At 37.3% G+C, this 61,136-nt stretch overlaps 3 protein-coding genes and 1 long non-coding RNA gene across 4 annotated transcripts in view; 1 reads left to right on the top strand and 3 right to left on the bottom strand.

The window, feature by feature from the left end:
• Nucleotides 1–10,723: 10,723 nt before the first annotated feature.
• On the top strand, nt 10,724–37,448 carry LOC140164915 (galactokinase-like). Its single transcript, XM_072188313.1, has 8 exons — nt 10,724–10,870; nt 14,635–14,654; nt 27,983–28,172; nt 30,126–30,384; nt 31,723–31,904; nt 32,901–33,051; nt 34,674–34,836; nt 37,003–37,448. The coding sequence occupies exons 1-8, from the start codon at nt 10,726–10,728 to the stop codon at nt 37,072–37,074; spliced, it is 1,182 nt and encodes a 393-aa protein (XP_072044414.1). The 5' UTR covers nt 10,724–10,725; the 3' UTR covers nt 37,075–37,448.
• On the bottom strand, nt 21,305–24,831 carry LOC140164027 (uncharacterized). Its single transcript, XR_011860468.1, has 3 exons — nt 24,520–24,831; nt 22,410–22,535; nt 21,305–21,829 (listed from the first exon to the last, which is right to left on the bottom strand). It is a non-coding gene; the product is annotated as an uncharacterized lncRNA (long non-coding RNA).
• An 11,835-nt stretch (nt 37,449–49,283) lies between the features above and the next one.
• LOC140163730 (E3 ubiquitin-protein ligase RNF213-like) lies at nt 49,284–53,631 on the bottom strand. The gene is made up of 4 exons (XM_072187045.1): nt 53,572–53,631; nt 52,359–52,439; nt 51,016–51,194; nt 49,284–50,286 (listed from the first exon to the last, which is right to left on the bottom strand). The coding sequence occupies exons 1-4, from the start codon at nt 53,629–53,631 to the stop codon at nt 50,103–50,105; spliced, it is 504 nt and encodes a 167-aa protein (XP_072043146.1). The 3' UTR covers nt 49,284–50,102.
• Nucleotides 53,593–61,136, bottom strand: part of LOC140163729 (E3 ubiquitin-protein ligase rnf213-alpha-like) — a 175,020-nt gene continuing 167,476 nt past the window's right edge. The window contains exons 79-86 of the mRNA XM_072187044.1: nt 61,129–61,136; nt 60,322–60,434; nt 59,433–59,711; nt 58,602–58,743; nt 56,809–56,877; nt 55,967–56,147; nt 54,815–55,094; nt 53,593–53,759 (exon numbers count right to left, since the gene is read on the bottom strand). The exon at nt 61,129–61,136 is cut by the window's right edge and continues 167 nt beyond it. Of these exons, the coding sequence (XP_072043145.1) occupies nt 53,655–53,759; nt 54,815–55,094; nt 55,967–56,147; nt 56,809–56,877; nt 58,602–58,743; nt 59,433–59,711; nt 60,322–60,434; nt 61,129–61,136 (1,177 nt within the window). The 3' untranslated portion in view covers nt 53,593–53,654. The remainder of the gene's footprint in view (nt 53,760–54,814; nt 55,095–55,966; nt 56,148–56,808; nt 56,878–58,601; nt 58,744–59,432; nt 59,712–60,321; nt 60,435–61,128) is intronic.

The following is a 61,136-nucleotide window of genomic DNA, read 5'->3' as shown; positions in this document are numbered from 1 at the left end:
TTTAATTTAAATTTAATTTCTTTTTATTTACCTTGTTCCCCTGTTCCCCGTTTCCATGCCTCATGAAGATTTTTTTAAATTTAAGTATTTTTCCATTGTTTCCGATGGTTGTCTTTCAATTTCTTTTATTTTTATTGTTTAGTTCCCTTGTTCCTCATGTTGTCAGCCAATATCTTCTTGCTGGTTTAGTGAATCACATATTTCTTTTTATTTACCTTGTTCCCCTGTTCCCTTGTTTCCATGCCTCATGAAAAAAAATTTAAATAAATTTTATTTTAATTTTATTTCTTTTTATTTACCTTGTTCCCGTGTTGCCCTGTTTCCATGCCTCATGAAGATCTTTTTTAATTAATTTTATTTCTTTTTATTTACCTTGTTCCCCTGTTTCCATGCCTCATGAAGATTTTTTTAAATTTATTTTAAGTATTTTTCCACTTGTTTCCGATGGTTGTCTTTCAATTTCTTTTATTTGTATTGTTTAGTTCCCTTGTTCCTCATGTTGTCAGGTAATTTCTTCTTGCTGGTTTAGTGAATCACATATTTCTTTTTTATTTACCTTGTTCCCCTGTTCCCCTGTTTCCATGCCTCATAAAAAAAATTTAATTAATTTAATTTTTATTTTTATTTATTTTTATTACCTTGTTCCCCTGTTTCCATGCCCAGTGAAGATTTTTTTTTTAATTATTTTTTATTATTTGTTTGTTTTGATTTTACTGTTTCCGATTGTTGTCTTTTAATTTCTTTTATATTTTTATTATTTTAGTTCCTTTGTTCCTCATGTTGCCAACCGAGTCCTTCATGCTGGTTTAGTAAATCTCGCATTTCTTTCATTTGGCTCAGTTTGTTTCCCTGTGTTTCAGGGCTGGTTTAGTGAAATTAGCATGGTGTGTGTTTTCAATTTTCCCTTTAATTTGCCTAAATTTTTTTATCCATTTGACAGATCGTTTCATTTTTTTAAATCTTTTGTTTTCCATTTTCAAACTGACGCTTTCCTATTGGGTCTCATATTTTGTTCCTCGTTTCTGTGGAACACAAAAAACATGCCATATTACCAACCTCAAATCATGCACTGTCTATCCAAATGGGATGTATGCGCTACGTTTGCAACCGGGTGCTTGCAGGGTTTGGAATTTGCAGTAATATAGGCCTACTCAAGTCTGACAAGCATGTGTGTGCATGGGCATTAACTATTTATAAAGGCCTTTAAGGTGGGCCGGAGGGGAGCGCAACCTAGCTGTGTTCAGGGGGGCGGTCCCAGCCCCCAATGGAAAGGAAAGAGGAGAGGAGAGAAGAGAAAGGGAGAAAAAGAGAAGAGAAAAGGGAGATAATTATCGTATTCCCTCAAGATAATTATCTCATTCCCTTTCATAATTATCTCATTCCCTCCAGATAATGATCATGTTCCCTCGATCAAGATATATTGTTCCCTTTAAATAATTACATCTCGAGGGAAGAAGGTATTTTCATACGTCACTTCCGGGGAGAAAAAGAGAAGAGAAAAGGTTAAATTGCACGTAATTGAGTAGGCCCATGCCTAAAAAAAATTGAACTGTCGGGTCAATTGTAATATAATATATAGGCCTGTGATCATTTTTGGCATTGCTTGAAGGCAGGTCTGTCCACAAGCCAGCACTACTTTCATGCTCTGTTGCTATTTTGTATACTACCCCATGCAGAGAGGTTGCGTTAGCGTGCTTTTAATGCCTCGCGCGTCACGCTCGGCTGCTCGTGCTCGCTAAGTCTGTGAGGGCCACAAGCCTGCATATGAAAATTACTGCAAGCCCGCTGATACACATGCAGGGCCAATCCGTCACATTCTGTCACCAAAGTCAGTGGCTATACGAAAATGACACACCTTTTTTTGCAAGCGAGCAGCATGAATGCAGCGGGACAATGCGCACACACATCGCACATGTGCATATGAAGTGTGCGCATAAAAACATGCATGTGCATGCATGCGCGGCGCACGTTCGCGGTAATTGTGTAGCAGTCTCGCCTGTCGCATTACATGGAACAATCAGCCCTCATTATCGGGTGTACTGCACATTTATATAGCATGCAGCGCTGCACGCGTGCAGGAAGTTGCATGCATGCGTCCACAAGCTGCATTAAGTTTGAGTGCAGAGAAGATAAGTGTGCAATGCGTGCGCTGCATGCTTCAAGTTTGGGTGCAGAGAATATTAGGTATGCAAATGCGTGCGCTGCACACTTTAAAGTGTGTGCAGAGAATAATGTGCAAGTTGCGTGCAGCGCACAGTTTATTATGTGTGCAATTGATACTTGCATGCATATTCTGCACGCACACGTCGCACATGGCTAGTTTGCAGACAGGAACACGCTCTTGCTCACTTCTGCACACTTTTGCACACTTATTTAAGCATGCAGCACACTTCGGCACACACCTTTTTTTGCCTGCATTTCCATAAGGGTTATGCCGGTCGGTGGCACAAGAGGGGTCTAAGGTTTGAATCCCGGGGGTACCAAATGAATTCTTTGCTCAACTTCTCTCTTGTTCGTTCTTCTTTAAATTCCAATAGCAAAAAGCAGTGTTAGGGTTATTTTAATATTGTAATATTTCTATAACATAATTTTTTTTTTCAATTTTTTACCACATGTTAATAGCATTGGATGAAAATTACATACATTTATTAATTGTCACTGTATATAATAATGTATGTATTTTACTGTCTACTGTAGATATCAATGTATGAAACTTGCTGTTGTTAGAAATGCAACTTGCTGTTGTTAGAAATGAATAATGTATACAAAGCAAATTGCTGTCTGCACTCTGCAGTATTAGGCCATCATAATTTAATAGTTTGCCTTAAAGCCCTTCCCAAGTTAAAAACCTAAATTATTACAAGGAATGCTGTTTTTTGGTGTGTTTTTTACTTTAATTTTTTGTTATCTGTGGGACGAGCTTTTTGACAAGAATAGACCACCTTTTCATCTCTCGAGGTTTCACTGTGGTCAAGATGAAGAATTTTATTGAGATTTACGATTTAGGCTATTTTGACGTCTGTGAGGACGTGAGATTGTGTGCTGGATTTGTAAAATAAATAAAACTGCTGAAATCCCGGTATAACTCGCAAAAGGTGGGCAATTTTACAAAGCGGTCGGGAGCTTTGAGACGAACTATTAATTTAAGATGGCCTTGAATGCAAAATTGCTATCTCCTATAGACTTGCTGTCTACTGTAGATAGCAAGGCATACAATTTGCTATCTACTGAAGATAGCAAGGCATATGACTGCGGAGCAAGCAATCACAACTTTTCTCCATTCACTATAGTTCATGGCTAATGTAGAGATAGTGTCTGTTGTACTTTGTAGCATATTGTCATTTGTCAGTGTCCCCAACAACTTTTGTATGTAAGACAAATGTGGTTGTGTGTACATTACAGGGCTTATATACTGAGGATATCAATGCATGTATCTAGCTGGTAGTGGGATCACCAGGATGTGGTGGGGTCAGTGTTGTAGCGAAGGGGGCAGGGGGCATGCGCCTTGGTCACCACATTAGGGTGGGGTGGGAAAATGATGATGGTTAAAAAAATATATAGAGTTCGACAATATGAAAAAATAAAATAGCCATTATTGCAGTCTATCAATTGGGGTTTACTGTGCACGTGGTGCTGGCATTGTCTTATGGCCGTGTGTCCTGAACTCGCCACCCTTAGCGTTACATGACAAATATTATGAATTTTTACACCAACCGGGTTTCTAATTAGATTATCTCGACAATCATCAACCCTAAACTAGCAAAAGTATACATTTTTGGAAAGCTGAAGGCATAAGCAATTCAAATATATACATTTCAACTCATTATACTGGGTGACCTGCAAGTTATACAGGGTGGAATTAAAAAGATTTTGATAAAAAATGGGTCACTCAATGCATTGCTTATTACCAACTTACAGTAATAAACTGGAAGTAAGCAATATTCGTTTGGTTAGAGGATATATGGAGAGCCAACTGACTTTGATAGAAACCAAAATCACGGCTGTTTGGTAATCTAGGAATGTAGGGTGGCCTAAAGTATGTTAGATTTTTTTACAATTCAACATATTTTGAACCTAAACATTTCACCCTAACCCATACAGAAAAAATATGTCCATTCCTCGTCAAATTTCCCTTCAGAAAATCTATACTTTGACTATGATAGGATAAGTAATTAAAATTTTACAGTAACTTTTAGATTTTGAAGACATCTGCATTACTTACTACAGTGTTTAATATGACAACGGGTAGTTTTGTATGGAAAAGTTTGTATTTTCTAGAATAAACCAATCATAAATTATTAAAAACAATTAGTAGAATTGTTAAGCTGTAAGGCCATGAGTGTTTTAGATGCTAAATAGAGTCCAAATCCAATTTACAGCCTTCATTTACAGAAGCAGATTACGCACTAAAAATACCAATCCCATAGAGTTTGTGTGTACCACGTCCCCCACCACCACATCCCCCACCACCACCACCCTGCCCATTCTGAATTCTATGAAGCACATCAGTGTCAGTATTAAAAAGGTTCAAGTATTTCTTTTTACAGGGTTGAAAGTGCATTTTATTTAGCAATAAAATGAGACCACAAGCATGACAATACCTTCTTGCTTGACAGAGATATCATCATTTGTTTTGAGTCGACTTTGGCAAAATGTAACGTCGCCACCTTTTTTGGTGGCGAGCTCAAGACACACGACCTTACATAGGTGGGATGGTAGGTTAGGGTGTTGTGTGGTGAGGTGGGTATCATGGTAGTGGGTGATGTAGGGTGGTGAGTGGTAGGGTAGTGGGGAGGACAGTGGAGTAGGTTGTGTTGGGGGAGGGTGTGGTAGGGTGCATGGGTGGCAGGGTAGGCTGGGTAAGGGTGGTGGTGTGGTAGAGAAATTGGTGGGAAAAGGTGGTGGGGTGGTGGAGTAGTGGTTTCAGGGTGTCATGGAGTGGTGGGGGAAGGGGATAGGTTGTCATGTGGTAGAGTAGGGTGGTGGGGTTGGGGATAGGGTGTAGTGGGGTAGGGCGGTGGGATAGTGGGGTCAGGGGGTGATAGGGTGGTGGGGTAAGGGTGTGGTAGGGTAGAGTGTGGTTCAGTAAGGTGGTGGTGGTATGGGGAAAAGGTGCTGGGGTGGTAGGGTAGTGGATAGGGTGGTGGGGGTAAGGTGGGGTAGGGGATAAGTTGTGGGTAGTGGGGTCATGGCGAGGTGGAATAGTGGGTAGTGTAGGGTGATGGGTGGTAAAGTAGTGGGGAGAGGGTGGTGGCCGGTATGGTGTGTGGGATAAGGGTAGTTGTTGGGGTAGATGAGTCGGGGTCGGTGTGGGGTAGGGTGGTATTTCAGCCTCTGAGGCTCTTATTTCCCTTAACAAAAATTGCTAATTTTCAGCCAGTGACTGTAGACCATTGAGTTTATGCTAATGCAGTTACGTAATGAAGTATCTTAATACTAATTACGGCATGTCCGTCCCTCTGTCCGCGCGCTATCGCGTGCGTGCGGTTCACTAACACGTGCTCGCGGTGCTCATTGTGAGCGGCCGCGCCGTGCGCTATCGCGTAGATCGCAGAGTACCAACGGGCGCGGTGCGAGCATCAGAAAGCATTACCAGTGTGCTAATCGTGCAGGTGCATCTGATCGGATCAATAGGCCTATTTTCAACACACACATGCAGATCGAGGCTTATTACTTAGAACATGACTATTTACGGGGTATTTTTTTGGGGGGGCTCATATGTGGTAGCAGGACAGGGCTTGGAAGAGGCGAGAGACGTATATCATAGTTAGCTTAAAAGGTCAGGGCAGGTAGGCCTATGGGTAACGGGTGTTGCTTAATTAGAGAAAGTCCTATCACGAGAACCACCCAACCCGAGAACCGCGAAATCTAGTGTGATATAATTTTAACATGTGTTATTTGAAAGACAAAGGTACAGTGTTAATGTGATCATAGAGAAATGCCATAAAAATAATTCATAACCTCCGCGTATTACGTCATATTTGCGTCCCAATCAAATTGGTCGTCAGATGATTTACGCACACCGCCGTGTACCGGCGCGGAGGTTATTGATATCCATCAATGACCTCCGCGTATGCTTACGCGGTACAATGACTTTCGCGTAGTGCGCATCTGTTGCGCCGGAACTCTATACGCGCACGCAACTACCATATTTGCACATGGCGTGATTGCGCAGTGTTGTAATTGGTAAGTCCGTTTTAGCCTGTACGACTTTTTGAAGGGCGAAGTATAAGTTTTGATAAAAATTGTTTATTTCAACAAATTTCGGAGAATAAAATCTTGAGATTTGGTTGAGTGATGAGTTAAAAATAATTTGGAACGGAGGAATATCCTCGGTTCCAAAGGCAAAATGTTTAGATTTTTCACAATGCCCTCCAAATAACTAATGCGCAGTTATTAACCTATAATTCATAACCTCATTAATAAACGCGTTGCGTGCGATCCAATTACATTTAGTTATTTGTGAAAACGCTGAACGCAAATCGAGGTCATTAATATCTCACAATTGACCGCAAAATGCGTAATTGTTCCAATGTCGCACACAATTGACCTCCGCATGTGCCGTATTGTGCATCCAACAAACTGCGCGCGCGCTGGCTGCCGTATTTAGATTGCGCGTTACCATATTTGCACAGATTCTGATACACACTTTTGTTATTGGTCGTCTTGTTTTAGCCTGATCGATTTTGGGAAAGGGAAGATGTAAATTTTTTTAATTTTTACAATTAACCTTTTGAGGAAAATTTTGTATTATTTGGTAAAGATAAAAGATCAATGTGACGGTTATGAATGAGGTTAATAACTTTGCATCGGTAATATGTCGGGCATACTGTATATATTCCTCGGTTCCAAAGGCAAAATGTTTAGATTTTTCACAATGCCCTCCAAATAACGATGCACAGTTATTAACCTCTAATCCATATATGGGGTCACTAGTCAACTTTCATTACTTATTGACCGCCCCTCATATAGTTTTATCAATGTTATGATGCCAAAATGTTCAAAAAATGGGTCCAATATTATAGCTTTTTAATGTTACAATGCCAAAATGTTCCAAGTCTCACTGAATTGATCCCTTGTTGGGCCCTTGGCACCCAATTACCCCATTTGGTTTCAAATTTCTCACCAAAACCAAATGGTGTCTACATCAGTACATCAGTGGCGTTCCTTGACCGCTCCTACCCCGGGGGCTGGAGAAAAGGTGCAATTTTGCCCCCCCCCCCAGATTTTTTTATAGGTGGTTTGAAAAAGTGAAGAGCCATAAAAAGGATAATAAGCGCTAGCAAACTAATTAAAGCCATAATGTGTGATTTGCTCCACAGCAATGCCCTAATGTTCTTTTAAATTTCTACTTTTTGCACCATTGTAACTAATGGCCAGTGTACATAAATGCCCTGTGAAAGACTAAGCCTGGCTGAAGTGCTTTAATTACAGTAAAATTTAACATTTATAATAAACCTGATTTTATTCTGAGCTCACCGATCGAGTGCTGAATAAATATGTCGCCTGCGTGTGTATATGGTCATTTTCACAGTAAAGGGTGTAACTTTTGATTTTAGGGTCAAAATTTCAAACCACTTAAATATGTTTCTGTTTACTGAAATCATGCACAGAAGCAACTTAAATTCCAGTAAAATAATGTTTCAAGGCTTAAACCTTTTGATTTCTGATAAAAAATTTGACATTTCCATAACATTTTGGTTAAAATCTAAGAAAAAATGTATAAGCTCAGAAAATTATGACATGAAAGCTGGAATACATGTGAAATCCCATTCCAAAGTAAGTCAACAGATATAAGTTAAATTTTATACCATGTTTTGCTATGTTTGTAATTGCAGTTTTGAAATTTTTAACATCATGAAGGGTCATTTGCAATGGAAATTTCCCAACCTTAAACATATTTTTTAAGTTTTAATTGGGTTCCTAAAATAATTTGAATGTCTAACTTCATGTACAAATACTACTTGATGAAAGGAACCTCCCAGCCAAGTTTCACAGAAATTGGAGTTATTTTTCAGAATTGGCAATTCAAGCGATTTATGTTTCGGAGGCTTCAGGTGATCATAAAAGTAAAATATTTGGCTAACTACTACAAGTTGACATGAAAAAATAGGTAAAAAATATCACAATTACCAATTTTCATACTTTGCTTCTAAGTATTGAATTTCAGTTGTGACAAAAATTAAATTATCACAGCAAGTCATTTTTTTTTGTTTCGGAGGCTTCATGTTAACAATGGTTAAACATTGCAGAAGTAGTTTTTTTGAAAACAACACTGTTGGGATCATATAAGCTGTTATTTTCTTGTGTGTATTGAATCAATGATTCTATGCGGCAGATATTGTAGATTTATCACATGGTAATTTTTTCACCCATTTGTTAAGTATGGTGTTAACTTGCATGTGAAGCCTCCGAAGCGGGCTTTCTTGGATATCAGTATATTTTTCAAACATTAACCATAATATCAATTTTTTTTTTAATTTATGACATTCTGCACATATCATGTAACAATTACAATGCAGATATCAATATGGATATTGTATTTGTATTGGGTCCCATTTTCAAACGATGATATATATCTTCACGATTTAAAAACAAGTGACTTGAGGATCTACTTTGCTACATTTTGATAAATAGATTGGATGAGCTCTTTTATTTATATTTGCCCAAGCTTGCTGAACAGTTTGTTTCGGAGGCTTCAAAAAGTTAACGGAAAATCGGCTCTTTGAAGTCAAGATTTTATAAAAATTTTAAAAGCTTGCAAATCGACTAATTTTTGTTACCCATTTCAAGTTAAGATATCAACTGTTATGAATCACGAAGAAGTGAAGAAATAACCAAGAATTATGAACCAAAGCTATACCCACAAAGTTTGTTAACAATTGTTAACGGAAAATGAAGCCTCCGAAACGACAAATATCAAAGTCCGGTTCTAAAAAATACAGGGCTGTTCACAATTAAATCTAATGTGGCAGTGTTTACTGAACATATGACCATACTTTCAGGATAAGAAAAATTATCCATGAACTAACTGAAGAAAACACAGGGTTTTACAAAAATGTTACTGTTTTTTATAGTTTTTCAAAATGGCAATATTAGGTACATTTAAGCCTGCAAAAACTGAACGCAGTAACTCCCGAAAATGATTATGCTTATACCCAAGGTAGCTGCTAACTAGATGACTTATGTGGCCAAAAATCATGGAATTTTGTGGCTTTATTAGACCGTGAAAATGACCATATTGAATCATTGAATAAACTGTATGCATATCGCTATTCAGAATTTGTAGTACGTCTTGTTTGTACATCCCATCAGCTGTGTGTAGCTCCGCCAATAATCATGATAAATAATATGATTGGCGAGATTATTATAATACACGTATTGTAGTTGCTGTACGTCGACTTGACGCATAAACTGATATCGCTAGTCGCCTTATACGCCTTGTTTGTACATTTAAATAGGAATCTATTTTTGTGCAAATCACACATTATTGCTTTAAAGAACGTTTTTCAAACATTTTTGAGAATTGTCCGCCCTTTTTCCTTCAATAACTGATTTTTATTTTAAATAACTGTCTTTGTCGTCCCTTCTTCTTCTGCCACTCCTTCCTTTTTGCCACCTTGCTTTTACCTCCACGGGCTGGCGCCCCCAAAGCCCACCCCAAATATGTGCATGTATATGTACACATTATCACTTCCTTCATGTATGCTGGGTGCTTAGTGGTAGGGCCTACTACAGGGACCCTGAGGGTGTATCAAAATGATTGGTACCCATCAGTTTCCAGTTATTCTGGGCAAGACCACCACAACTTTTGGTGTTGTGGCGTATATGCCGTTCCAATCTGGGATGGCATTTGGTGGTTTGTGCACATTTTATTATTGTTGTTAAATTTTGATGCTTTGTACTTGATGTCTTACCATTTTTCTGTATTTTTGTATAATGTTGCAAAGCTAAATAAAAACTAAACTAAACTAAACTAAACAAAATGCAACCCGGGAATGCAACATAGGAGCTACCTTACTTATAGATCTATTAATGTTATGAAAGGGCATAAAACTATCCAAGGCATTTCAAGAGGCTCAACTGTTGCATATTAAAGAAGCAGGTTTGTCAACAAACAACAAAAAACGATGTGTAGGCCTACCAAACATTTTGATACAGCCTGTAGTACTGATAGTAGGCCTACATAATTGCCATCATTATGAATTTTTCTTTATGTATAAATTTATGTACTTTGCTACAGCACTGAAGGCAACCATGGGCAATTCCCTCGGTTACTGAATTCAATCAAATATAAACATCCCCTTTTGATTGAAAATAAATCAAGGCACAGTCAGTGTGGATAGATCTACCGGTCATGCCGGTATTCAGTGAGTAACTCAGAACTGTCTTGATTAAGCTTACCGCAGCTCTCAGGCTGTGGTGTTACCCATGAAATAAACATAGAAAAGTGCACTAACCTTTCCTCAATCTTTATAAAATTGAAAAAACAAATATAAATCTTGCTATTTTGTTTTTAAAATGATACACAAAATGCTATGCGGCTGCCTAGTCTGCCGTACACCATGGCATCGGTGACAAAGTACACGGTCTATTTTGTAAACAAAGTTAAAGACCCCGCGAAACTCTGTGTTGACCATATTTGGATATGACGTCATTTGTTCTTGGTGCTGCCACTTCCGGGTTTAATTCTTTAACGCAGGAAGAACATGCCTTTTGCATAGTATGGACGTGGCGGTTGTAGAAAGTGTTGAACAGCTTGTAAATCGTGGGAAAACTGTTTTTGAAGAAACATTTGCTTACAAACCTAACGTTGCAGCATGTGGGCCCGGGAGGGTGAATTTGATTGGTGAACACACCGACTATAATGCTGACCTGCACGAACAGCTGATGGCGACCAACTGTGCTGATCCCAAGCTCTTTCACCGGCTGGTCAACAAACAAAGAAAAAGTAGTGAAATTAACACACCATCACTAAGATACCAAGGTGTTCTGCACGAAGGTCCAGACGAAGTGTGTGCAGGTTTTGCCTCCTATTTCAATGACCTAGCTAAACCCAAAGTGGCTACCTCATTTGACGATGAGCATCGGAAGAAGGTAGAGGCAGATGTGGCAATACTACTACACTCTCCCAAACCAATCCTGGATGAGACACCAACTGTCATCACTATGAAAGAAACCCACTCTGCTCTCTCAGCTCTCAAGAAAGGAAAGGCACCCGACGTAGACGACATCTCAGGTGAACATCTGATCTACGCGAAGGACGCCGTGCTACCTTATGTCACCAAGCTGTTCAACAACATTATCCAGCAACAACATGTCCCTTGTGCATTTCTCACAGGATGTATTAAGCCAATTTGGAAGAAGAAAGGCTCCAAAGACGACCCCAGTAAGTACAGAGGTATTACCATAACATCTACCCTGGGTAAAGTCTTTGAAGATATCATCACCAAAAGAATTGAGACCTTCTTCGAGCATCAGCAATCGAGACTGCAGTTTGGGTTTACAGCATCTGTATCCATTTTGTCAGCATCTCTGATTATCAACGAAGCTGTGCAAAGGAACCTGCCCAGGACTCCAACCATCATGACACTTCTTGATGCAGAAAAGGCATTCGATGTGGTATGGCAAGATGGGCTACTCAGGAAGATGGCACTCCTAGGAATCCCCAAAGATATATGGACTGTTATGCATCAATGGAGCAAGAACAACACTGCTACCGTGGGATGGGAAGGCAGAACTTCTGAGGGTTTCCCTATCAGGCAAGGTGTGAGGCAAGGGGGCAAAGGGTCACCCCTAGCGTACAAGATCTTTATCAATGACCTGCTACTCTCCCTGGAAAGGTCAGCTGCCAGCCTGAGAGTCGGCTCCACTCCAGCATCATGCCCTACAGTTGCGGATGATGTGGTTCTATTAAGCAAAGACGAAGAAGGCACACAACAACTACTGGATATTGTGGAAGAGTACACACACCACAACAGATACGCCATCAACACCAGCAAGAGTGCTCTGCTCTATTACCACCGGAAGAGCGCCAGTGATCAGATCCAACAACTAATTTCGAAGACGCACCCCTGCAGGTGATGGAGGATGCAGTCCATCTCGGCATCATCCATGGCACCACTTCTGGCCTGAATAAGACACGTGTGGAGACCAACATCAATTCAGCTCGGAAGTGTCTATACAGCCTTCTCAGCACCAACTTGCATGGAAATGGTGGTCTGAATCCAACAGTGGGAGCTCGTATTTACAACCTATATGTCGTACCTAGGTTAACATATGGAACCGAACTCTGGCTGAAGGAAAAACTACACACAAGAAGTCTTGAGAATTTCCACCATCATGCGGTCAAGATGCTGCAAGGTCTTCCTGACAGGACCTCCAACGTAGGAGCTCTGATACTGCTTGGATGTCTGCCGATATGCTACAGAATACATAAGATCAAATTAGCCTTGTTGTGGAATGCAGTCAAGGATGCAGAATCGTATACCCACGCTATCATCACCAGGCAGCACGCTCTGGGGAGAACCAACTCTTGGGTCTGTGAAATGGCAGCCTTACTTGAGTTATATCATCTGCCTACCCTTGGTCAACTTCTTCTAAGCACCCCAACTAAGATCCAATGGAAGGAGACTGTGAAAGAAGCTGTCCTCGAAATCTGGAAGCTGAGAAGCTATGCAGAAATGGGAAGCAAAACATCACTGAAGTACCTGCCCCAGAGAAAGTAACTCCGGTGAACCTCATCCGGTATGGCAGTCTTCCCTCGAATACGAAGCTGGTCACGCTGAGCCAAAACGCTGCCAAACTGCTTACTGGCACATACACGCTGCAAGGTAACCTGGCCCAATTCAACCAAAATGCAGTTGACCCTACGTGCAAAGTGTGTAATAAGAAGCCTGAAGATCGAGCCCACTTCTTAGCATCGTGCAGAGTCTCCGATGATCTACGTAATAACCTCCTGGCAAGCATGACAGAGATCACAAAGGACACTGTACTGGAAGAGGAGATCGCGACTGCATGGAAGTCTGAGAGCACCCGGGCTATGCTCATGTTAAACCCACAACAAGCACCCTTCATCACATCTACTGCAATCTCCAAGGAAGACTGGAATACCATTGAGAGGAGGGTGTCAACAACATGCCACCTTATGCACATCAGGCGGTGGAACGCCCTACTGGCCCTCATGCCCGATAGGGATAAATATAAAGCTTCCACCACCGTATTCAAGTGTTAGCACAAGCCAGGTGAGCTTGTGCTTTTTTAGATTTTTTAACTGTACTTTATTATATTGTTATCCAGCGTTCTTCAAGCCAGCATAACATGATGCCACACAGGCAGATTCGACATAAAGGTAACTCTGTGTATGTATTAAGGCATCATACTAGCTCCTTGAACTGATTGACACTGCCGGAGTACTAGCTTAGTAAGGCAGGTGCCATGTATGGAGCTAGGGTACGTATGTATATAATGTTTGGAAATGATACTTTGCTGGATGAACACTGCTGTTACCCTATTTTTTATGTGAGTTTACTGCCGCATCACAGTTTCTTCTGTTTATATTATTTTGATTGCATGACCTTTTGAGTATTTACTGTGCCTGCACGCTTAATGACAGTCACTGGAGCAGCTAATAAGACAGGTGCCATATATGGAAATATGGTTTGGTATGTGTGGAAATAATGTTTGAAATGACACATTGATGAATGAACACTGCTGCATACTGATTTTATGTGAATTTGCTGCCACCTCACAGTTTTTCTTCTGTTTATATTAACTAATTGCATGACATTTTGATTGTTTGATGCCTGCACGCTAATGACATTTGCTGGCCCATGTAATAAGACATGTGCCATATATGGAACTATGGTATGGTATGTATGGAAATAATGTTTGGAAATAACACTATGCTGAACGAACACTGCCGCTGCACTGATTATGTGAATTTACTGGCACATCACAGTTTTCTTACGTTAATATTATTTTGAATGCATGACATTTGCTGCCTGCACGCTTAATACTGACATTCGCTTACTGCATGAATGTGATCCCTGCATGCTTTAATGACATTTGTTTTAAGAATTGTATTTGGAGATATGTTGCCCAGGATAATTATACCTAATTCCAGTGCTATACTTGTGACACTGCCTGCCCACCTGCTGATGGCCTGACTGTAGACTCATGCCTGATGACTCTACGAGTGCTGTAGCCAGCACGCTCCTGACATTTGTTCTGATAATGCATGATTATGATGCCTGTACACTACATGACAGTTAAACCTGCTTCGTCTGCTCCTCTCAACCTAACTCATCTTATAAATGTATGTCTGATTGATTACAGATGCCAACCTGCCTGAGATACCTGCCTGTGTAGTGGGGTTCGCTCTTCAACTACGTCCAGGAACCGCGAAAGAGATCCTCCGCCTGAACTTTTTGCTGCCAGTATACCTGACCCTCGTACTAACTTTTGTGTGTGTGTGTGTGCAAACTAGTGATAACTGTGATATAAGTATTCGGCAAGTGAACTATTTTAGTGACTATTTTGTGATTGTGAATAAGTGTACCTGTTGAACATAAATCTACTCTTCGGAGGTGCTCCTACTGAAAGGAGGAATATCCAACAACAACAACAACAATGACGGGTTCGTCTTTCCAATGGTGAGGCCCTAAAATTTTAATTTAGTAAGCTTAAAATTAAATATTTATTTATAAACTTGAAGTTACTAACTGATTTAACATTGTTTTAATAGGCCTGTTCATAAAATTGAAAAGAGAATAATTTAACTTAAAAAATGAGGGGTCAGTCATGTCTGTAGTGCAAGTTGCAACAACTCAACTGGCAGTGGCAATGTTATGAGCAAAAGTATGTCGCTGATTGTTCCAACACTACAGGGCTGTCAACTCCCACGCATTGGCCGTGAGTCTCACGCATTGGGTCACTTTCTCACAGTCTCACGCCAAGGTAGTATAAACTCACGCCTAGGTAGTAAATCTCACGTAAAAAGCTGGGAAATGAGTAAAATCTCACGCATCGTCATGAATAATTTGTTGCTTCTACCCCCGCTTTTCACATTCTCGAGCACCGTGGCTCAAATAATCATGGTACAAAATGAACATTGGAGTCCGCAAATCCGGGTACGCCTCTGTCTCACGCCAAGCAATTCCAAAAAGTTGACAGCCCTGGTTCCAATAATTAATATTTTTGCATGTTTCCTTTTACAAATTAAGCGTACGTACTACAACTACATCGTTACATACTCAACTGGACACTGGTTGGTAACTCACTGTCCAGCGCCTATTATTTTACCCAAGGTACTGTGCCGGATGTCATGTTTGATGCCGTGGCCGTGCGCATGCATACGCATTGGTTCAAGCTTAAAAGCTTCCAAAATAAATTATAATTGTACTGGTACTTTGTTTTGCTGGTTTTCTCCTGACTGTCTTCCTTGAACCAGAGGTCGCTGGAGTAAATGATGTTGTTTGAATGATTATATAACATGATATGGCACATGTGAAAAAAGTATTAAACAAAGATTATCATGACATAAGTTGATTAATGACTTACCGTAATAACTTACAATGTCAATGTAATTCTCTCGGTCGGGTTGTTCCATATTGCACTTACTAATTTCTCATGTCCCACAAAGGGGACACATTCACAAAATCCCTACAGGCAGTGTTTGAAATACCACATGCATACATAGATGCTTGACTCTGTGCATGTAGAATTTTGCCTGTGCATGTAAAATATTGTGAAAATCAGCCAATTTTTAGGAAAAAATCAGAGTTGTGCATGATTGTAAGTTTTATTTTGTATTTCGACCCCTGCCTACAGGGCCTTTCAGTTCCAGCCAATTTTCTCCACATAGAAAGTACCAATTTGCCTTTTCTTTTAGATAATCGTTAGTGCCAATCCGGCTTGAAATGTGGGCAAGGCATTAGCCATCTGGAGGAGTGTCTTTAGGGTGTCCAAAATGGTCACAAATACCTTACATGTACATGTATTCTACAAAATCAGAAAAATTTGGGTGTCTAAATTGAAAACAGGGCGTACAAATGATTCCTGGACACCCCTCTGGGTAATGCCTTGAATGTGGGAGGGGGGGGGCCATCCGGCCAAAATTGTGGCTGAAAAGAACAAAAAATGGGTAATTTTGCTGAAAGGTGTGGGGAGGGGGACGTGTCCCCTGTCTCCCCGCCGATTGACGCCCATGTTTGTAATTACAGAGTTTATTCCCCTGATGAGAAATCAAACTTTTGATTTTTTCACCAAGAGGTACATACTTGTATTTATTTTTATGGCATGTTTTTTATAATATCCCCCATTCAGCCATTGCAACGGTAATTAGTGCCCCCTTTGTGTCAGAGGGTGCAAGATGGAACGGTCGAATCCCGGCAAAAACAACTAATGTGATGAAGTGATCCATTGCAATTCGCAAGTGGCATCATGCCGACCAACCAAATGTCAAAATAAGTCTTTAATTGTAGCCTTTATTTTGCATGAGAAGTCTGTTCATATCCTATTATGAGACCCGGGTAAAGCAATGGAAGTTTGGAAGTAAACACAGCTGATCCCCACGATATGCACGCATCAAAAAATAAGCAACCTTTGCTCTAAAAATCAACAGAATATTTTTAAATATCAATTAGCATTGCAAGAAAGTGCAACAGAGGTCTGCTGAAAATCCTACCGGGTTCTAATGCAAAACTGCTGTTTTGCAGTTGAAAATATTTTTAAAAATAAGAGGCAGACACTGCCAGACCAGGCTCCTGACCAGCTAATCATGTGACGTGTCTTATGTACCGGTACCCGTATTCGGTTTTTGTGACAGGGTTCAGTTTTTGCCGGCAAAGTGGCAAAAACCTGGCAAAAACTGTTTTTGCCCGGTTTAAACCGGAAAACTGGCAAAAACTCACACATAGTCACTCAAATATTAAAAAGTGACACAGAAAGCTCATAAACAGTAACACACATCTTTCAACGAATCATTCAACATATTTTTTTTTTTTTTTAGTCCTTAAAATGAAAAAGTTTTGAATTTGATACATGCCACATTTCGATTAAATGCACTTGAGCAATGAAAACGCATGCCTTTAATTTCTTAATATATTGCTTATAATTACAAAATCTGGCCTTGTTACACTCGGGAACTTATTTTTGTAACTTAATAATTTGTTTTGAGATGAAAAAATTGAACTATAAATCACTTTTTTAGTTTTTGCCATTTTTGCCGGCAAAAACTGGCAAAAACTGTTTTTGCCAAGTGGTTAAAACCACGGTTAAAACCGCAGTTTTTCCACCTGCGGCAAAAACCTGCGAACCCTGTTTTGTGACAGGTGGGGGATTTGCATTGTGATTGGCCAAATGTCATCATGTTACAATGAAATGTAGTCTACACCAGATATTTGTACAAACATTTGAAAACATTTTATTGATTAAAAAAATAGTAATTTATAGAAAACTTTTTATTACATTTCTGTATATTACAACTACTGATAACTTTCAGGTACCGGTACTCGACAGGACAATCAGTATGTTACAGTAAGTATTGGAAAAACTGTTTGTTGTGGGCATTATTGGTGGAGCAGACACATGGATACATTGTTTTGATCAAACCATACTTGAGGTTAACTGTCTCTGTGTTCATCCGACATCAGGCCTTGGGATCCTTTTGTAGTAAAATAACATATGTTTTAATGTTTTTATCAAAGGTTGCTGGTGTTATCCGTATGTGTACATTCATACCTCAGGGAGATCCTTGTTTGGGTTTTTTTTTAAATAAATAAATAAAATGACACATACGTTGTTTTTTTATCATACCATCATACTGTCTCTGTGATCACCAGGCCTTGGAGTACATGTATATGAAGAGCTTTGTTGCAAAACCCCTTACATCCACTTGAGCGATTTTGAGAAAACATCAAAAAATCATCAAAAAAAGTACTGATATATATATATATGGGTTTGCAACAAAAGCAGTTCTTGGCGGGATGCTTGGGTAGAATGAGCATCCCACTCATATCAGTGATTTATTTTGATGATTTATTGATGTGTTCTCAAAATTTCTCAAGTAGCTGTAAGGGGTTTTGCAACAAAGCTCATACACAGCAGGATTCAATTGAAAAGTTCATGTAGATATTGGTCCCACAGTTCATCTGTTGATGGAAAATAATAATACTTTAGGCAGGTCTTTTCAGTTTTGACCATTGAATGTCATTCTCTGTGTCACATTTCAGTGTAAGAATTTCAAAGTTTTATTTCTATCATAGATGAGGATATCATTTGTATGTATCTCATACACCTGTAGTAGTGTTGTCTGGCTCTGCACCAGTGTCCGAAATAAGGAAAATATGGAGGTTGTCCCGAGGACAGCTAAAGAATGAATTCTGCTTGTCCTCAAAACATTTTGGTAACTTGTCCCCAAAATCTAGTGGCTGTCCAGAGGATAAGTACATAGCTCAATATGGTTGTCCCCAGTGATTTTTGGACAAGAGGATTAGTGCTTATTTCAACACTGCTCTGCACTGCAAGTTTTGCCAGTGTTCAATGAACTAAATTCATCGTTGGGTAGGAAAAACCTCCTAGATGTGTCAATGGACCCCTGAGCGTGTTTAAAGCAAAACTACCCATGTAACATGTTGGCAGTTTTGTTTTAAACATGTTCAGGGGCCAAAAGCACATAGGCGGTTTTTCCTGCCCAACGACGTACATGTAATATGCAAGAACACATACATGTACAATGCATCAACGGTGAAAATAAGCAGGCTACAGGCCTTCTTTTAGGCCCTGGGTTACATACCCATTGAGATTAAAAATCACAACACCATGCTACACTTTTGTCCAGAACCATAGCCCATAAAACCATATAATGTTTTAAGATACCAGAATTGGGAAATGGTGAATCAAAATGTAATGGGGTTTCTCTGCAATGTGAGGTCAGAATTTGATAAATCTATATTGTTGTTAAAAGTCATGAAAGTAGACTATTGAACTGTTCTGTTGGATTAGACCAAATTGGCTTAAATTCTGACTGTTAAAACAATAAAAGTGAGTCCTGTTTAATTAACAGAATAAAGTGAGTCCTGGTCCCGACTTAATTCAGCTTAATCAGGACTTCCTTTTTTCAAGACTGAGTCCTGGTAGGGAACATCTTATTTTCACCCTTAAATGTCATATACATAAAATGTCACATGCACAGCACCGGTGTGGTACATTCCTACATTGTTCTCTACTCCAGGAAAAATGATGATCATCTTTAAGGGATCTGGAATGAGCGCTTTTGAGCGTTTCGACAGTATTTTTGTGGGACATGAGAGCACATCAGACATATCGAATTATGCGTTCTGAATACGCATTTAATGTCTTTCTGATATCAAATATTTTTCATTTTTGAAATTCACAATATAATACAAATTTTATGACAAATTATTAAAATTTGATATTTTTCACATTTTTGATATATAACAGTCCTCAAAGTAAATTTTATAAATCTAATGACATATTCTTATACAAATACCTAATTTTTTTTGGTGTTTTCGGCAAAAAAATCCATATCTTCAACACGAAAGGTCAAAATTTTCAATTTCATCCCACCTACATACACTTTAAGTATAAATCATCAGATTTATAAAGTTTACTTCGAGTACTATATCAAAAATATCAATTTTTAATCATTTGCCATAAAATGTGTATTCAGTGTTGGAATTAAGCATTTTTTTATGCGTAGCAAAATTTGCTTTCATTACTTTTCTCTTGGTACATTCACATTGAGTGTGTAAGTCTTAAATACATAAAAATGCTACTTAACTCCAAAATTGTGTAGCAAATTGATAAAATTGTGTAGCATTTCGCTACGCTATACCAGCTATTTCCAACGCTGGACTGTATTACATTGCGAATTTCAAAAAAATCAAAATTATTTGATATCAGAAGGACATTCTTCGTATTCAGAATGCAATTCAATATGTCTGATGTGCTCTAATGTCCCACAATAAATACTGTCCAAACGTTCATACCCCACCCCTTAAGCATACATGTATTTAGCTAGATCTTTTAGTTCATGGTAATTATAACCTACCGCTACCTGCCCCTGTGCAAAAGTGCAAATAAAATAAAATTTATGTCATTTAGTTTGGAAAAGTCAGTGATTTATTTGTATGAATTTTGACCAACTTCACCAAAAATATTTGAAATTTGGGTGAAAATCAGGCTCTTTTATGATTTTTAAAGTTGGTCAAAATTTATAAAAACAAAACAAAATAAAAACGGTTCCACTAAATGGGAGCTTATGAATTTATTTATTGTATAGGGTCAGATTTTTATTTCCCCACCTTTTCTTTGTCAACAAATTAACTCAACATTTTCCACAAATTTATTGAATTTATTGATTATTTTGAGCTTCAGCATTTTCTTATAACTTGGAACTTGAGACAAACTTTAAAAATCCAAGAAAATTTACAAAAATATACATGTACCGGTTTGTGCTTAGTGTATACTTAGTGTGCAATTACAAAGCAAGATTAGAAACATGATTTCATCACATCAAAAACCATATCACATTCAGGGGTAGCGCTAGAACTAAACACTCCAGTGTCCGCAGGGACCCCCGAACTTGCAGAAAAATAAAAGGTAGGGGGTCCGGAGTAGAATTTGGTGAGGCCGAGTTGCACAAATGCAGCATAAATAGTATGTCTGCAATAGCGCTAGATTAAAAAACTGGGGGGGGGTCTGCAGGGACCCCTGAACTTGCAGAAAATTTAAAAACAGGGGGTCCGAACTCTATTTTGGTGGGTCTGGGACCCTAAAAAGCAACTTAGCGCTACCCCTGATCACATTCCAGCGCTACTTGTTTTAGCATCTTACAAAAGACTATTTTGAATCTATGAAAATAGCCCCTGTGACAAATATTTGGGCAATTCCAAGCATCATTCCGCAACGCGATGTTTGCATATGCGTTTGGAAAAGTTTCTTCCACCTTAATCTTTCACTTACCCAAAATAGATAGCATTATACTATTCACCTTCCTAATTCGCTGCTGCATTAAAAAGAAATCATGTGCAAAAGTCGCGTTGCGGAATGATGTTGCTTGGAATTGCCCATTTACAATGCCAAAAAGTACACACAGGAGCTATTTTTGAAATATTTGGGAAAATTTCTCTTTGGCCCTTTAATTTTGAGCCCTACTATATTCTCTTTAATAGAATATTATATTTATCAAAAGCTTTCACTATGTTTTTGACAGGTCCATATATAGCCAGCAGTTCAGGAGAGGGTGGTGACCCCCCCCCCCTCCCCATTTAAAAAAAAAAAAAACATGTTCCCAAGAAGATCCAAATTAGAAAAAAAAACATCTAGGACCAAATGTTCATGTTGAAGTTAAACTGTTCAAAATAGCCATGGAAGTCAATTTTTACATGATTTATGTAAGCAGCATTTTGGGGGAAAAAATCAAAATTTTGGAAATCGGCATCTTCCACAAAAATAAATCCTGGCTATAGTATACTGGCCTGGTTTTTTTTATAAATGGTTTAAATTTAGTCACCCATGTATTTGTGTACACTATGTCCTACAAGTACTAGTGCCCACTCCCAGAATGTTAATTCGGGAGAATATGCTGCGTCAGTAAAAATGTACTTTGACATTCCATGAAACATGCCATTGTCATTGTATTTCCACTATTTACAAGACATCTACACACAGCAATTCCAGATTGTAGGAAAATTCAATTTTGCCTTGAACGTAATATCAGTTGTGGTTTATGGTGATGGTGAAGGTTCTTCCGGTGGTTCTTCCAGATCTAGGCCTTTGTTTTCCTTGTAACTGCCTTGAACTCCTTTGATAAGAAAGATAAAAGATATATAATAACTTGTTAGTAAACATTTAATGTAGCATTATCTTCATTCGCTGAAATTTAAAAGTTGACATTAAAAGTGTATTTGATCAGAAATGACCTTTCAATGTACATTTGTGTCTAGTCTATTCATGTAGTACAAATACAGAGTATTCATTTAAATCCTGATCACATAGATCACTATATGAATTTATGCATTCGACATGCATAATTTACCAGCAAACAAAAATGTTTTTTTAAAAACGTTTTAACCGGTTCCATTTTGAGTGTTGGTTTTGGTAAAAATGTTTTAATAACAATATTAAATGTTGGGTTTGATAAAGGTCATGAAAACATTTTAAAACCTTTGGGCGGCGCTCAATGGACAAATTCATAACAGCTCCCCATTTCACCCCTGAGTAGAGAGAAGCAAGTAAGGTAAAGCGACTTGCCCAAGTGCATAACATGATGGCACAGCCAGGGCTCAAACTCGCAATCGGTGCTCGCAATCCACCAATTGTAAGGCAGAGTCCGTAACACTGCGCCACCACCCATGCAGGATCAGACCTGCTATATTTCTTACCTGATGGTAACTCGGATGATTTGCTTTTCTGCATAGTTCCTGTTACCAAATAGAGAATACATCCACCCAGTGTCACAACCATCACAATAACACCAATCGTTACTGGTAACCACACAGATACATCCCCTGTAACATGATCAAGCAAAATTATTTGTTTTCGCTGAAATCAGTTTTTTGTGATAACCATCAGAAGTGGTTGAATTCTTATGACTTCATTTATTTCACAACATGAAAATAATCTCAGGAACTATAATTAATTAACTAATGGGCTAATTGCACTACCCCATTTTGCTCCCACCCCACCAAAAAAAATTAAAGATAAACCTAATTGCTTGTCAAACAAAATTTGACTGGTGCCACAATAGATTAAAGAAGACCCATGTGTATACCTAGACTTCTCGCAATCGGGGTGGGGGTGGGGGGGTTGAAGCTACGAGTGAGCAAGTGGAGCGTCACAGGCATGACATAAAGCCACAAGGCGGCGAGTATATATAACCACTTTGGTTTCTGTGAGTGTGTGGTAAATAGGTACAAGGTCTGTAGCACACCCTAAGGTAAACCATGATACATCATACATTTACCATACATTTTTTGGATTCGATGTGGATCGACACCACTTCACTACCTAGGTACGAACCCACATTGTGTAATGTGAACACGCCCTTAGTATATAACACGTACCCAGTAATCAGTATAGAGAAAATCACAGGGATCCCCCCCCCATCATGGGAATATAGTATAGACATATACTCACTGGCATGATGTTTTATAATTGTGAAACTGCACTGAACTGGAAAAATGTAACCAACAGTTCAAGCAACTGTCAAGCTTGTTACTCAAAATCAATTTAAATTTTCAGCATCTACTCTGGCTGATTGGGCTATTCTAGTTGAAATCTATACACCCCCTAATGGAAGGCATTACCTTTATCTTCCAAACAGGGAGTGTGAATTTCAAATGGGGTTACTTGAATGGGGGGGGGGGGTCCCCATGCCCCTATTTTGAATAAACAAGTCAGTGATACAATGTATTTGATGACCCCCTGAAATTCCCTTTGCCTCCCAAACACCCACCCTCCCCCGAACCAACTTCTGGTGCCAATTGGTGTATGTCACTAATTGAAGATTGTTTGTAAGTTGAGGGAGAATTGAGGTTTCTTAATTAAAAAGAACTTGGGATACATTCAACACAGGTTTGCTCATTTAAAATAATATGTATAGGCCCCTATAAGTCAAAAATTAAGGTGCACTTCGGTGGGGGGGGGTCTTCAAACAATTTTGTACGGGGATGTGCAACACAGACTTTTGGATGCTGACTTTCTCTACTTTTTGGTGTTTCACAAAAAGCACCCAAATTTGTCCTAATTGGATCTTCTAGAATGCATATAAGGTTTCAGTGCTCCATATCTCTGGCAAACTGCATAGGGCACTTTTTCAATGCATAACAGATTTGTTAAAAAAGTTACGGGAAATACTGCTCAGACTTGGTAGAACTCTCTTTTTTTTGTTAGCTTTGCCCTTTGGTTTGCCAGACATGTAATAGTACATGTATGTTATTTTTCACTTTTATTGTACCAAACATGGTGGAATAAAGAAGCTTGAATAAGCTTTCATGGGGTCACCTTTCTGCTCAGTACATAATGGTACTTTTCATGAAAGGAAAACATTGTGATTTGCCAATTGGATTAATGAAAACACCTTGAAGCAAATTTAAAGGGGTAAGGCCACTTGGTTTTTGCGCATTCTCGATACAATTTCATTCAATTAATTAATTTTGGGAACAGCCATAGTGATTAGTGGTCACTTACCCTAACCAAAATCCTAATTTGATCCCTAATCCTGACCCTATTACTATCTTAATCCTAAATCCTAATCCTAACCTTAAGATTAAAATCTTCCATAATCCTAATCTAAACCATAATCCTGACCCTATACTTATCTTAATCCTAACCCTAAAACCTAATCCTAACCTTAAGATTAAAATCTGTTGTGTTGGCAGTTCGATTGTTTTAAAAGTCTCTCTTGTCTTTTGTGTTAAAAAGCATATCACAGTAAGCTTGAATTTGCAAAGAAGCATTTTGCCATTTAATAAACATACTAAATTTACTTACCCATTCTATGTGTAGATACGTCATACACCCAGAGAAAGTTTGCAGACAATTCACACCAAAACGGTTTTCGATAGCGATGACAAATATCGCCTTAAAATCCAACACAAACCAAAACAGATCAGCGATGACTGGTGGTCCTTCTGGTACCATAAATTACAGATGCAAACATGTATCTGTGATACTAGCTTGAAGTAGACACCTGACACTTTTCTTTTAATTAAAAAATACACAGAGAGGTAGTGACTTTCAGTAGTCCTGACAGGTTATGCGCATTTCTCCTGAAATCAACTTCAGGCAGCAAACCCATGCAACCAGCAAGATTACGCATTATGTCCGATTGGATGGTTCCAAATGTTAAGTTGCTCCTATCTTTATGGCAAAATAGTGAAATTGGGTCCCCTGTAGGTTGGATTAGCTTTAGGTAGGATCGTGCCTGGGCAGAGGTCAAGTTTTCTCTCGTATTCAATTTGAAAAACCTCATCCATTCTTACCCCAAATCAAGTATTTGGTGTTTACTTATCATTCATATTATTACTATTTACATTTGAAGCAAAACTTGTGCAGAAAATTGGGCTATTCGATTTTAAAATCCACACCACCCTGTGGAAGATTTTGGAAATATCTCAGGGAACATGAATTTCAAATGGAATGACCACATTAGGGAGTTCCGTTTGAATTTCATACACCCACTGAGAGGATTCAACCTGAATCTTCCACTGAGGGAGGGTGAGTTACAAATGGAGTTGCTAATGTGTTAATTCCATTTAAAATTCATACTCCCCCTGTGGAAGATTTTAGTTGAAGATATTTCCAAAATCTTCCACGGGAGAGTATGGATTTTAGATGGAATAGCCTATTTTGTGTTTACTTTTAATATCATTCATATTAGTACTATTTACATTTGAAGCAAAACTGGTGCAGACGAGAATTGCAGCAAACTAAGATATTGCTGTTCCTGTCACGATATATAAACATATGTCATTATGGACCACAATGACCTCATCCCAATGGCATAGTACAATAACCTCAATTAAACAATCATAGTGCTAAATTTGACCTCAAGTTGCAGAGTATGAGTTTTTGTACCCACATTTTCAAAGGTTCAAATGCATGTAGAAATATATTTGGGTTAATGAACTGTGCCCTGATTAGATGAGCATGTTGTGGATGCTAGTGAGTACAAGCCAGAACTATTGTATGTTAGAAATTTGTAAGAAAGGCATGCTTATTTCTTACATACATTTTTGTTGTTTGGACTTGGAGTAGTATGCATTATTAGAGGATTAACTTTTTTTGAGGAAATTTCAAGAATTAGCAGGTCAGTTTTTCATTTTCCCCTTATAGGTAAAAGCTGGTAAAGCTGAGTGAGTGGTTGGTTTTATCAAGATTTTTTTCTTTTCCAAATCTCATTGCAACTGGAAAATTATTATATATTGGGACATTTTTTGAGGTTATTTTATTTTCACAAATAGTTTTTGTAGTAATGTTAAAGGACTCAAAATTAACTTTTTTGTTGCAAACCAATGTACATGTAGCATGGTTGTAAAAATAAGGTTTTATGGAAAAATATATTTCCGCTAAATATTTATCGCAGAATTTAATCAGGCAAAAATATTCTTGACCCACAGGGTTCACTTTTATGTACCTTATAGCTTTTTGAAGCCACTTGATGAATAAAAATTATATAGCCAACCACACTACTGCAAAGAACGGCAAAATTCACAAAAATTAATACCGCTAAAAAAATCATGTTACGCATATTAGGTGCCAATTAAGTGACTCAATTAAACAGTTCACTCAAAATTAAATAGTTTGGTGATGTTTTGACATATTAACACAGGGAAATGAGGTTGCTAGGTAGGTGATAATTGTAATTTTGATTGAAGAGAGAGGAGTGCACCACAAGATTGCAAATTGTCAATTTAGTATGATTCTTTTTTAGTTGAACTTTGATACCTACTCCCAGGTACCTATTGTTTAGATAATTAGTGAAGTGTGCAGTTAACAAAATGAGATTTTTTAACACAGGTTTGATGTGCAAAATTGTAGGGGGGTAATTAAAGCCAAAGTTTCAGTAACTTTAGGTAACCTTTTTCCTTGCTGAAAATGTTAAAAGATCTACTGTTGATAATTACTTGAGCATTGATTTGAAAACTTGTTTCAATGGTAAAGTAAGTCACTGGTCCATTGTCAAGTTCATAAAGTTTTTAATTGCAAAGTACAAAATCATGAATAGGATTGAAGTGTCTGTCATTATTGGTTTAAAGGTCTAGGTCTAACATATTGCATTGTGTTCCTGTGTCTACATTTCATATATCAACAGGTAGAGTCAACATGGCACATATGTGACCCAATTGAGCAAAATGAGGACAATGTTTGTGAGAAGTTAAATTTTCAGATTTTCAATTGCAAACAAAAAGTTTCAATTTTTTTAATTAAAACATTTTTAGAGTTGTAAATTTTCATGACCATATTTGGAATCAGCATGAGAAATGCATACGTAGGAGACCATCTTTGGACCATAATATACATAAGGACCAGTGATTACACTGACAAAATTTCATCAATATAGCTCTCTTTCTTCTGGGTGATGTCAAAAACTTTTGGATACCCCCTCGTATGTTTGAAATCGCAAACTCTCTAGTGTGTCTAAAGGAAGGTACAATAGTTGAAAACGTAATGGGTATTTGAATTTTGAACAATAAAGAACATAAGGATTTGAGCATTTTGGTAATCAGCTCATAACTAAAAAACAGCTTCAGCAACATTGTCCATATTTAAATTTTGCATGATCGGGTCACATATGTGACGTGATCAAGGGGAATGAGTCACATGTCGACCCTGGTCAAAAATGAGTTTTACATTTGTTTCTAAAGAGGACATTTAGAGCTTTCAAAAACTGAAAACCTCATGTTGATATGACTTTTCTTTGTGAAGTTACGTCCCTTGATCAATCGCTGAAAACAATATAAAACAAAAGAATTTTAACACTTTCTTTGCCAATATCTCAAAATCAATATTAGCGACATCCGACTCATTTCCCTTGATCGTGTCACATATGTGTAAACAGTGTTTTTCTTGGTCATATTCACTCTTGAATACAGTAGAATTTATGTCTGGAGTGGTGCTTCAAACTTTGGCAGGAAAACATTGTATTTTCATACTATGTGACATAATCAATGTTGTGAACAATATCACTTACTGGTTGAATTTCTGTGGTTACAACTTGCAACAGAAAATTGAACTGGCATATATACATCAGTATGTCTTGGTTAAGTGATTGATTGATTGATTGATTGATTGATTGATTATTCAGTGAAATGAACAAATGGTTGATAGACAGACTCCAAATGACTGACTGGTTAGTTATCTTGTTAGCCATATGACTAATTAATTGATTCATGGTACCTATTTCCAAAAATATTTCATGATATTCTTTTTTTTTTCCTTCAAAATTTTGCAGTCATTGCCTCAAGTCACAGTCCTTGTTGGCAGCAAAACAGATAGCGGTATCTGCCGTGTAGTCACAACGGCAAAGAATGCTGACGAACCTAAGAAAGTTGAATTTTCCGTACCAACATCAGAAAAACCTCTTACACCTGGTGAGCCAGCCTGGGCTAATTATGTCAAAGGAGTGGTGCAGCACTTCAAAGGTTAGTCAAACGATGGTGGCCGACATTAAAATATTTAATGCGGCAACAGCCAATATCATAAGCAAAACAGACAATATGACGGCAACACTGCCTGGACGTTGGACGCAATTATTTTCCCCGAGTCGAGGTGTGTTTTTAACTGTATTGGCTCCGTTACAGAAAAAAAGTGCACAAAATATACTTCCCAGTGCAATGTATACATTTTAGCATGAAAATAAATAATTCTGGATTCAAATTGGATGTGAAGAAAAATTGACTTCGCTGGGGTTCAAACGCGGACCGCCTGGGTGGCAGGCTAATCTGCTGACCACTATACCACATGTCCATTGGTACACACAAGCGAATTTTTTTAGTATATAATAATAACATGTCGTTGCCACTCACGGAAAAAAATAAAAAAACAGTACTTACAATGAGGTTCACTGTCGAACCTCAATGGATTTAGACTGATAAAATATTGCTTGATAACATACATACACTTTTGGAATTATTTGAGACATTTTCATGTTTACGTGTTAAACCAATGATGACGTCAAAATTCAGTTAATCTTGGCCGGCCCCCCTGAGGTTAGTCAAACATGGTGGCAGTGTGAAGCAAAGAAGATATCTAACACTTCCCATAATGCATTTCTTCCATTTCAGTTTTCTGTACTGACTTACTATCTAGTGCAGCATGGGTCGATAGTGACAAAATGTACCTCAATGTACAGAGAAACATCAAGATCTTGCAAAATGTATTTATTTCTTGACTATTGACCCATGTTTAGCCAGTATATCGCAAATTGAAAACAAAGGGACCCTGTACAAAAGTAATATAGAGTGTCATTTAATGAAATGAGGTGATGTATCATGTTACAAAGGATTCTGGGAAGGGTAAGATATCATTTTTGAGTGTGAAATTCAAGTTACTTGGAGCATTGTAAACACTGTTTATTTTGTAGCAAGCAATCTTTTGAAATTCAATCGTTTAAAGGGCATTTCCTGATCTACAGCCTCATCCCCCCACTTTTATAATGTTTATGTACAAAAAAATCATATTAATTCGTTTAGCAAACAAACAAATTACAACACTGGCCTATAGAGTAGTGTAATACACATAATCATGCAAAAATCGCAAATCATCACCCTCATAACAAAATTGCCAAAGTCATTATTACATGTTTCTCATTTGCAATTTTGATTTTCTGAGTAATAAACCCATAATTAATCAAATTTCCAGCCGCATTCTTCATTAACTTGTGGAATACATCAAAAGAGATGTATTCCGGTTATCCCCAAGTTAATGAAGAATGCGGCTGGAAATTTGACTAATTATGGGTTTATTACCCAGAAAATCAAAATTACAAATGAGAAACATGTAATAATGACTTTGGCAATTTTGTTATGAGGGTGACGAAATGCAAAATCAGAATTAATTGAAATTTTGGGAATAAGATAGATATCCACTGAAGAATGCCATAAAAAGAGGATGCTAGGATCACAAAATACTAAGTACTTTAGAATACTACTTTATCACAGCAACAATTTAATTTTTAATTGGAAACAAAATTGTTGTCCAAATTTAAGTGTTTTGTACCAAATTGTCATTACTGGAGAAATGTCATGGTAGTGTCAACAGTCAACACACAGATTAGTGGCAAGTATTTATTCCATAGACTATGCAAACTATTTTTCAACAGTCAAGTCCCTTTGCATATTTGTATGCCGTGAATTCTCGCATATTCATGAGGGCTGATTGTTTGATCGTGCCATGTCTAACAATGCACACGAGCGTTGTGTGTCTTCGCGTTTACGCAAAAGGCCGTAAAAATATGCAGTACGAGCGTAGCAGTTTTGCCTGTCACATTTCATGGAACGATTGGCCTTCATTATCGGGTGGTGAGACTTTGACTGTTTGGAGTTCTTCGGAATCTCTTGACATTAAGGATCATATATCATTTTTTCTTCTTGCAGGTCAAGTCAGTTCTTTCGACGCTGTGATCCTGTCTTCCGTACCTCTTGGTGGTGGCGTCTCAAGTTCAGCTTCCTTAGAGGTGGCAACCTACACATTCCTAGATCAACTTGACCCATCGCAACAGAATATTGACTTGAAAGAGAAGGCACTGGCATGTCAGAAAGCCGAGCATGAATTTCCCAAAATGCCATGTGGTATTATGGACCAGTTCATCTCATTTATGGGGAAGGAAGGACATGCTTTACTTATTGATTGCCGGTAAGAAATTGTGGTGTAGTAACTTGGTTAGTTAAAGTAGGGAAGAAAGAATGGGAGGAGTGAAAAGTAAAAGCATATTTAAAGAGGAAATGCAGTATTAGTATTTGGCACAATTTAAATCTTTAGACTCTGTGCATTACTAGAGTGTTGGGCGACTACATGTATCACTTTTTTCCTAGTCAACAGCAAATAGAGGTAGTCATTGTGACGTCAACGCCACCATCTTGTTCATGGGTATGGAGTGCCTTGTTGCTAATTGATCACCGCGTTGACGCTTGACTAAAGAGGTGTGTCACGCGCTGCGACTTCCACGTAATCAGGGGCGTAATGTCTAATGCATGACATACAGAATGGCAGTACCCACAAGATGGCGGATCCCCCGGAAAAGGCTGACGGCCTCTATAGTCATGAATTTAGTTGCCTTTATCTGTGGTTAAAATTTGACAGAAAATCAGGTGAAAGCACAGAACGGCACTAGTTTGATTGCCAACAAAATACAATTTGTTTAATTTCAATAAAGTTTTTCCTTGTTTTTCAAGTGTTATATTGTCCGTAAAATATCTTATTAAATTGATGATGACAACAATGATCATAATAAAACGGCACTGAGTTAATAGCTTGAGTCGACTTGTTAGGAGAATTTAAAACCTGATCGGCATATACGAGGGGGTATCAAAAAGTTTTAGAAATCGCCCAGAAGTGAAAGAGCTATATCAATGAAATTTTGACAGTGCAATCACTGGTCCTTATGTACACTATGATGCAAAAATGGTCTCATAAGTATGTTTACTTTTTTTACAGGCAACGCTAGATGCTAATAACCTGCTGCCCCAGTTACTGTGCATAAACTGCAAGATTGAGAAAATTGAGACAAGCCGCGTTATTAAGATCCTGCATTTGAAGGGTTGCAGTGCCTAGAAAATCGATGATGAAATTAAAGTTATCTTCGGTGGTGATTGTGATATTGTCACTGTTGCTTTTTGGAAAATGAATTTTTATTTCATCACAGATTTATGGGCACTGTAACCATTAAAATGGAACTTAATCATGCTACATGCCTCAATTTTCTCCATCTAGTGCCTGTAAAAACAAGTAAACATTCTTATGAGACCATTTTTGCATCATAGTGTACATAAGGACCAGTGATTGCACTGACAAAATTTCATTGATATAGCTCTATCAATTCTGGGCGATTTCTAAAACTTTCTGATACCCCCTCGTATGTAGCAAAAGTCGACTTTTGGTTTTCAATAGTCATAGGCTCAACTACTACTTAAGACACAAAACATTACATTACTATAATACTAATAGTCTGTGATGGGGATAATTGTTTTTCAGGTCAATGGAGGCTCGTCTGGTACCCTTATCTGACCCGGATACAGTAGTGTTAGTAGTGAATTCTAATGTACGCCATGAGTTGACTGGCAGTGAGTATCCGACACGTAGACGACAGTGTCATGAGGCTGCAGCATTGATGGGAAGGAAGAGCCTAAGGGATGTGACCTTAGAACACCTTAAAGGTAAATGAAGTACAATGGTTTGTATTTAAATTAGAAGGCATGTTATTCCCTGTGTTTCATTACATAATACATTACATATTTCATACATGTTGGTGGTTTAACATGATTATAACAGAAATGCCAACCCTCCCTATTTTAGACGGAAGCTCCCTATTTTTGGAAACATTTTTGTCCATTTTGACACCCAAATTTGGCAACCTCCCTATTTCTGACAAGTTATGTGCCATTGAAGTTGCATGTAATTTTGAAAACCTCCCTATTTTTTATTTGAATCCTCCCTATTTTCTGGATGTTGGTGTTGGCATCTCTGTTGTAAACATAGCCTACTCGAGGACCCTCACTCCTGACTATGTGGGCATGAACTCCAAGCAGTATTAATTATTGTAATGCACCACCCCTCCCCACCCCCAATAAAGGTAACTGGTAAGATATCAGTGACGTACCGTGGCCGCTCCTACCCCGGGGGGCGGTAGGAAATTCAATTTTGCCGCCCCTTCCTCAACAGCCCGAAAAGGTTGACCCAGTTTTTTTTTCGGTGGTTTGAAAAAGTGAAGAGAAAAAAAAAGGATTATAAGTGCTAGCGCCCTAAAAAGCAACACATTTTGATGTATAGTACAATTTTTTTTATACTTATCAACATTTTTTTCTTTACTAATTCTTTTGCCGCCCTTCTTCTTCCGCCGCCCCATCGCTTGCCGCCTTTCTTCTTCCGCCGCCCTTCGTTTTGGCCGCCCCTGTTTTTTTTGACCCGGGGGCTAGCGCTAAAGCCCCCCAAAATATGCGCATGGATATCACATCAAGGTTGCTATTGAAACCGATATCATGACTATGTACAAACTTGAAACCACTAATAAAAGTGTAGTGGTATACGTTCCTGCTATTGCCCTGTACAAACCCCTTTGATAGATGTTTGAAATAGTACCAACTAAAATGATGAGTACATTTGAATATAAAAGAATAATTTCTGATTCAAATCTATGTAACTTTTTTTCACAGCACATGAAGGTGTAATAGAGCCAGAGATGTACCGTCGAGCCCGTCATGTCATCGGTGAGATTCAACGTACTACAGAAGCAGCAGGTGCATTGGAGAAAGGAGACTATGTCAAATGTGGACAACTGATGGTGGAAAGTCACAACTCTCTCAGGTGGGTATACTACTGCAAATCTATCATGGACTGGGTTAGTGGCATAGACAAGGGGGGAGTAGTTGCCCCCTGTGTGGGATTTATCTGCCATTTAGATATTTGAGATGTTTAAGGGGGTACTACACCCCTGTGGTAAATTTGTGACTATTTTTGCATTTTTCTCAAAAAATAATAAAACGCTGGTTACAAAAGTTACAAAAGTATATGGGCAAGGAATCCAATTACTACACTGAAATTTCAGTAACTCAAGACAAGCGGTTCAGTATATATGATAGGAAATGAGGTACATCCTAGCGGTACCTTATTTCTTATCATAAATAACGAACTGCTTGTCTTGGGTTACTGAAATCCCAGTGTAGTAACTGGATTCCTTGCCCTATAATATACTAATAACACAGTGATAACTTTTGTTACCGCTGTGTTATTAGTTTTTGAGAAAAATGCAAAAATGGGCACAAATTTATCGAGGGGTGTAGTACCCCCTTAAGGCCTTTCTTCTCCATTTTTGTCAAATATATTGACCCTCCTTTGAAGTTGACTACAACCTTAAAAATATTAGCACTTTTGTTGACAAAATCTCAAATTATGAAGAGTAAAGGGGATGGATGAGGCTTTTGATTGGGTAATCATTATTATAATTGCCCCTTTCTGTGAAATATTGGTTCTGTGCTGATAAGAAATCAACATCCTCACTGAGGAAAATGGGAGGGAGTAATCAGGGTACTAGCTGTCATCATGGTTTCTTGCTGCAAATCAATATCATGTTTTGGTGTGATTCTAAAATCTGGTAGCAAAAACAACAAAACCAAGAATTGTTAATCCAACTAAATTTGAGTTTATAGATCACGAATGTGACCCAAAAATGAAAGGGCTTTCAATCATAGCATATTATGTGGAAAGAAAAGAATAAAGAAATCAAAGACGGCCCTGTATCATCACCAATAAAACTATACCCCTAACTTCTCATCAAGGCTCCCGCTGTACGTGAATTCTTGCGTCCAGACACATTTTTGTATTGCTGGACGCAATGTTCAACAAATTTCATCAACCCGTTGCGTCCAGTCGGACGCAAGTTGATTCAGCCCAAAATTGAGTGATTATAAGCTTACCAACTTCATCATCGTACATCATACATTGTCAGCAAGTTTGCATTCACGTAATTTGTTATTGACATTAATATTTACATAAATCTTTAAAATCTCATCAGAAATCTGAAAGGAAATAGTCAAATATTTGCATCAAACTGCGATGTAATGCGATGCAATACCGGCAATCAGGGGCTTTGTAAAATTGTATTCCCTGTTGCCCAACACATTAACATACATGTACGGACACACAAGAATTTGTGGGACGCACATTTCCCGACCAGGTTTTGCAGTTGTGCGTCCGATCGGACGCAGAGTTTTTGAAGGCTAGCGGGAGCCTTACTTCTCATATAGGACACAAAGTTTAACCGTCACACCAACCATGGAGTTTGGCATGAGTGCAGTCCACAGCTGACATGGGCTAATGAGGTAGTACTGGTAAAGTGGGGTTTTGTGGTAAAGGTATGGTTAAATTAATGTGTCATACATTTCTCTGCGTATTGTACATGTAACATTCACATTGTTTGTGTCATACAGGGATGATTATGAAGTAAGCTGTCCAGAGTTAGACCAACTAGTGGCAGCTGCTATGGAGGTTGATGGTGTGTATGGATCTCGCATGACTGGTGGGGGCTTTGGTGGATGTACGGTCACACTACTCAAGAAGGATGTAGTACCTCAAGCAATTAAGCATATCAAGGTATGTGGATGGGTAGGTGGTTAGGTGTGTGAAGGGATGGGATGGGTGGGTTGGTGAGGTAGATGATGTATGGATCTCGCATGACTGGTGGGGGCTTTGGTGGATGTACGGTCACACTACTCAAGAAGGATGCAGTACCACAAGCAATTAAACATATCAAGGTATGTGGATGGGTAGGTGGTTAGGTGTGTGAAGGGATGGGAGGGGTGGGTTGGTGAGGTTGATGGTGTGTATGGATCTCGCATGACTGGTGGGGGCTTTGGTGGGTGTACGGTTACACTACTCAAGAAGGATGCAGTACCACAAGCAATTAAACATATATCAAGGTATGTGGATATGTGGGTGGTTGGGTGTGTGAAGGGATGGGATGGGTGGGTTGGTGAGGTAGATGATGTATGGATCTCGCATGACTGGTGGGGGCTTTGGTGGGTGTACGGTTACACTGCTCAAGAAGGATGCAGTACCTCAAGCAATTAAACATATCAAGGTATGTGGATGGGTAGGTGGTTAGGTGTGTGAAGGGATGGGATGGGTGGGTTAGGTGTGTGAAGGGATGGGATGGGTGGGTTGGTGAGGTAGATGATGTATGGATCTCGCATGACTGGTGGGGGCTTTGGTGGGCAAGGTCTTAGCCAGCCATGCGTCCACACGTCTTTAAGACGGCCTAATCTAATTTTAGACAGGTGGATTTAATGGATTTTACAGATGTGATAGCTCTACAACAGATGATTTTAAGGTTATATGAACTTGAGACTAATTCAGAGTGACATGTAAAGGCCAAAAATGAAATCGGGACATATTTGACTCCAGTGACCCTTCCATGGGTATAGACAAGTTGTTTTATATTTGAGGGTCAAATTTTGGTATCTGCTTGGACGGGTGGTTTCTGAATTCTGGCTAAGACTCTGTTGGTGGGTGCACGGTGAGGTAGATGATGTATGGATCTCGCATGACTGGTGGGGGCTTTGGTGGGTGCACGGTTACACTACTTAAGAAGGATGGAGTACCTCAAGCAATTAAACATCCGGGTTAAACATATCAAGGTATGTAGTTGCATTGGAAAAAGGGGCTATCTTGCAACTTTGGAATTCAACTTCAAATCAACGTCTCTTTCATAAACAAAGGGTAGAAAACGATAAGCTATGTTAAAAATTTTTTTAAAAATGTCCCATGGGGTCAATAGGGGTCAAATTTCATAATACAGGGTTCAAATTTCAAAATTGCTCAGATTTTGTCAAAACCACACCAAAGTATTCCTGATAATAACAAATCAGAAGAAGTATCTACGCAACACCGTTCTTGAGTTATAACCAAAGAGGACAAAATTGGGGTGGGGGGGGGGGGTCAGTTTTTTTCTACACCTCAAGCAATTAAACATATCAAGATATGTGGATGGGTGTTTGGGTGGGTGCATGTCCAGAGGTCTGACAAAAAAATGCAAGAGAAAATGGGGAAGGGAAAGTAAAAGAAAGGAAAAGGGACAAGGAGCCTGTAAACCACCAAAGCCATCCTGATCATGGGCCAAAACATCAAATTATCCCAATAAAGTCCTTTTATTGGAAGCTCAAAGACCTTTGCATGTACAGTCTCTCTAGATAAAATGCTCTAAGTATAATATATCCCACATGGGCATGTTTCTCTTTCAGTTTTTGCCAGGGGGGACACTCTGCCCCACTGCTGGCTCTATGTATGTTAGGGGATATAATGGGAGGATGGGATGGTGGTGTCTATAGATCTGGCATGACTGGAGGGTATATGGTTGCACTATTAAAGATGCAGTGCCCAAGTAATTAGACATTCAAGTATGTAGATGAGTGGATTAAGTGGTGTCTTTCAATCTTGTATGACAGGTGGGGGCTTTGGTGGATGTATAATGACACTATTGGAGAAAAAGGCATTACTTGCTGGGTTTGTTATCTCAGTGGGTGTATGTCAGTGAATGGGGTGTGTTCAGGGTTTGGTGAGGAGGTAGTTGTGTAGAAGCATGAAGAAGAAGGATGGTATCATATTGTGTCCTTATTTTAGGGCTGACATAATCATGTATGCAGTAGTTTACTAGTTCCTTCAAATTCAGTGGCAATTAACTGCAATCAGAATAAATCTTATTACAATCATTTAAAAAAATTTCTTATAAAATTTGTTTAATTAATTGCTTGTTCATTTCAGAAACAATATGCTGGTGAAGCAACATTCTACTTGGCAGCTCCATCAGATGGTGCCAGGAAGGTCACCCTGTGAACAGGTGGTGTTTCATCATCAAGTCAAGGGGTTGATTAGTGCAAGAAGGTGGTATCTGCAATAGCTGCCAGGTGTCACATTGACACAATAAAGAATGCAGAAATTGTCAAAATGTCTACAGGGCAGCTATTGCAGATAGGACCTTCTTACAATAACCAAGTGTTCTTCCAAAAGAACTGCAAATTTGTAAACCACAAATATAACTCATTAGCTTCACCAAAGAGATTACACTGAAAGAAGCTGGATACCATCATATTTGTGGGTCGCTCATGAAGGATAAACTAGTGTATTACTTTGCATGCTAAAGACCCATTCAGTGATCCCAGCGCAAGTGTGAAAAAATTAAAATTGTTTATAAATTGCTTAAAAGTGAAGGATAAGTCATTCAAATTGTCATTTGGTATTTTTGAAATGACAAATTTGGCAAAAAACGAAGAAAACAGCAGTACTGACAAAGTTGAAGTCCCATTCAAATACATGTAGCTAATTTATATACTGTCAGTATATAAATTACAGATTCGTGTAAAATGTCTTATTTTGTCTTAAATACACAGCTTTCGGCTGAACCACTTGCAGGCTACGTTAGCACATCAATGACAAAGGTACCAAAATCTGAATTTTGATGATTTTTACGATCGTCCGGATGAGCAAATCACTGAATGGGCCTTAAGTACTGTATGTGCAAAATTGAGTAATGCTCAAACTAAAAGCCAACTGAATTTTGGATTTTGCCTGTATAATGCCAGAGGTACACTATTACAATCCAATATGACAGATTGACCCATACATTGATAAGCAACAGATCCAGCACAATTCCAGCCTTCGTTAATGTGGCCAATTGTTTTATGAACTGCTAGAGATGAAATAACTGCACCCACTCTATAATATGATCAGTAAAATAGCCCAACTTGTTACGCCCATGTAATTCACAAAACCGTGTGTCAGTCAGGCAATATGCAAAGCGCATTTTGTGTAGGTGCGGTGCCCAGCTTTGTGTACACAATTCTATAGCAATCCATGATGCTATGAATCCTGCTTATTATGAACTGATCATAGTATATATGTGTATTTTTCAAAGTGCAGTAATGATATCTTTCACATACATGCAAAGCAACGTAATGCAACGTGGTAGAACAATTGGCCCCATGAACATGCTAAAAACTTGTTCCATACAGGTTTACCAAAACTTTTCTGAGGCCGATTTCAAACTCTGGTATTTTCTAGCGTTACACTTGTACATCATGGGATATATGTATATATTCGGATCCTCTGTATTGTCTACATATTCAGTTTATTCTGCATTCATTAATTCTTTATCATAATTATGTTGTAATATCACTGATACATATAAGATTAAATCCTAATATTTCCCCCAAATAATCGCTTATATATGCAAAAATTGGACTTAAAAATATCTTTTGGGAGCTATTTTGAACAATTTTTTTTTTACTTTGTCTTTGTCTTTTTCTTTTGAATTATATACATGTAATATTGGGTACATATTAAAATTTTTTCTATGAAAAAATTTGGACCCTTTTAATGATTTTTTTTTTGGTGTGTGGGGGAGGGAACCACCCTGGCTAGTTACACTTTTGGATCCTGGGTGACAGTTTTCCTGCTGTACTAATTCTTTGCAGCTCCTGGTAGCCAATATCCCCAACAAACACAAAAATGTCTTATAAAATGTTCTAAATGTTTTATAAACACATTTTGGTCTTGGTCAAAAATCAAAATGTTTTAATAACATTTAAATATCTGGTTATATTCAAGTCATGAAAACATTTTTAAAACATTTGACATGAAAAAACACAACATAATTTTTAGAAAGTCAAAATGTTGTTGCAAATTATTTTTGGCAAACATTTTTGAAAATACTTTGTCAACACTTTATAACATTTTGTGTGAATGTTTTGCATCACATTTTCAAACTGTTTTGTGAATGTTGAAACATTTTATACCCTTTATATAACCCGATATTTAGATTTTTTATGTAAAACATTTTGTGTTTGTTGGGAAGTATATCAAGAATATTACAGTATTACAATAATTAGGCAAATTATGGTATGGTATTACTGAAGGAGTAACCATTACATAGATAAATCTGGTTTCAGAATTTTAGTGGTCTTATAAAACAGAAAAATATTATCCAAAAGTGTGTGAAATTTTGTACTTGATATGTTTATATTATGCACAATATGCACAATATAAAATCATGAGATAAAAAGGTAGATTTTGATAGATTTTAATAGATTTTTATATGTATATGCATGCCTTTTTATATGTATATGCATGAGTGAATGTAATAAAACAATGATACCAATACCAAAACCCTGCAGTTTGCTTACTCCATTCTCTAATATTGGAACATTTTTTCTGTAGTCCTGCTTGTCTTAGCACCACATACATGTTGATGTTGAAATTTGCTTAAAGGCATAATGTATGTAATCTTATACAGTATTGGTCCGAGTCTAGTCCCACCCGTTTTTAGGCGAAATTTTTTCCACAATTGGGGGGGGGTGGGATTATACTCGAATTGTGACACGATCTGGTCCATGGGGGCCAAAGGCGGCAAATTTGAAACTGAGATAAAGGTCAAAATATGGAGGAAAAAACAATAAAATACATAAGAAAATAGACATAAAAAAAAATGTCATAACTTTAAAACCAAGTAAGCTACAACCCAGGAAATTAATAGTTGGCACACCTGCACTAAACAATGGAAATGCGTGCCCTATTAAAATTGGGGAGGCGAGGGAAACATGCATGCAATATATGTGAAGTACAGACTCCCCAATATCTCACCTTCCCCACTCCCCATCATTCAATGTTGGAGGGTCTCACGGACCTGTTGACAACATGGCTTGGTCCAACATTGAATTGGGGGAGCGGGGCAGAGATATACCAAAAGACAGGCAAACTGTGCCAACCTTTTTTTCCTGGATTGTCCGAGTCAAATCCTAAATATTGCATCTGTTTTCCGTTTTTACTCAATAACTTTGCAACGGAATGTTGTATTATCTTCATATTTCACACAAACACATGTAAGTGATAGGGCTTTACGATAAATAAAAAAATAGAAAAAATGTATTTGTTTATTTAGGGGGTGGTCATTAAAAACATCGCTAATGCCTGGTTTTGCGTCTTGGCTTGGGTCTGAATTACGCGAAAACTCTTTGACAAAAAAAAGAAAGAATGATTTTAAATGCAGTATTACATCGAATTGCTTCTAATTCAAGTGATAAATAAAAAGAACTGAATGAGCAATTTTCAATCAGCTATTATTACATCAAATTAATGTAATTGCACCCGTATCATAGATAGGGCAATTTTACGTATGTTTATATAAAAACATCATCAGTGCGGAAATTACGATGATATTTGTACAGTGCAGTAAAATATAGGTAGACATACAGAAAAAAGACGGACCTTGGCTTATGACAAATATAATATGATGAAGAATATTGTAAAATAAAATGAAAAGAAATCTAAATACATTCAGGGGCTCGAACCCGTCTCCCACTGCCTGAGGCAGATGCACGTAACAATTGCGCCACAGAGCTGTGTAACTTCAACAGGCTTAAACTATAATATAATGCTATTCAAGATGGATGTATATAAATATACGCTCTACAAACGGTATACAGTCCGAAAAATTACTCTCTTACGGCATTTGTTTCATTAACTGAATATTTATCATATAGCAGGTGTTGGCTGACATTGTGCTTCACATTTAGTTCAGTTTTTGTCCGGGACAAATGACTACGGGACAAAAATCGGACGGTATACACGCCTTTAAAGAGTAAAGAATTTTAATATAATATTACTTTCTTGTTTATTTATACAAACGTGTATATCGCTTCGCTTTTGTCCCAAAGTCATTTTACCCGCCCAAAACTGAAATAATTGTGGAGCACAATGTCAACCAACACCTGCTATATGATAAATATTCAGTTAATGAAACAAATGCCGTAAAAGTGTGATTTGTTTGACTGTATACCGTTGTAGAGCGTATATTTATATACATGCATCTTGAATAGCATTATATTATAGTTTAAGCATGTTGAAGTAACACAGCTCTGTGGTTCAATGGATACGGTATCTGCCACAGGCGCATTGGAACACGGGTTCGCTCCCTTGAATATATTTAGATTTCTTTTTCTTTTATTTTTGTTATTATTTTACAATATCCTTCATCATATTATATTCATCATTATATTAATTTTTGCCAATGTCCGTCCTTCTTTTTTTCTGTATTTCCACCTTTATTTTACGGCACTGTACAAATATCACCATAAGTGCCGCATCGAGTTGTTTGTCAAAATGGAAACTCGGATGGCTTTCAAAACAGAGCATCACGTGTCCACGGCCATGATGATTGAACTGAAAAAGTTTGAAATTGCCAATCACAATGCCTAATATGGCCATTATATACCATGAGAGAATTTTCAATTCAGAAAAAATATTTGAACCGCTTTTTACTTAAAAATGTGAATTTTAAGGTGTTACAATCCAAACCGGAAACAAGTTTCGTTCATTCAGGTTGCATGAGATATGATGTGCATATAAATGGTAAAAAATGATGCTTTTATAGCACTTAGGAGAAAGTCATATTTTCAAATTACTGCAGATATACAGTTTTGTTGGTTGCGTAGGACTATATAATTTTAACAAAAAAAAAAAAAAAAGGATTTATTGATTATCGATAATCGATAATAATTGATTATCGATATTATTTTTGATTAATTTTAATTTTTGCATATTGAAACGAATTATGGGGATTAATCCATGAAAATTTAGTGGCCATATGCTTAATGCTTTATATTTTATAAGCCAAAATATGAAATTAGATGCATTTTTGGAAGAATTATCATAGCTTTAAACTACGAAAATAATCGGCAATCATATAATATTCTTTTGACTTATCCTTTATTTCACAATATTTTTTATTAATATGAACTTTACATATTGATATGAATGTGAGGATTACTCCCTGAAAATTTGGTGGTCATAACTTTTATGGTTTTTAGTTTATAAACCAAAATATGAAGTTAGATGCATATTTTGGACGAGTTATCATAGCTTTAAACTTCAAAATAATCGGCAATTATAAAACATTCTTTTGACTTATACCTTATTTCACAATAGTTTTTGTTAATATTATTTTCATATATTGATATGCATTTGAGGATTATTTCCTGAAAATTTGGTGGCCATACCTTTAATGGTTTTTAGTTTATAAACCAAAATATGAAGTTAGATGCATATTTTGGACGAGTTATCATAGCTTTAAACTTCGAAAATAATCGGCAATTATAAAACATTCTTTTGACTTATACCTTATTTCACAATAGTTTTTGTTAATATTATTTTCATATATTGATATGCATGTGAGGATTATTTCCTGAAAATTTGGTGGTTATACCTTTAACGGTTTTTATTTTACAAGCCAAAATATGAAATTAGATGCATATTTTTGGAATTGATTCGACAACCCAGGAAATTAATAGTTGGCACACCTGCACTAAACAATGGAAATGCGTGCCCTATCAAAATTGGGGAGGCGAGGGAACATGCATGCAATATATGTGAAGTACAGACTCCCCCCTATTTCTCACCCTTCCCCACTCCCCCTCATTCAATGTTGGAGGGTCTCACGGACCTGTTGACAACATGGCTTGGTCCAACATTGAATTGGGGGAGCGGGGGCAGAGATATACCAAAAGACAGGCAAACTGTGCCAACCTTTTTTTCCTGGATTGTAGACCTTTGGTGTTTTCAGTAAATGATAGCCTATTGTATGTATAATGTAATAATTACAGTAACTCAATTTTTAAAAATGCCTCCTTTGGCCCCCATGGATCAGATCATGTCACAATTTAAAAAAAAAAAAAGATATTTTTTTTTTTTACAATTTCTGGAATTTTTCGAAAAAATTGGGGGTGGGACTATACTCGAACGTGGGACTATACTCGGACGAATACGGTAATATGAAATTGGTTAATTTTTATCAAACCTGTGTTTTTGGCATATTTGTAATGTTTACACATGTCCCAACTTGCACCTAAATGGAATCAGTCAAATTTGATGTATTTGTAGGTCAGCAGAGCAAAGTTTGACATAGTCATAATTCATGAGTTATGACTTTATGTCCTCCTATCGAACTGTATGTTAGACTGCCAAATTAACCATACCTTATTATTTCGGCTAAAATATACAGAAACCCTTCCCAACAATTATTACTAGTATTATTCAGCATTTTGAGTACAGAATAACAAATTTAAAATTTGAAGGAAATCGTACATTATGGCTTTATTGAGAAAAACCCAAGAAATGGGTACATTGGACTATTCTGGTTGAAATCCATACACCCCCTATGGAAGACACAACTTTAATCCCCCACTCAGGGGCTGTAGATGTCAATGGAGTTACCCACTCAAATAACCCAATTTGAAATTTACACTCCCTGTATGTCTTCCATAGGGTTGTATCAAGGATTCTTGAGTACTAATATACTATAGGATAAGCCACCTGTTTGCGCAAATGAAGTCAGTCACACACTAAATGCACGATTATGCATGTGATGGCTTGCGCTGTGTAGGAGTGTATCACCTGTGGAAGAGATGATGCATGTTTACGTCATCATTTCAAAAAAAATTAAATTGCGAAAACCGACGAACATTTGGTGGTTTATTTCCATTACTATCATATTGTGAAAAACCAAGTAGCTGAGAAGTTAGCTCAATATGCTAGGAAAATATTCTCTGCGATGGCCCTTTGACGAGACTGGCTAAATAAGCTGTATTTTTGCTGGAAAGGGTCCGAATAATTGGCAGTCGATGTGCGCCATCTTGGAAAAATTTAGGGTACCAAACTACCAAAACTGTCAATCAATTACTACGGTACCAAACTCGGTACCAAACTCCCTAACAACCATCACACAAACTGCCGATATGTCAATCAAACTGCCGTAAAGTGACTTCACTTTTTATACAGGGATTGATTACGAGTGTCACAGCCCTGGTTGTATGGATTACAACTGGAATACTAGCCCATTTACACCTTGTTTTACCAGTAGAGTACAGTACTTGGCATTTTATTAAACAGAACAATTTTTATTGAGGAAAGTGATCAAGAATCAAAGTCAAATTGGTGATGAAATGTCAAGTCACTATTTTGTTGCGAGAACTGTTTAAGGGATGAAATCAAAACTCGACCGCCGGTTCCGCCCCGGTTGAAGCCGGAAACAATAGAACACAGTTCACCGGTGGTCGAGTTTTGATTTCATCCCTAAAACATTCATTTTACCATTAAAGTCAAACATTTGTCAGAGATCAAGTTAGTCAAGATTCAAGAAACTTGGTGAAAACAATAATTAGCAATGAAAGCAAAGAAAGTCCAAGGTCAAAGATTAGATTTTCACCAAACTTTGTGAAAATGGCCAAATTCATCACTCACAGTAACAAGTGTCTCAAGGGTTATGATCCACCAGGATTAATGCCACATTTCACTTGCTGTATTGTTGGATGATACGAAAATACACATACTTTAAATGGCTGATTTAGTGTATTTCCATTGCTCATAATAATAAAACAAACAAGGCATGGTTAATTAGTTATTCAGATTTTATTGCATCTGAGTCAATGATATAATTATAGAAAAATAACATTTAAAACAAAAGGAATTATTTTGTATATATTCTGAAGCAAACTTTGTCATCACATGATAGCTTGAAACAAAATGGAATGAAGCTCATATAATTAATGGTTTAATTTTTTTTACATCTTTCCATAGTACCAATGTGCCATTATACTCTTGTCAAACAAGGAATTTGGATCATGGCACCTGTAGATACATATCTAAAAAGAACAGTTTTTTTTTTTTTTTTTTTTTCTTGAAAACAAATTCATCAGGATCGTTCATAGTTCATAAGATTGATAAAGGTTCTTTTTCAGATCCAATAAAATGATACTACTCACTCAGAAATATTTCAATTCCTATCAGGAATCTTGTTCACTCTGGTACTGGTGTTTCTAGATGTTTTTAGAACCGCAACACTTCTGTCTGGTTTTGATGACGCCACCAAACTTTCTTGTTGCCGAGAATTTATGACCTGGTCATAAATTTTGTCCAGGCCGAAGCCATATATGAGATCCCGTACCAGAATTGCCCCAAAACTTACATCGGTGAAACGGGTCGCTTGTTTGAGACTAGGCTAACAGAACATAAATCAGAAAGTGAGAAAGTGAGCACCAAGAGCTTTACCAGGTCACAAAGAAAAGCATCAGCTTCAGAAACTCATAAATCGGCTATTACAGAACATGTTGCACACAAAAATCATGTGATTGGGTGGGACGAGGCTCAGGTCATTGACCAAGAATCTGACAAAACAACACGCTGGCTAAAGGAAGCAATCTGGATTAGAAGCAGAGGGAAAGACACCATGAACAAGGACGAGGGGGCTTACAGACTGGACAAAATTTATGACCAGGTCATAAATTCTCGGCAACAAGAAAGTTTGGTGACGTCATCAAAACCAGACAGAAGTGTTGCAGGTTCTAAAAACATCTAGAAACACCAGTACCAGAGTGAACAAGATTCCTGATAGGAATTGAAATATTTCTGAGTGAGTAGTATCATTTTATTGGATCTGAAAAAGAACCTTTATCAATCTTATGAACAGTTTTTGTTATTAACTTTTTAAACTGAAAGATTGTACTGGAATGTATTTTGTAAGTTTTAACTACAATAAAATGACATGCATATTTTAATACATCAATGTAGCCTATGATTCCATGTAGATATTACAGGCCAAAAAACTGTTTAATACATTTCAGTATCATCACCATATCTACCATGATTGAAGAGAAATAGCCAAAATACAAAATTTGAAGTAGACATCTTTTGCAAACTACTTCGGCAAGAAAAAATCAGCTGGCTCGGAACTAAACAATGAAATATTCTAATAAAGTACTAACTATTTGAATATACCGGTTATATTTCAGCAAGTTTTCTAATTGATACATCTTCTTAATATTCTGCAACTAAAAATTTTTTTTTTACTATATATTCTGCAACTATTCTCACATGATATTCAAAAAAAACTTTATTATAGATCTTTCTCAAACATAATTTTTCTGAGCATATTAAGTATATTTGGATATATTTCTACAATATCCAGATCATACTATTATGAGTTATAGAATGGAATGATTCTTACCATTTTACACATTACATTCTAACAAATTATTGAAAGACATAGTCTTATTCTCATTGTAACAGGCTACTACAGTTGAAATCCATAGACCCCCTATGGAAGACATGACCTTAATCTCCCACACAAGGTGTGTGAATTTCAAAAGGAGGAGCCCATTCAGGTAGCTCCATTTGAAATTCACACTCAACGTGTGGGAAGATTAAGGTCATGTCTTCCGTAGGGGTGTATGGATTTCAACTGGAATAACCCAATATGTATCTACATACTAGAGAATTTAAGTGCAACCAAATTCAACAGTTTTACCATTCATATCCAATATTTTTCATCTAAAAACATGCAAGATTTTCAAACCAAATTTCCAAAATTATGTAAAATCCTACTGGATTTCATAATTTTTTTCCCAGTTTGGGGCTAGATTTTAGCATAAAATGCACCGAAATGTCCCCCTTGATTGACTATATATTCTAGAATTGAGATAGCAGTGCCATCTTTCACAGGGGTGTGAATTTCAAATGGAAGAGCCCATTGACAGTAGTTTCCCAAGAATATATATAATGTTTTACGGTAAATTCATACACAAAGAAAGATGAAAATATGTGTGAACAGAATTTTTAGGATTTAACCTTTCATATCCCTCAAAATCATAATATAAAAATATACATAAAATATAGTAATCAGAAATGAAGAAGGTATATTTACATTACACTTTGGCACCAAAAATCAATGGTATGATATCAATAACAAATACCTATCAAATAAGATATAATGGAACAATTTTACATAACATGTTCCTGGATTTATACAATTTAGTGTTCCAATCATATATTACATTATTTATATCAAGTTTATCCTTCTCTGTATAAAAGAGAAGCATTACATGTACTTTTACAATGAAACTACACAGTTTGGTTTTAGAGTATGCCCATTTATGCTGTGTAAACTTTCTGCTGAAATTTGTTTAAATTCCAAACCTTAAGAAAACATGCTAGGAACACTGGTTTGGTCTCCATGCTATAAGAATCCAATATGGCTGATTTCCCCATAGCATAACATATGGGCTATATGGAATCCACCGTCTTATATAATTTTTGTTGGTTTAAATATTATATTGTATAGCACCCAATTTGAAGCACACAATTTATGTGAACTGCTCAGGCAAGATGAAAACTTAAATAAGTAAAGCTACTATTTATTTCAATATATTTTGTTTATTTCAGTAAATTCTCTGGAATTAAATAAAAATTTGCTATTTTATGCCTAATCAAACATAATAATGTGAAGAAATGATAAACACAATTGATACACTGATCTTTCTCATACATGGATCATACACAACATACTACTTATAAAAGGTCATGTATATACAAGAATATAGGTGCTTGTAGATGTGTTTCCATATGAAAGTATGAATAATATATTTTTAACTGTAGATTACTTGCATTTGATACACTTTAGCACTAGTTTTATTCAAGTTATAATATATATTTTATATATTAGGTTTTTTTTTGTAATTTTGGATATCTATTTACAACAGCTCCTCATTGCTACGAAAGACTTCCAAGTTTTAAACACTTATGGAAAGTCAATGTAACTTCTTCTTATCCCTTAATATCAAATACAAATACACAATACAAATAATCATAATTCTGAATGCCAATGACATTTCATGATTTTTACATACATTTTGAGAGTGCTATTAAACGCTTTATCATATTTTTCTGTACAAAATATTTGTCTAATTGGAGCACCAAGTGATCAACAATTATAATAGGCAGATTTGATCAATTATATCATGTCTAATGCATAAAACATGTAAATACTAGTGTACATTACTATCCTTCGTTATCTACTAATAGCGCCATACCATGCCAAATTTTACACCCTTGCACATGCTATCAAGATAGCAGGATCTTTGATAAAGATCCCGCTAGGATCGAAAGCTCAGGCTCCTAAAAACTTTGAAAAATACCAAAGTTCTTTTATTCTATCTTCATTTTGATATCTGGTTTTGTCTTTATCATATTGCTTTTACATTTTCAAAATGCACAAAACTGATTTTTGATGAATTTTTGCGTGTTCTGGGTCGGCAAATCACTGATAATCAATCCCTTTAAATGTCAGTAATGACTACTCAAAAATAACAAATCTATTTACATGAAACAATGCGAAACAATAATGCTGATATATATTATAAGCATACATCTACATAATGCTTGCCTTTGATTATATGGAATGGTATAACACTTAAATACATATTTATATCTTTTATAATCTAGTGTTTTTATCTTCCTTTTCTTTATAGCATTTGTTTATGTTTGTTATATATCTTTCTATATACAAATAAAGGCAAAATAAGTAACATATACGGGAAATGTGTATGTGTACATCTAGTGTGACACACTTCATATGTACAGCCTATCTTGGCTATGAAGTTCACAAATAATATAACAGATATCCAGTGCAACCCCAAATATTATTGTACCCATTTTTCTTCTTTTGCATTTGGGCTAGACTCCTCAGTATAATTTGCTATCAGTTGGTTGCTTTTTCAAAATATACCAGTATCCATTTATGTATTGTGCAGAATGGAAATAAAGGAACACTGCCTGCTGGGGTTTGAACCTACAACTTTGTGATCATAAGTCAAATTATGTTCCATTGCAGTAATGTGCCCTCAGCTACTTTGCAATATATGCTGGACAGTATTTAGAGAATAAAAGATTGGATTTTGTCTTTTGCCCATCCAATATCGTGTCATAATGGATGGGCTGGCCAATATTTTGAGTAGTGGATGCCGGCGCAGCCGGTATCCACTACGATAATGTTACTTTTGTGAGGACATCCCTGTTGTTTTAAATGAATGATACCATCACGAACATCTAAGCCGCCGAATCGCGTTCTTAGTTCTCGCATGTGTATTACGCGAATGCATTATCGCTACGATCATGAGGAGCAACAAGCGTGCATTGCCGTTGCGCGTGCGCTAGCGCCTGACTAATATCACTATCAACTATTGTGAGATGTTATACACCAGAAAACCAATCAAATTACGTGAATTCTTTACAAGACGCACCCATTGAATGGGTATTACCATACAAAAATACCACTGGTAAATATGGTGGTACATACTGGGAGAACGACTTAATTTGTGTCATATCTTAATTCTAGCTGTAGTTTTTAAATTAATTTGTTTGACTGAAAACCACATCAATATGTGCCAATATATATTTATCTCTACTTAAAACCATAATGTGTGATTTGCTTCACAGCGACGCCCTCAATTTTACTCAGATTTCTACTTTTTGCATAATTATAATGTCCAGTGATGTACTAAAATACCACATAAAAGACTAAGCCTGAAGTGCTTTAATAACAGTAAAATTTAACTTTTTATATTAAAACCGGGTCGACCCGGTTTTATTCAGAGTTCATCGATTGACTGCTCGCTAACATCTCCCGTGGATGTCAGCTTATGTGTACACACGGCGAGCGCGATGCTCTGTGTAGTATTACATGTTACGATCTGCGAGCGAGCGTAGAGGCGCTAGAATGAAATCGCAATTTTCTTCGTTACACCTCATTTGTTTGGCTCGAAATTAAAAGGGGATAATGTGATCAGTGAAAACAAACATTTAAACAGGAATGTATTTGTTGCATGCAAATCACACATTATTGACTTTTAAGTCAAACAAATTAAAGTGAAGTCAATGAAAATTTCAATATGAAACTCAAAACAAGTCACAAAACTTAAGAACTGGTGGGAATTGTTTCTACAAATATAATGCAAACTAAATGATTATGAATCACAAAAGTTTTACAGTTGTTGTTTTGAAAAGTGAACCACAGCCTTCCATGTATTCACAATATGCTGTAGTTGAAGCTCTCCTGGAAAGTACCTGTCCAGTCCATGGATTTCAGCTGCATAAGTTTCCTCAGTTGTACTCTCATCAATATCACCATATTTAGTATCCATGTAGGCTTCTAGGGTATCTATGATTCTACAAGGACAAAAATTATGGGATTAAACAATTTATCGTTTCAGTTCAAAAAAAAGAATATCACATCTTTTCTTTTTCCTTTGGGACTGACAATTTGTATAGTGCATTTAATATGTGTGAACCACAGCACTTACCAATAGTCACTAACTCCAGAAATAAAAGTGAACAATTCCCGCCCAATTGGTAGTGATTACTATACCATAAGGTCCCATTTAGCTCCAATTGTTGCTTTTCACTTATACTGGTAAGTTTGAAATAGATCCAAAAACTGAATGAGTTAAGCTCTAATATATTACCTCGACTGCCCATTATTCAGAATCATGCTCTCCGATTTGTTAAAACACATCATGTGAGAGCCATAATGGGTCAAGCGCCGTATCACATTTTACGCATAGCATATTACACTTGGTCATGCGTACAATATTTCTGTGACACATGATGTCACTTGCACTGTGATATGCGTACTGCATTACCTTGATGTAAACAACTTTAAATATATGAGGGGAAAAGTGGTATTTTCTCTTTAAAAATCACACTATTCTTGCGGTAAAGGCATGATAAACAAAGGTTGATGCCTTATCCTTTACACCCAAATAATGTGTCCTCGGCAGTAAGAACATTTAAATAATGGGTTAGGCTTCGCCTCGCCCATTATTTACGTTTTTACTGCCTCACACACATTATTTGGGTGTAAAGGACTTGGTATTACCCTTTATTTCTGAAACCTACCTCCATGAGACATCATGTTGTTCCTCGTAGGTGGAACTCTTCAAGTTCAGAGTAATGTATTCATAAAGCTCAGCTATCAATTGTTCCACATTGATATGTCTCAGTGCTTGTTGTATATTGTCTCGTTGAGTCGTATCCAGATCAGCTCGGTACTCATGCCCTATATCATCAAATGGATCCTATATAATATGAACAAAACAAAGATGTTCATCTATACAGAGTTTTGACTCAATAAGTAAGATATGTCATTGTAATAACCTTGAAATTCTATGTATTAACATCCTTGACATACTCAGTAATTATAGTATTTTTCATCCTGATGTGGCAGTGACGTCAACACGCTGAGACAACTGTTTCACGCGTGTATCTATGTGGCATCTTTAAGCGTGTGCATGTACACTAACACTTTGAGAGAATGCTGGCAAAGTTGCGCCCAATGAAATGCTCACTGACGTTTTTTATTAGGGTGAAAAATGGTGTATTAGGTCCTTTATTGGACTTCCACAATTAACTATCATCTTTATGTTCACTTGCAGCACCCAAAAAAACCCACCAAAGTTGACTTTAAATTAAAGTCATACTAACATCCACTTTCAAATGAAAAACTTTTAAGCAAAAAAGCACACAGTGTACTATTAAAATACAGTCCCCATTGATGAATGCAATTCAAGCAATTTCTGGGAGCTAATAATTAATTCATAATGAGTGTTGCACATGGTCAAATTGAGCTATCCGCCCTAATATCTCATTGTTTGCCTCACATACTGATCTATTTGACGCAACATGATCATTTCACATGCAGAGCTATAAGTTTAACACCATGATAAACAATGTTACTATAAAGATTGTGCATTCATTTTTCTTGACAGGGTATTTTTATGAAGAAGACACTTGGAAGTGTTAATACTGCTGAAATTTACATGTCAATCTTCCAAGTAGCATCGTTTAATGTGGAATAAAACTTATAGCTCTGTATGCGAAAAAAAATTACTTAAAGGCCTATTCAGTGATTTGCTGATCAGGAGGATCGTCAAAATCATTAAAATTCAGATTTTGGCACCTTTGTTAGTGTCATAGATGTACCAACATAGCCTGCTAATAGTTAAGAACTCATAATCACTGAATAAACCTTTAACATGGTATTAAGCTTATAGCTCTGTATGTGATGAAACAGACACCATGTGCTCGTAAGCTGAATTTATACTCCATCGCTGAGCGATGAGCGATTGGTATTTGACCAATAAGGTAGCGCACTTTTCCTAATGCAACAAAAAGCACTACCTCATTGGCTAAAAACCAGTCGCTATCGCTGAGCTATGTAGTATAAAACATTTCCAACACACCTGCTTATTTCTGCATGCTTGTTCCACAGCCAAAGTCTGCCACAAGGATAAAATGTGATGTACACGACAGTACTCATGAGCCTATGTAAAAATACAGGATTAAACTTTATTAATAGTCTGCTAATTTCCTTATTTTTTGTATTAGATATTGTGTTATGCACTTTTTTCATTATAGACGAATCCAACGAGCCATGTCATGGTCAGGATTTGGTTGGCCATTTTTGGGTCCCCGCAGCACCTAACTGGTGTTGTGACTGCCCAATTGGGTGGATTAAAGCCGCTTAAAATTCGATGTTAGATTCTTTTGTGTTGTAAACTGTCATCATTCTTTTGTCTACGTGTAACACAGGTGATAGAATGCAGTTTAAAATACCCTTCAAGGCCGCATCATTTCACATATTAGGTGAGATAGCTGGGTCCCCGTCACGGCTATGGCTGCCATTGAGGTGTAGGAGTGCGTGAAATTGGATTCGTCTATACCTTTTCAGAGGGAACAGTCAGAATTTATGTAGGTTTTGTTTGTGTTAGCTGTTAGTGACACAAGCATTTTGTTGAAGCATGCAAATCTGGTAAGTGGAGATGCCAAACTTGTTTTTTTTTTTTTTTTTTGGTTTGTTCCTTTGTCAAAAAATACCCCAAATAAGAAAAGGGGTGAATATGCAGGAAGGGGAGGTAAAAAACTTAATGCCTACCTACTGAGTTGAAATTGTTCATTCGACTGAATTGAGAAGTGATTGCTATGTGAGGGTGCTCAAATTGTGTGCAGCACTGAATGTTAGAAGCTGACAAGGCTTGATAAACTGACTGTTGAGCAATCGAGCTGACATTTAAAACAAAATCTGATGAGTTAAGTGGAGCACAATTTTCACTACATTGGTACATTAAGGGGGTACTACACCCTGCCCAATTTTGTGCCTATTTTTGCATTTTTCTCAAAAATTATGGCGCATTGGTGACAAGTAAGATATGTATATTACAGTGCAGTAGTTGTAGTCCTTGCCCCTATAATATACATATCTTATTTGTCACCAATGCGTTATAATTTTTGAGAAAAATGCAAAAAACATGTACAAAATTGGCCAGGGGTGTAGTACCCCCTTCAAAGTAACACAAATTGTGCATTTTAGCACAAGCTACAGAAAAGGTTTCACCAAATTCTCCCTCCCCCAAAAAAAAAAAAAAAAAAAATATTCTCACACTTCAAGTCATTTACCTTTGATGAGGCTTGAGGAGGCAGACTGAGAGTTGTATGCAGGTATTTCCTTATGTGCATATCAGGTTGGCATGGCGACGTCACTAGGAAACCAATAGCAATGACAAGAACAGCCAGACAGTCACTGAGATCAGACAAAGACTTGAGTTGGGACAGGATCTGATGCTGGACAGATGGGGTAAACTCTTCTGCAAATGAAATCAAAATATAATTGCAATGTTATAGGTGTGTCATGGAATAAGCAAAATAAGAAATGTTGGTCAGTCCCTCAAAGTTGTTTTAGGTTAAGGCAAGTGGGAAGGCAGGTGCCATGTTTTCAGTTTCAGCCATTTAACTAAAGTATGTTGTGTACTTCTCAATATTTATACATTGATCTTAAATCTCTCCACGCGGGCGACGACTGCAGACGACAAGTTTCAAATTTTTTTTAATTCAAAAATTTCAGAGTTGTACATTTTCATGCCCATATTTGGAATCAGCATGAAAAATGCATCAAAGTGAGTACAAACAAGCCTAGTATTGTTTCAGTGGTTCTTAAGATAGCTCTTGATATTTTCTTGGGATTTTTATGTTGAAGCCCATGGCTAGCATGCAGAGCATTAAAGGAAATTAGTCAAGGAAGCCAATAATCACTTCCATATGTCTTGCAGTTCTTGAGTTAAGGGCAATAATGTATAAAAACTAATGTTTTGGGCATTTTTCCCCTGTCCAGAGAAAAATCATGTACATGGGGGAGGAAATAACACTGCTTATATCAGGCCTTGTGATAGTGGTGTAGTGTCATAGGGGCACATGCTCCCAATCGAGCAAAATGGCTTGTGTCCCCCTCCCCAATCATGGTAGGTGTCCCCCAATAGGACGACTCACGCTACACCACTGCCTTGAGATCTCCTTTATAGAACCCATACCATAACTAGCAGCGTGTCAATATGTGTGTCACCGTCATGCTCCCTTCCAACTCACTTTAAGTAGATATGCTGACATCTTAAACCTTAAATCTATTGCAACTTGAAGGGAAAATGTTGTGATGATGCAAGGATGGAGTTGCCAATCAGGACTGTTGTGACTCAGTGACTAGATGCGAGTGACATGGCTTTCAGGTTACTACTACAAGTATGGCCAACAATCAAGTTGCATTTGATGTTGTTACTCCAGCAAACATGATGCAAACTAAATCTTTCTATTGACTTGCATTTTGTAAACAAACAAACAAAATAAACAAACAGTCACATTCCTGACTTACTTGAGGTATCCTATTCCTAAGCGTCTGAAACACTACCGCATCATGCGAGTCTTGGCGGAAGACAAGCTGCTCTATCTTGCGAATGATCTCAGGGCGCCCTCTCATGAAGCGTTCTTCAATTTGTCTCTGAAGCGCTGGTAAGTTGAAGGTATGAGTAGTACCTTGTCCTGCCTCCATTGCATAGTCTCTGTGCGACAGGACTAGAGGAAGAAGATCTGTGTCTTTATCATATGCTACAAGATGGTTGTGTGTGGCATCACTCGGCTGGATAGGATCACACCTGCAACAAAATGAATGGGAAAAAAATTACGACTTTTGTTTTGGTGACATGCGGATTGCGGAAGCCAATGCAAAGATAAGTTTGTGGCATGCTTCAATCACAGCCTAAAGTTTGTGAACATGGGGCATACATTCTCAATCAAGTATCATCCTAAAATCAGTGTCATTTGCGGGTAATGAGGATGTGTCATCAGCAACCAAGTTTCGGGGAGAAGCAGCGGATCAGATCATCTGTGATAATTCACTCGGTCGGACATCCGGGAACCTTGTCCCCTTCGTCCCCTTTGCACAAGCGCGCGCATAGCAACCAGCTCGAGAAAGGGGAACTGCACATGCGCACACTGGTTTTACAAGGCTATTTCCCCTTTGTGACGTCAGCCCGACCAAGAGAATGCCATCAGCCAAGATGGCAAAAGCTCAGATTCTGAGTAATATTTTACTGGATTTGGCTAAAGCTTATATTGCATGGATGTCGGGCCATTTTTTCCTTACAGTTTTAAAGTTTCAGCTCCTAACAGATTCTGACCAAATTTACAGGACAAGGTGCTGAATACTAGTCTGTATTAAGCCCAAGATCGCATTAGTTGGAGAAAGCTTGTAGATCGCCTGCTCCGCAGCCGACTGATGATGATGATTTAGTAATTGGAGCAAGAACAATCAATCAAATCAGCACTGGTTGCTCACATGGTCAAAGTCCCTAATTAGCTGTTATGTTTTCAGCTTTTGCTGTTTAATACCTGAATCAAGAAACTATGGCAGAGTTGACAGATACTGAGGATGTGTGGGTAAGTGATGGCAGCCATGATAGAGCCTTGTTCTGTAAACATTCTCAAAAACCACAAAATAATAATTAACAAAAAACCAATTACATACTTTGTTGTACTTTTGGTAGTCCGTTGGTAGAATTGTACCATTTCATTGTGTGTTCCTATGAGGAAATCTACCAATGCGGTAGAGCAAAGTCCAGCTTCCCTCCGTGTTGGTAGCATCATAGCAATACTATGTGATGTATCCATCACCTGATTACATAGGTCACGGGGTACTACAATGCCACCTAGAGAAAAAAAGAAAAGCAATGGTAAATTTAATAGATACATTTGAAAAATAAATGACTTACTACTTTTGAGAAACATATTTGGCTCTGAAATCAATGGGCATATATAGCTATGAGCAAATTGGAATTTCTGTAAAGTGGCCACAAAAATTAAAATTGGACAAAAATGCAACAAAACAAGATCCGCAACTCTCTGTGTGCTTCTCCAAAATAGTTACACACTTTCATCCCAGACCCAATCTCTGGAACCTTTTAAGGTTGTGCTCTTGATCCCCCTTCTGCAGACTATCTCTAACAAAAATCTCATTTTACCCCCTGCATGCCTTCCTGCGTCAGTTGTCAAGTGCCAAACTGGAACATGCGTGTTGCGTCCATGTAGTGTACTAAGCGTGTACGCAATGGATTATGTAAGGCGCGTGTATGCCTTCTCCTGCACCGCGCTATGTGTGTGTGTTTATCGTGGAGCCACTAGCGTTCATAGTGTTCCAGTTTTGCCAAGAAATACTTTTTTGTCAGTTTGTCACCCATTTGTATACTGGTCCTTTTTGTGTTTGTTTGTGTTTCAGGCTTCCCTTTCATTTATAGTGGCCTCTGAGCCACTATTGGGTTTTGCCTGGCTTTGGCCAAATAGAATGTTAATAATAAAAAAATGAACACTTACCGTAACTTGGTATGTAGTCTCTGACTTGATTCCATACTTTGATGAATATCTGAACCAACTGATGTACATCTGAAGGCAAAACAATAAACAAATACATTATGTATCATCTAAATGCACTGCATCACTTTTAACTGAGGATATAATGAAAATAGTGTCTCCAGGGATCAAAATTCTTGGGTACCAAACAAATCAGATATGTAGTGCAGGCCTTGTCTTTTAAAATATCCAGGAGTGCTATAAATCGCACTCCTAAAGACATTTAGGAGTGCTAAAATCACAGTCCTCAACACATTAACACAATCATATTTTTAGGAGTGCGCACTCCTAGGGGTCATTTAAGGCCAAAGTAATGGAAGACACATTCGTTCACGCCCAAATTTGAGATTTCTTGATATTTATCAACACAAGATGTATTCTTTCACTTGAAACTGATAAAATACAACTTGCTAATATTTACTCGTATTTTTGCTTGATTTGTTTCACTCTTTTCAACTCTAAAAAGTCACATAGCTCAAGACAGCTTAGTAAATTGGCGGGAAATAATGAGTCAGAAATGCGCGAATGCGAAATATTTTGATTACCAGCGTGATTCGCTTAGCGTGACGCGGCGCAACTCTGCGCGTATGTCCAGCGCAGTCTAGGCGCATTCGGTTTGTTGTTCACGCCAGCAAATGTGGTGTAAACAAAACAAACATTTGCAGTCAAAATGCCACTTAGATTTTTTAATTATTTTGAATTTTGGCGCACTGAAAGCAGACATTATAGATTTATTGGTGCAAAAAGATGCATATTTAGACCATGCACCAGATACAGCTTTTAGAAGCGAGAAAGTCTTACCGTTTTAAAATATAAGGACGTTTTGTGCATAATTTTGACATTTTTTTACTAAAACAGTGATTTCTCAGAGTTCACTTTTGACAATATTGCACGATTTTTGTGACAAGATAACTCGCAAAATATGCAAGCAAAAGGTAAACTTTGTGCACTATCGTTTAGAGTACATCAAAGCCTAGGGAAGGTTTTCGCATTTTTACCGTTTTAAAATATAAGGACGTTTTGTGCATAATTTTGACATTTTTTTACTAAAACATCGATTTCTCAGAGTTCACTTTTGACAATATTGCACGATTTTTGTGACAAGATAACTCGCAAAATATGCAAGCAAAAGGTAAACTTTGTGCACTATCGTTTAGAGTACATCAAAGCCTAGGGAAGGTTTTCTCATTTTTTTTTCAAAATATTAGTTTTAAACAAAAAATATACACCATTCTGTGCAATTTTTAGCTTAATAGAGTGACAAAATTGCTTTTTTCACATGTTTTTTCAATATTTTGAAAAAGAGACGAATTTAAAAAAAAAATCAAAAAACCTTCCCTTTATGTCTCTTCTTTATGAAAAGCTTTACTCCGAACGGATTTTTTTCTAAGTTGTCACAAAAAAATTGGGGTAAAAAAGTGAATTTTTGTGATTTTTTCAAAAACTTAAGATTTTTGAACAAATCTGACGTCACCATGGGATTCCTTGACTCATTTCCTTTCCAAAAATGTATAGTTTTATAAACTTTTGACATACAATTCAGAAATAATGATGCTCGAAAAGGTCCATGTTCACTGGCCTTTAGGAGTGCAGAGGTGCAATCACACTCGCACTCCTCAAATTTCAAGGCCTGGATAAAGGAGGTCCCCTTGCAGAACTGGTGATTGAGCTATTTTCAATTTTTCAGAACAATAGAATGCGGTTGGTTCAGCCACGGCAATGGTACCTGCAGTAGGGTTGTTGACGCCATCTCTTACCTGGCATGGCTTTGTTCAAGAACTCTTGAATGGTCATCTTTGTTGCTTCCGCTGCATCAATCCGTCTGTGAAACTGGTCAATGAGAACCTGCTGGAGTCTAATCAGGTCTGGCAAATGACCCACCATGGACAAGATGTGATCCTGAAAATGTTTGTTGCAATAACTATATAGTTTGAGTTTTATTTGTTTTCTGTGTCCGAGTACAATCTTAATTTTGTATTAACAGAAAATTTAAATCTATATTTCAATATCACAGTTGATATAATTATAATCATATATATTTGAAGGCACAGCTAAAGAAAATAAGTTTTCATCATGATTTCCATAAATTTGTGATCATAACTTGGTATATTTGGAATATTTTATGATACAATTTATGATCACTCTAATTCTAACCCCTGGGTCCTAACCCAAACTCTAAACCAAAAAAGGCAATTTTTATGTAGGCCTATCTGTTTTATTGTACATGCAAAATATTGGTTGTACCAGAGAGATTATAGTCCTGACTTGCATGTTGCTCATGGAGGGCTTAAAAGCGTACCTCTGTACTGTTTGGCCATGCATCCGACAAATTTTGCCCAAACCTATGTAATTTCTCGAGGTTAAAGATGGAAATTATTGTTTCATTTTGAACCCCCAAGCTTGACAATTCAATATGGAAGAATTACCGTAGCAATACACACTGGGTTCTTTTTTGATTTAATAGGTTATACTCCTAGTTGAGAATGACAATGAAGTTCACAATAGCAAATTATACTTGGTACTTTTAAGGTTTAATTATCCATGATTACATTTCCTTAAAAATATGTAGAAATAACAGCAGCACTAACCTTAGCAAGAAATTCACGTAACAATACAAATGATGTTTGTCCACCATTATCATCCTGAACATTATGCAGCCTGTCCAGATACTGCAGTAGACTCTCAATAGTAATCTGTGGTCTGTATTGCCACACATCTGGGAAGGTATGAAGCACACACATATCCTGGGGATCACTTATTCCACTTGTTGGCTGGGATTTGTGCAGCAGGTGCATCAAAGGATTGGTGCTGAATCTCTTGTCTGACTGAAGAGTCTGATTTGCTGCTTTAACCTTGTCTTCCAAGTGCTGAATTAGAAGATCATTTGGAAAAATAAATTGGAAAAAATTTTAACATACATGAGTACAAAAATTTAAGTTCAGTATAAAAAAAAAAAAGCGCAGTGATTTGTAGTGCACTATGTACAGACACAACACCTATATGTTGATCCACAAGCCTCAGCACACTTTACACGTTCTCGCTGACCACTATGGCCTCACATCATTCCATAAACTATTCACAACAACTCGTGGACTTTGCAGCTTAGGTGCGCACACCCTAGACATTCCACAATTGACCTTTGCAGCCAGGATTTGCTCCCTGAGTTTCATACAGGTTACACCGTGACAATTACTAGCAGTAAGTTTGATCCTTGTCCAGATGATTTTCAAACTAACTCAATTTTCACCGCCAAAGCTCAAACCAGCAACCTCTCACACCATAGTCGAACGCCTTATCGAATGAGCTATCTTAACAGTGGGACAACTTTGAAATTTTGCCTAACAATTTTAGACCTGAACTCATAACAAAATAGAAGTACTCTAAAACTTGTGTACAAAGAATCATGAGCCTTCATTGTTGGCCATTATAAGGAATACCTGCAAGGATTTTTAATGATTTTTAAAATTACAATCATACCTCCACAATTGGTGTCACATACGCCTTAGCAAATGCAGCTTCCCAAGATGCTCTTGATTTCTTGGAGGTCAATAAATTGTCCCAATTGGTGCCCTCTTCAGAGTCTCTCCTTCCTATAAAAATTGTTTACATTAAGAATTTTACAAATTTACATAAACATTTCGATTGGTCACAAATAAACACAACAAAACAAAGAGCATTTCAGAATTGAAACTCAAACATCCCAAATCAGAATCCTGAGTGTACTACTATTTGTTCTTTCGTTGTATGCCATGCTAGAAATGTTAATTTACTATTCTAGATGAGCTGTAGAAACAATCCCCGAAAGCATAAATAATGGCCTCATGTAGTCTATGAATTTAACAAACTTTAAGCTCTGAAACCCAGAATAATCCATATAAAATAGTATTTTATATAGCTGCAATGTTGGCCTTATAGTTATGACATCAATGGGCTTCTTCAAAACAAAAATTTTATGGTGGACATACAGCTTCTGAATAAGCTCAATCCTACCACCATTCTTACCATGTTGCTGATTGGCTCAAGAAATCCTAATAGTCTTCTTGTAACCAATCAGCAGGAAGTACTCATGGGGTTAATGCCTCTTCAGCCCTACCACCATTCTTACCATGTTGCTTATTGGCTCAATAAATCATCACAGACTTCTTGTAGCCAATCAGCAGGTAGTACCCATGGGGTTCAGGTGTCAACAATAAAATTGTTAATTTGGTCCATATTTGTGTGACACTTTTGTAGTGAAGACATTTAGTCGACCGCTGAAGCTTGCAATATATTTATACCCCTTACTTTGATTA

The sequence above is a fragment of the Amphiura filiformis genome, chromosome 11 (genome assembly GCF_039555335.1).
Source record: "Amphiura filiformis chromosome 11, Afil_fr2py, whole genome shotgun sequence".
NCBI classification, from domain to species: Eukaryota; Metazoa; Echinodermata; class Ophiuroidea; order Amphilepidida; family Amphiuridae; genus Amphiura; species Amphiura filiformis.
The sequence above is the reverse complement of the archived record's forward strand: the minus strand, read 5'-3'. Positions and strand labels throughout refer to the sequence as shown.

What these genes read in the sequence shown, in the direction of transcription:
- LOC140163730 (XM_072187045.1), bottom strand. Translation starts at nt 53,631, where the DNA reads ATGCACATAAGGAAATACCTGCATACAACTCTCAGTCTGCCTCCTCAA. An exon ending in AAGCATGCAGAAATAAGCAG is followed by an intron (nt 51,195 to 52,358) that starts GTGTGTTGGAAA and finishes CATATTATATAG; the next exon opens with GATCCATTTGATGATATAGG. An exon ending in CAACATGATGTCTCATGGAG is followed by an intron (nt 50,287 to 51,015) that starts GTAGGTTTCAGA and finishes TTGTCCTTGTAG; the next exon opens with AATCATAGATACCCTAGAAG.
- LOC140164915 (XM_072188313.1), top strand. Translation starts at nt 10,726, where the DNA reads ATGGACGTGGCGGTTGTAGAAAGTGTTGAACAGCTTGTAAATCGTGGG. An exon ending in ACGGGTTCGTCTTTCCAATG is followed by an intron (nt 14,655 to 27,982) that starts GTGAGGCCCTAA and finishes AAAATTTTGCAG; the next exon opens with TCATTGCCTCAAGTCACAGT. An exon ending in AGTGGTGCAGCACTTCAAAG is followed by an intron (nt 28,173 to 30,125) that starts GTTAGTCAAACG and finishes TTCTTCTTGCAG; the next exon opens with GTCAAGTCAGTTCTTTCGAC.